Below are 72089 nucleotides of genomic sequence, written 5' to 3'. Positions count from 1 at the left end.
CCAGTCTATCTCGGATTCTGTCACATCCTGGACTCACCAAGAATCTCACCCATGCTCAGGTCCATGGAAACTCCATCCCATCTGCAACATGTCATGATGCTTGATGCTTGATGACTTTGCCTTGGTCAAACAAGATTAAAATTTCAATTTCAATTTCAGTAAAATACTTGTAGGCAGTTAACTGAGGTGACATGGCACTTGTCACTCAATTAACTTAGTTAATTCGAGTAGGAAACACTTGAGTTCAATTTAGTCTGATTGATTTCTAATTTCTAGCAATATATTTCAGTTAATTTGAATTATTATGAGTTTAACTAGTTCTAAATGTTAGAGAACTAGTGGATGGTCCAATAGTGGGGTGTGTACCTCAGTGATCAACTAGTTAACTCATAAATCAACCCAAAATAATTGGTCCATGTAGATAACTCAAGTTACCCAATTGATATTGGATTTCAAGGGAAATGTACTATCGATTGTAGACTATTCTGAAGTGTACAGGTGGTGCATGCAATTAGAGAAGGGTCTATAAGAATTGTGCAATACTCATGGAGAAATTTCCCTAATTAATAGGGGTTAATTCCTCAGGGAACAACACAAGGAAATAGGAGCTCAGAAAACATGAAATTTGGTTGAGTGTTGACCAGGGTCAATCTGTGAAGCAGTGATATAGACTATACTAGTGCAAAGGTTTCTTAGGCTTGAGCAGGCATTGCATTTCTTCTCTATTTTCTAATCAATGCAATACATATAGGAAGGGGTTTTGAGTAGTTTCTTTCCCCTAGATAATTCTCCATGTTTGTGTATTGATTCATGTCGCATGTTTATGATTTCCTTTCTCGATCATGAATTGCTTTTCACAAATGAGTAGAGTAGATTCAAGTTTTATGTTTTAGTAAATTACATGAGCAATTTTGAATCTGCATAGAATTTCGACAGTCCAATTAACGACGCCAATGTGTATAATATCATATGTGCACAACTATTTGTAAATAAAAATCTCCACAACAATGCACCATATTGTTTATGCAATGGGGCATTCGTATACTGGTTTAGCACTAGGGTGTATTGAGAGTATAACACCAAACTAGGCAAAATGAATTTTACGATTGACTTTTTTTTTTTAAATTTAACCATTTTTTGGTGCTATCGAGTAGTATATTTACTAGTGCATCATATTTACTTAGCGCACCACTATTTTTATTTATATAAAATAACTCTACCATGGTGCACCATATGATGTTATGCATTGATGTGTCTATTTATAGTAATGCACTGGTGCATTAGTGTATTATAGACACACCATTAAAAAACATCAGCTAAAACATTTTCTCGCCCAACTTCGTCAGTGATCTCTGCTAGAAATGGATTTTTGGGCTAGTTTTATAGGGGCTTCCACAAAAACCTTTGCTAGAGGGTAATTTTGTTGTAGTGAAGGTCGAGTGTGTCTTCATGAGGAGCACCAATTTTTTTTGTTAAGAAGAAGGATGACACACTTAGGTTGTGCATTGATTACTGACAACTAAACAAGGTGACCATAAAGAAGAAGTATCCATTATTGTGAATCGATGACTTATTTGACCAGTTAAGAGGAGCAACAATATTCTCTAAAATTGATCTGAGATCAGGATATCATCATGTGTGTATAGAATATGAAGATATCCATAAAACAACATTTAAAACAAGGTATGTGCATTATGAATTTGTGGTAGTGCCTTTTGGGCTTACCGATGCACCTACAACTTTTATGTGCCTTATGAACAATGTGTTGTGCCCTTATTTGGATAAGTTTGTCATAGTCTTTGTTGATGACACTTTGATCTATTAAAGTACCAAGTGGGACCATGAAGAGCATTTGGTCGCAGTACTATAATTTCTAAGAGAGCATAAGCTTTATGCAAAGCTTAGTAGGTGAAATTTCCTTCCTTCTTGGATTCATTATTTGGGACACATTGTCTCCAAGTAAAGAGTAGTAGTTGATCCTGAGAAGATCAAGGCTACCATGGAATGGCCAACACGTAAAAATGTGGCTGAAGTTAGGTCCTTCATGGGACTGACAGGTTAACACAAGAGATTTATTAAAAATTTGTCCAAGATTGGTTGTCCAATTAATGCTTTGCAAAAGAAAGGGAAGAGGTTTGAATGGATAGTTGATTGTGCTAAAAGCCTCAATCAACTTAACCAAATATTGACCAATGCACCAGTGTTAAGAATAGTAGATCCTGAAAAGGATTTCATTATTATTATGCACGGATTCCTGCAAGGAGGGACTTGGTGGAGCCTTGATTCATAATGGTCAAGTAGTATGCTATGAATCCTAAAAGTTGAATGAACATGAACATAATTGTGTAACCCGTGATTTGGAATTGGCTGCCATCATCCATGCGATGAAGATGTGGAGACAATATCTTCTTAGTAGAAAAACTTCACCCTAATGAATGATCATGGAGGATTGAAATATTTTTTTGATTAGCCTCAATTAAATGCAAGACAAGCTAGATGGCTAGCCACGCTCAACAAGTTCGATTTTGAAATCAAATATATAATAGAGTAGTTTATGCACTCAATGGGAGGGTGAAATTAAACCAATTAACAACATTAAGTTCCTATGGAACTAATCTTGAAGAGAAGATAAAAAACATTGGGAAACAAGACAAAAAGTATCACCAATTAAAGAGAGAAGCTACAACAAGGCTCTCAAGGAAATGACGATAAGGACTATTGCCATACATAAAAAGGACTGACTAAATTCAAATGCAGAATTTATGAACCAAATAACAATGATTTGAAGAGACTCATATTAGAAGAATTTCATGCCAAGTCATATTATGGTCACCCATATCACCAGAAGATGTTGACAACCATCAAGAAATTTTATTTCTAGCCTGGTTTAAAAAGAGAGGTGGCGGATTTTATCTCCAAATGCATAAAGTACCAACAAGTGAAGATCAATTGCAAACAACTAATTGAATTATAATAGACTATTCACATTCTAGAATGGAAGTGGCAAGTAATTTTGATGGACTTCTTTATAGGGTTACCAAGAACATATAGTCTATAGTCTATATCACTGCTTCACAGATTGACCCTGGTCAACACTCAACCAAATTTCATGTTTGCTGAGCTCCTATTTCCTTGTGTTGTTTCCTGAGGAATTAACCCCTATTAATTAGGGAAATTGCTCCATGAGTATTGCGCAATTCTTATAGACCCTTCTCTAATTGCATGCACCACCTGTACACTTCGGAATAGTCTACAATCGATAGTACGTTGCCCTTGAAATCCAATATCAATTGGGTAACTTGAGTTATCTACATGCACCAATTATTTTGGGTTGATTTATGAGTTAACTAGTTGATCACTGAGGTACACACCCCACTATTGGACCATCCACTAGTTCTCTAACATTTAGAACTAGTTAAACTCATAATAATTCAAATTAACTGAAATATATTGCTAGAAATTAGAAATCAATCATACTAAATTGAACTCAAGTGTTTCCTACTCGAATTAACTAAGTTAATTGAGTGACAAGTGCCATGTCACCTCAGTTAACTGCCTACAAGTATTTTACTGAAATTGAAATTGAAATTTTAATCTTGTTTGACCAAGGCAAAGTCAAAATAAGATTTTCTTGTTGCATTTTCAACACTCCCTCTCAACAAGAAAGGTATTATTTGATACCCTGATTCTGCCTCTATGGAACTCAAATTTTCCCTTTGACAAAGCCTTCGTCAAAATATCTGCATCTTGTTCCTCTGTAGGAATGTACTCAAACAACATGATCAACCTCTGCACACACTATCGTAGATGGTGATATCGGATGTCGATATGCTTAGATCAATCATGAAATACATGATTCTTAGAGAGTTGGATACAACTCTAATTATCACAGTAAATCACAGTAGGATCCATCATCTGACCAAATAACCCAACAATAATTTTTCTCATCCAGATTGCCTCACATGCTGCTTGAATTGCAACCATGTACTCTGCTTCTGCTGAGTTGAGTGCAACAGATATCTGCTTCCTACTATACCAAGAAACCACTGCTAACCTATTGACCCTACTGCCTACACCTACCTACAAGTCAGTGAGAATAGCCTTCAACCCCACAAGGTGTGGTTGGTGGAAGTGAACTCAGAGAATGGGCTCTCAAACTAATCCCAACTCTCTCCATTTGAGCTATCTCCTAGGTTAGCTAAGGGGGGTGGTCCCTAATGAAAAGTTAAGTTAAAAAGATGTGAGTTTATAGGAGAATTGTTAGAGTTAAATATATTATTTCTTTAAGATTTAGAAGCAAAAAACTGATATGAGCAATAGCCATAAATACACGAGATAAGCATGAAATACATAAATAACGAGTGCCTTCAAAGTATTCTTTATTTAAGAAATAAAATTTTATTTGCTTAAAACGAAGTGAAATGCTTTAAAATGGAAAGCCAAAGTAATCCTGAAAAGTGAAACAATAAATTGTTAGCACACAATATTATAAATGTTTTTAAGATGAATAAGTCTACAAATCAAAGCATGTAAACTATATTGCTCAAAATGATACAAAAAGAACTCAAATTTACGAAAAGCTTTTCGGTGTAAATCACATGATAATACATTTTTCGACGTGTTTCGAACCAGTGAGTGTGGTTCATCGTCAGGACAAGTTGAAGAATCAGATCATGGCTACATATTAAATAGGGAGAACAGACCTTCCAACGGCTAGGTTTGACTTAAAAACGACTATATTAGACTGGATCGGGCAAACGGCTATAATTGACCCAGAAACGGCTATATTTGACCATGGTTTTGTGGGCCATTTGAAGTGCTTGAAAGGATAGGGTTGGTGGCCTATAGGCTAGCTTTTTTTCCATCAATTAAAGTGAATGATGTTTTCCATGTTTCATTGCTTAAAATATATGTGTAGGATGCTAATGATGTAATTGATTGTTCTATGTTATAGGTACAACCAGAGGAAGAGTTCCAACCAGAACCTTTGTGCATCTTGGATCATAGGTAGCCCACACTCCAGAACCAAGTAATAGAGAAACTCAAAGTACAGTGGAGACACTTTGGGCCCGAGGAACCCACATGGGAAATAGTTGAACTGGTGCGGGAAACATATCCTTTCTTATTTGCGAAGTATAAGCAAATGTAAATACAATGTAAAGAGTCTTACAACGTTGTTTGTATAAATCCCCATAATGAGCAATGCTTGGTCTAAATCATGTTTTGTTGTATATGGTTATTGAACACTAAGGATGTTGCTCCCCCCCAAGGGGGATAGGACTGTGACATCCCCTGGTCAATATTTCTCTCATTGTAAATACTTGTAATTATTTAAATGGATGAGAGAGGGATACATATTCCAATGCTCGAGGAAAGAGATTTGTTGAGGGAATTGTTGTTTTAAACATCGGTTGGCCTTTCAGCCTTCTAAGGTTCAGACTAAGACTTTACCTCAGATATATTTGAACCTATTTGAGAATGACTTGAGATTTGTTGGTTCTCTCTCTAGGATCTTCGGTCCTTCTTCAGGAATCAATGGAGGCTTGGATTTACTTTGTCCAATAGACATGTAGCTTTATAACTTGTGGGGATAACTTCCTTAGATGACTATGGATTCCCATTAAGGATCTTGGTTTTTCTTCAAGACTTGACAAGGTTGCTCTTTTACCCCTCTGATACCATGTTGATTTTTCAAAAGGTCTTCTATCTTATAATTACTTCTAATGATATTTACTTCAAATTATTTCATATTCACATTACTCATTAATCAATTACACAAAATATATTCAACAATAGATAGTAGGATCATAAAGAGTCATCGAGACAAGAAACATAAGATATTTTACCATGGGAAAACCCACATGAGGAAAAAATCTAACAACCTTTTCCTTAGAGAAATTGTTCAAATAAACATGAGATACATCTAATATTTCAAGTCAAAATAGAAGTCAAACTGACCATTAATAGGCATAGGTCAAACCATGCCAATAAAAAGTAGCCTCATAAACTCATTCTAATGTACCTCAAAAATTTCAATGTTCCACAAAGAATTAGGTTTGCTTAAAATTTCCTTTTGCTCCAAAATTTGACCTCATACTAAAAATTTACCTTCCAAATATGATATTCTTTTATTCTTCTTAGAAGGTGATATGTCCATAAGCTCAGTCTCTTCATCTTCTTAAGTATGTCCAGAACTTGTCTTGTAGAGAGGAGCATTTGATGTATTACAAGAGAGATTTGATATGCCTTAGAAAGTCTTCTTTTGCTACTTTAGAGGAGTCCCATAAGTGAACAAAAGAGATCTGAATTTCTTTCCTTTTGGATGAAGATGAGTAGTGTATTTATAGTGGATAAGAGAACCCAAGGTTCACCTCTCTAGGGCCGAGGCGACTTGAAGTCGACCTTACTTTTGGAAGAAAGAATACATAGTTTGAAAATTCAAATTTCCCTCTTTTTGAAGTCGACATGAATAACATGTCTTGAATACATTATTACATTTATTTGGAGGGATAAAATAACAATTATGAATATTGACCATAGCTACAAAAATTCAACACCAAATACTATAAAAGATGGGAAGAAATGCTTATAGACTCAGTCTATCCCCATGCATGTGCATTTACCAGTGGTGAATGTAGAGAAACTAAAAATCTATGAGCCTTCCATTCTAGATTAGGAAGAAGAAGAGAAGTTCCTACCTTCTGTAGAGGATTTGGCACTTGATGCTCAAGCATAGTTGATAGAGGATACAATTTTGGAGAAAATGTCTAGAACTAGTAGATAGGGGCAATATCACCTTTGGAAAATTGTGATCAAGGAGGATATTGGTGGCTACCCGCCTATTCCACTTGGACCCCCAACACCATTTCCTTTCAGTTTCCTTAATTCTAGCACAACTTTCTATTTTTTGCAGTTTTTCCATTACTAAACTTCTGAAGTTGTTTCGAGGTCCTAAACGACGTTTTCTAGGAAAACAACGAGATTGGAAAAATGTCAGAATATGTTTCACACATTTTTTATTACCTCCTCATGGAGATCTTCGAAACAAGGTACTGTGATAGCCAAACGAAGATCGTATGCCAAAGTTATGACCCTGGGAAGTTAGGGGTCCAATTTACCCCAACGAGGCCCAAAGTTGTTGGCATTTCATCTCCTAGGGTTAAGGTTTCACACTTCTTTTTTATGGTAAAAAGGCCTCTGAGACTCATTGTAACACGGTTCAGAAGGCATGTAGCCATCGCATCTCTTCTCAAAGATAAACTACCATCGTCCAAGCTAGTTTGTTCTATTCTGCATGTAAATAATTTTCAGTACTTATTATTAATTAATTAAATTTATGTTCTTTCGTTGTATCTCTAAGTTCTGTTTAAATGTGTATTTCATTTTGTTCATTCATGAATTCAGATCAAATTGATTTGAAAGGACAGCTTCCAGGCAAGGCTAAATGGTGCTCCCGAGAGAAGGGGGAGGAAAAATGTCTTGCCCTTATTTAATAAAATCTTTTAGGGACAAAAAGCCTCCCAAAATGGGAGCTATCATCTGAATTGAATCATTATGTATTTTTTCATCCATCTCAATTCTATTGGAGTGGAAAAATGGAGGAATAAGCTCACAAAACCATTATTATTGGCAATACTGAGTTTCGAAAATTGAGGTCTGAAACCTTCCAGGGGCAATTTGAGGCATCATGGTGACATTTTTTGGGGGTAAAACTTTTCAGCGTAAGTGCCACACCTTTTTATGTTATTCTACACATAGATACCTTTCCAACGACAAAAGAATCACTTGAATCAGAGTTTGTATGCAAAATTTATGCCACTTGAAATTTGACCTTCTTATTTGGACCACCATAATTCAAGAGTATGTCGCATTAGCGCCCATTGCTCATGGAAAGGGAGCTAGCCGCTTAATCATGATGATCATGACTCTAGAAGAGTCCATATTGTAACTCTAGCTAAGAGTTGAGGGAGTCAAACTTAACCATTAGTACGCTATCAGGTTGTGTTATAACCGAGCCACTGGGAGGAAAAGGGGTTCCATTATATTCGAGTGCATTTTGTTTCATAGATGAGCAAAGTAGCCAAGAGGGAAAGGGAGTGAGCAAACAGAGAGGATTTGTGCGCTATAGAAACACATAGGCCGCAAGCCTCACTACTTTGTACTTGCATCCCTTTTTCATTCAGAGAAAAAGACTCTAGCAACCTCATCTTCCAAGATATACCTTATGTCACCTTATAGTTTGTGAGTTTTTATTTTGTTGTTCCCTATTTTTTACATAATTATAATTTGCATGCATATACAATAAACAATATATTACAAATCCAAAAAGGTAAGGAGAAATAAAGCCTCATAAGATAGATTTTGGATTTTATGTATAATTTTATCAAATTTATTGATGAACTATCTAATAAAATATCTTTACAAATGTAATGACCCCGTAAAACTAGTAATTATGAAAGTTACCATGGTAAGAAATTAGTGTGAACTACTAATTACTTTTTGTTAAAAGATATTATTATTTTTATTTATAAATGGAAGATATTTTGTGTAAATGCTGGCAGTCTCCTAAGGGAGGATTTGGAAAAAGAAACAGTTATAGAAACTGAAAAGAAAACTAACCCTCAGCCAGGAAAAGTCCTGGGAGGAAAAGTCCCTGGTCTGTGGTGACAGAGAGGGAGAGGAAAATCTGTGAGAAAGAAAGGAAAAGAAAGAAAGAGAGGGTTAAGTCTGGTGAGGACCAGATAACCCTAGCACAACTGTGCAAGTGTCTTGTTGAGGACTGCAGGCCTGCAAGACAGCTCGGGGGGAGAATCCAAGGTATCACTGGATCTCATGGTTGGGTGGATAAGAGCAAGCCTACAAGTTGCAGGTGAAATTCTGGAGCATTGAAATTCATGTGTCTGACAAAACAGGTATGGGTTGTTACCAGACTTAGCTTTCTATATTTTGTATACTGGTATAAAAAAGAAAGTACAGCGAAGCTTCAGTTTTCTGAGTGATAGTTAACTACTTAGTTAATGGAAGTATTGCATACAGCTCTATGAGTCTATATTGCGGTCTGTTTAAACTCATCGATGGTGAACTAAATGTTATATCAATCCATGATAACTATGATACAAATGTAGGTTAGCTGAATGAAAGCTGTAAACAGTGCATAAGCTACAGGCCGAGTCAATAGGTGACAACTGTAGAACAATGCATAAACTACCGACAGTTAACATATAATAACTGTGAGTACAATACATAAGCTACAGACCGAGTTGATATCTGGAAGCTGTAAGATTACATACAATCTACAGATAGAGCCGATAAGAGAACGCTGTAGCAGTTAATGCATAAATCATAAGAATCGAAAACACATTAGCTGTGAGAAAACCCAAGATATAACTGACTGCATGAATCGCTACATGACTATCTGTAGTCGTATGAGAAACCTTATAAAGTTCTTAACAGCATAATAGTAAAACACAGCGATAATGCATGAATGGTTCGATGGGGAAAAACCATCATGCGAACTATAACTATAGGAACGGAAACAGCATATATATTAAATAACTGTGTAATCACGAAACCACAGAAGACATTGTGTGCCTCATGCTATACGGAAATCCGTTCTCAGAGATAACTCATCGAAACCCAGTACTTAGGGTCTCATTCTACAATATATGCAACCTCAGTTAGATGAATATAAACATTTATGTCTGTAATGAAACATATTAACAACCTGAGAGGCGCTCTATAAGCCCAGAACACTGTGACAGCGGTCACTTAACCTCCGTCTCAGGTACGAGAGGTTGTGTGAGCAGAGGGTTTCAATGCCACAAACCCTTGTGAGTATTATCAAACCCTCGAGGGGGTTAAGCCAGTATATTAAAAGACAAACGGCCGTAACTTAATAAATAAAAACCCCATAACAAATCTGAAGAGTGGAATCACATAAAACACAGACAAACGATTGCTCGATATAACCAAGATAAATGCAAATACGCTTTGTGCGTTCAAAGAAGTAACTCATTTCTATATATATATATTCAATGTCATGAAAAAGAGAACCCCGCAGGGTATGGCACTAGACAATTCATAAGATAACCAGAGAACCGAGGGTAAATCCTGGTCTCGGCAAATATGCATTACATCCGACAAAACTCATTGCGAGTTTATAACAACAGAAGAGTTAAATAACAGTCTTGACTTAAACCAAGTTCCGGCAAGGGTTGCCGTGAGTTTCCAAAGTAAGATTTACAAACTGAATGAAAAACAAAATACATATATATCAATATTGCATAACCAGATTAGGCACGGCTCCGGCACGAGGAGGCCTACCGCTTATCCTAACCCGGTTTGACCAAAGAGGGTAAACCTGAGACAACAGGTGAAAGTTGTCAGGAGGAAACCCCAGGTCGAAGGATCGAATCCGCATATAAATCCTTAAGATTTCAAATACATTGTGGATCTACAAACCCATGTAAGGGAAATACCTGGTATGTTCCGGATTCCTGGAATACCTGTCGCGGAATGGAGACCAAGGAGCCGGTGCCTGCACAATCCAAAACTTGAGGTTAGATTAATATAACCAGAACAATAACCTGTGACAACGATACTATCAAAGAAAATGAGCCATGTGTAATAGCTGAGACTCGGCGGATATTACCTGGGTTGACTGAAATGAGCCGGCACTAAGAGCAGAAAGGATCCGTGGAGCAGAAGTGAGCACCACCAACTGAACAGGTGCAAATGAACCCGAGTCTTGCGGCCCGAGATTTTTATAAACCCACTAAACCCTGAATTCATTGTGAGCCCTTAGATCAGCTCGGAAGATCCTCACCGTTCGTTCGGATGGGAGTTGGCGCGCATCAACAGCGTTCCCTCCAAAGTTTCACATGGGTCGAGTACGATGCCAGCCACCTGGCCAAGGTAGCTGAGCCATTAATGTTCCCTCACACCTGGCGCTTGGGTGGATGTATGGTACCATTGAACATGACAGACAAGCCATACAACGATAACGTAATGCCATGTGTATAAATATCAAGGGAGTTATGAATTGTCAAAGAATTAACATACGTATATAACCCAGTTAAACTGCTTCTGCTTGGCTAAGAGCTCGTCTTCCTCGGACGTAAGGAAACAGGTTAACGGCCCAAGACCCAGAGGCATCTGGCAGGAGTGAAAGCCTGCTCCCTTACGGACCACCAGCGGGTTATTACAGGTGGCGTGGTTTTCCTTGATAACGGTGATGAGTCAAACCGACATTCGCGGATAGCAGCCAGAGATGGCTGTCCTCACTGTTGGTTTGGCACCTGAGTTTGATAGGTTTTGCCACCTTCGGAAAAAAAAAAAAAAAAAAAAAAAAAAAAAAAAAAAAAAAAAAAAAAAAACCCAGTTACATGTCGGTAATCAAGAATTAATTAATTACTTGGTATTATTAAGGTTGATATGCATGTATATAAAGGGTTAGCATTATAAGTAAAAAAAAAATTGTGGTATATTCCCATGGGGACGTGACAACAAATCACTTAACCAATCTTAAATCCTATAATTCATTGTCTCACTCAATAAAAATGTTGTCCTCTTTTGTATCTCTACTAATTTAATGCTTCGTTCTTTAAATAATAATTATTATTACTCATTATTCCCCTTGTCACTATAAAAAAAACGAAAAGAAAAATGCTTCCACTTTTTCCCTTTTCCCAAAGTTTATTACTATTATTTTATATTTGGGTTTAATTCTTAGTTAGATCTCACGTAAACATGTAAATGTAAAACCGTAAATGTAAACATTTAAGATGTAATGTTTAACATTTAACATTAGGTGAGAACATGTAATGTTTAACATTTAACATTAGTTAGATCTCACGTAAACATGTAAACGTAAACGTAGCTGTAAATGTAAACGTAAACATTTAAATTGGAGCTATGGTATGGTAAATAAAACCTCTTTTTATACTTACTCCAAAGGTATAGTAAATAAATAAAAATATAAATAAACTAGAGGTATGGTAATAAATAAAACCTCTCTTTTATATTTACTCCATAAACCTCTAATTATTTATGAATACCCAAAAAAGGGGTTTTATTTAGGTGAAGTTTATGGGCCAAATACCATATTTATAAAAGGTGTATGGTAAATTAATAAAAATATAAATAAATGAGAGATATGGTAAATAAATAAAACATTTTTTTTATATTTACTCCAGAATTCACTTTATATTTACCAACACTCAAAAAAGGGGTTTTATTTAGGTGAAACCTATGGGCCAAATTATTATTAATATCATGCAAAAAAAATATTAACCTTAGTATTAATATTAATAAGAATAAAGATAGCACATGGTATTGACCTATGGTATTGAGAACCAATGGTATTGACCCATGGTATTCAAGTGGAATGTAGCCTATTTAAAGGGGAGAATTAAGCAGTATAGATCCATGTTTACTCTGGATCTACTAAGGGCCGAGAGGGATCAAATATCTTGATATGCCAACTAGCATAGAGTGAAAAAGATTTGATCTTCAAATATCTTGATATGCCAACTAGCATAGAGTGAAAAAAGATTTGATCTCTCTCCGCGTAGATCCAGAGTAAAGATGGATCTATTAGGTTTACTTAATCGAGTTATTGAAATCACAAGCTTGATGGGTAAGCTGTCACGATCTCTTTAACTAAATTGCATAATTATAAAAAAAAATTAAGGGTGAAGGTCTTTTCATTAACCTTCCCACCCTAAACAAACGAGTTTAACTATCATTACAGGACCCGCCAACCTGTACCCATCTCATTAAATATTAATTTTATGTTAGGCCGGTTCTGCAATTACGTATGCTGTTACATATATATTAACATGAACCTTAGGTAATAACATACCCGTGCACGTGGTTCACTGTCATGTCACAGTTTAATAACAGTGTTTAATGCTTTGGAAACCTATCTGTCATATTTGGCTCGTTCAATATGCTAGGTTACAGGTGGAGATTGTATCAGCGCCCAACTCACCCTTTCCGTGGCCAGATGGCTCCACTCCACGTGAAGTCATGTGCCTTGCGGAGAGTTGGCCCACACGGGAATTCGCGCCAGGATCTCCCGCCTACACCAACGGTGGAGATCTATGCACCTTCATCGAACGGTTCTGATGTGTTTAGGGTTTGGCAATTGATATTTATCCACCGGTTTCATCGGACAGAGCTCATTTGCAGTCCACCACTACAGCCGAGCCCTTCCACACTCCGACGGACCACTCTGCAACAGCTCCGGTTCATGGTTCTGGTATCGATTCCTCTGCTACCCATCTGGTATTCCCTTTGCCGTCGGCTCTATAGCTATGCTTTCGTTATACTTAACCCTCTGCATACTCTCACTGTGTCCGGTTGTTTACCATGCAGGTCATGCACACATCGGTTTGTCAGCGTGCAGGAGGATTCGGGTTAGCGAAGTTTACAGGTATGTTCACCCGCTCACTAATTTCATTTTAACAAATGGTTTATGGTGATATTGTTTGTTGACCGTAGCTGAGACATGGCTCGTTTTCCTGCTTAATGTCTCAGGTCGGGTTCCATGTTCCAAACCCCTGAGCACTTAACAGACGGCCTCTACATGCCGGTCTGCCCTGTTGAACCCTTAGGGTTATGGCTTGCACGCCCCACTACCTATATTTCTGAGTAGGGTATTAGCTAGGGTCTCAGGGTTTTAATGTTCTGTATACTTTGAGGCTCTTCCGAGCTATTTCAGTTATGTAAAGCTTTGTTACTTTGTAAGAACGGATACCTGATGCTATATTACTTTTATAGTAGCAGATATATGAAGCTATGTTGCTTGTAATGGTAGTGTCTGGTGCGGTTTACCGCTGTCTCCTTCGTCTAGACTTATCACGGCTACAGTAATGTTTTGCACAGCTGTCTTAATGAATACTTGTGTTTCTATTCACAGAACTATCCATAATCACTAATGGTTTTGCCATTCTTGCAATGTCGGTTCATATGGAAGTCTTATTTCAATATATTGATGTTGGTTACTCATCTGTTGCTCAAGGAAGTCATAGCTTTAAGGGTTTACTGCAATATGCGTTTATGTTTTAGATATTGAAGTTTCCCCATACATTGAGTTCTTGTAAGTCTATTCCTTATATATATATGGTTAAGCGACTCGAGGTTAGTCCTGCATCCGTTACATGGGTGCAGAGACTGCCTCTGCGCGTACAGATGCTTACAGTGGCTCTAACTGCCGGTTTATTACATGGATAACCATCGTTTATGTTTCGTTTTGCTGCCCTTAGCTTGACATTATATTCTGACTTCCTGTACATTAGGTTAGTTTTTATTGTTTCTGCTCCAGGTAATTGTCAACCCGTCACTGGGTCTGACATTCTCGTTTGATGAGCAGCACTGTTATTACCGTGCATTACTTCTTTTACAGCATTACTTCATAATAATCATAATAATGTTATCTCTATGCAGTTCTCTTTACGGCACTGTTTCATTAATGTTATCTCTTATACAGTTTTCTTTACGGTACTGTTCCATAATAATGCTACCTCTGTACAGTGTGAGTTTACATAATATTTCTTGCTCAAATGACTTTTAATCACGCATATCGTTGATGTATACAGCATTCGGTTACACTTCTTGTTTAACTTATACAGTGATAAACTAATAAATGATTCTGTACAGTTTAATTCGCGTGCTATACAATATCTCATATACTGTTACTGTTACATGCAAAGCCGGATTCTGTGCTAGTGGACTGTGTTATTTAATCCGGTTCCTAATCAGCCTTACCAAACAATTAACTTAGTGTCTTCATTCTTAAGGGTATAGTTTACCCTTATTCTCGGGTTCCCCTCTTAGTTATTTGTCACAGTCTTCCATAAGGGTTTTGTTTACCCTTACTTCAAGTTTTCACTCACAGTTGTTCTAACACAGGCGTCCATTCCGTTTTAATGGCTTACTATTGGACTCTGCGGAGCGTATAGTAACCATGCAGCTTTTAAACATTAATACAGATACAGGGGTGACCACACCTTGTTCATTAACGATGTCTTAGAACTGTATGCATTACCTGGTTACCATAACAACTACAGGAAATAATACAAGTTCAGTTTTGTGTCCTATCTGTACATTTCAATACCTGTTCTTTATTCAATAATGGATCAGAGAAGGCGTACCTGGTTATTCCCGCTACTGAAGCCCTTACTTTCAGAGATCACCTGCAATGTCTTTGCTCTTATCCTCCCAACCTTGAGATCCACTTCGTTGGATTCTCCCCCCGAGCCGTCTTGCAGGCCTGCAGCCCTCAACAAGACTATTGCACCTCTGTGCTAGGTTATCTGGTCATCACCAGACTTAACCTCTTTCCTTCATTCTGCTCTCTTGGAATTCTTCTCTCTGCTTGTTCCTCAACAACCCAGAGACTTTTCCCTCCCAGGACTTTTCCTTGGGTGAGAAGCAGTTGCATCAGTTTTATAACTGATTCACTAAAAATAGAAATCCTCCTTCAGGAGGCTGCCAGCATTTTCAAGAACATATCCATGTAAAAAAAATAATTCAATAATTAACTTTCTTTATTAATAATGTCATTCAAAGCCATGAGTAACCACTCAACACTTTTTACCACAGTAATTATCCAGATTTACAAGTTACCGGGGTCATTACATCTTCCCCCCCTAAGATTGGACATCGTCCTGATGTCTACTCTCATTAAATAAATGTGGATAAGTTTTTCTAATGAGTTCCTCGTCTTCCCATGTAGCCTCCTCAGGCCCATAGTGCTGCCACAGCGCTCTAACTTGGGTAATAACCCGTTTCCGCAGCCGCACTTCTCTCCGGTCGAGAATGCTCTGTGGTTCGACCAGGACCTCGCCTTCCGGTTCGACCTGCAAACCACCAATACCTTTAATCAGTTTCTTACAAAATATAGCTGCTTAATCAAACAACCAGATTAATTCTTACCTGCACATCTTGCCATCGAATGACATGTTTAGAATCATATACATATTTCTTTAGGACAGACACGTGGAACACATTATGAATCCTAATGTGACTTGGCATGGCAAGTTGGTAGGCCACTGGCCCCACTCTAGTCAAAATCTGGAAAGGTCCAAAGTATCGCAGAGCTAGCTTGGCGCACCCACTCCACTGCAGAGTGCTCCTCCTAGCTTGAATCCTCACAAACACATGGTCACCAACCTTAAACTCTGTGAATCTTCTTTTTCTGTCCGCAAAACTTTTTTGCCGGTCTTGTGCAGCCTTCAAATTAGCAGGCACTCTTTTCACCATATCCTCCATTTCTTTAAGCATTTCTGGTCCCAACCTCAACTTGTCCTCAGGTCCACCCCAACTTGAGGGTGTGCGACATTTTCGTCCATACAGGACCTCAAAGGGACTTAGCTGAGTCGAAGTGTGATATCCATTATTATACGCAAATTCGACCAGATGTAAATACTCTTCCCATTGACATGGTTTCAGCATTACATACGCTCTCAACATATCTTCCAGCACTTGATTCACTCGCTCAGTTGACCATCGGTTTGCGGGTGATAAGCTGTGCTAAAGTTCAGCTGAGTACCCAACTCGGCAAACAATGTCCTCCAAAAAGTAGAGGTGAATTTCACATCGCGGTCTGATATAATTACCTTTGGTAATCCATGCAATCGGAACACATTTTGCATGAAGAGATGGGCAATCTGCACCGCCTTGTAAGTGGACTGCACAGGAATAAAGTGCGCTGCTTTACTTAACTTATCAACCACTACCATGATAGAGTCGTTGCCCTTCTTTGTTCGAGGTAACCCTGTTATGAAATCCATGGAAATGGTTTCCCATTTCCACTCCGGAATAGGCAAAGGCTGTAGCAGTCCAGCGGGATGCTGATGTTCTGCCTTTATTTGCTGGCATTCCAAACATCGTGCCAAGTACTCAACCACTTGTTTCTTCATTCCTGGCCAATAGTATTCTTTTTTAAGCGCAGTGATCATCTTTTGGTACCCCGGATGTCCAGTGTAGTGGCTGATATGAAACTCATCCAGAATCAGCCTTCTAAGGTCATTTGCATCAGGTACATACATTTTCTTATTAAAACACAGCATTCCAGCACTATTTAGTGTGTATCCTTGCTGTAATTTTTCCTTATCAGATTGCTGTACTTGCTGTTTTAAGTGCTGGTATTCAGAATCAAGACTAGCTGCTGTTTTTATTTGCTCAATTAGTGAATTCTGCCATTTGCTGACTGAAAGTTCACATAAACAATGAACCTTCCGACTTAATGCATCCGCCACTCGGTTTTCCTTGCCCTTTAAATGCTTTATGTCGAAATCAAACCCACTTAGGAAATCTGCCCAACGACCTTGTCTTGCATTCAAGGTAGGTTGGCTAAAATAATGTGTCAAACTGTGATGATCTGTTAACAGCAGGAATTTCTTCCCTAGGAGGTAGTGCCGCCACATTTTCAGCGCATGAATAACAGCTGTTAACTCCAGATCGTAAGCAGAGTATCTCTGCTCATGCTCCTTCAGCTTTCTTGATTCATATGCTATTACCTTTCCTTCCTGCATTAATACTCCTCCCACACCCTCCTTGCTTGCATCGGTGCATACCACATAATCCTTATTAGGATCAGCTATACTCAAAATGGGTGTAGTGGTAAGTAAGTGCTTCAGACGGTCAAAACTCTGCTGACATTCTGATGTCCACTTAAATACTTTCCCCTTTTTCTGTAGAGAGGTAATAGGATAGGCTATCCTAGAGAAACATTCCACAAACCTCCGGTAATAGCCAGCTAATCCCATAAAGGATCTGATATCAGCAACATCCTTGGGTATGGGCCATTCCATAATGGTTTTTATCTTCTCCGGGTCTACAGCAATTCCATCTTTAGTAATCACGTGTCCCAAGTACTGAATCTCCTCCTTGAAGAAATCGCATTTGCTAAACTTAGCGTATAGCTGATGTTCTCGAAGGGTCTGCAACACCAACCTAAGGTGCTCTTCGTGTTCCTGCTGGGAGCGAGAGTATATCAGAATATCGTCAATAAATATCAGCACAAATTTGTCCAAAAACCAATGAAACAAGCTGTTCATCATGCACATGAAGGTGGCAGGTGCATTAGTCAAACCAAACGGTAGCACTACAAATTCGTAGTGTCCATAGCGTGTCCTGAAAGCAGTTTTGGCAATGTCCTCATCTTTAATCCTGATCTGATGATAACCAGATCGCAGGTCAATCTTGGAAAACACTTTTGCCCCTTTTACTTGATCAAAGAGTTCATCTATCCTGGGTAAGGGATACTTGTTTTTGACTGTGAGCTTATTCAGCTGCCGATAGTCTATGCACATGCGAAGGGTCCCATCCTTCTTCTTCACAAATAATACCGGAGCTCCCCAAGGTGATACACTGGGACGTATGTACTGTTTATCCAACAGCTCTTGGAGCTGCATTTTCAACTCTGTTAACTCTGGTATGCTCATTCGGTATGGTGCCCACGATACTGGTGCTGCCCCCGGTACTAGCTCTATAGTGAAGTCTATGTCCCTCTTTGGAGGCAACCTCGGTACCTCTTCAGGACGTATGTACTGTTTATCCAACAGCTCTTGGAGCTGCATTTTCAACTCTGTTAACTCTGGTATGCTCATTCGGTATGGTGCCCACGATACTAGTGCTGCCCCCGGTACTAGCTCTATAGTGAAGTCTATGTCCCTCTTTGGAGGCAACCCCGGTACCTCTTCAGGAAACACATCTGTAAATTCCTGTACCACTGGAATATTGCTTAATGCGGACATCTTGTCTTTTTGGTTTGCGTAACCAACTTGTATGGCATAAATCTGACATTTCTTCCTAATACACTTGGCTAACTGAGTTGCAGTGATAGGTCGAATCTGGACAGGATGTTTAATTCCCTGCAATTCCTGCAGCTGCCCCAAATCATTCTTGTAATATATAGTCTTGGTTTTGCAATTCACCAATGACCAGTGCTTTTCCAGCCAATCCATACCAATAAGGATGTCATAAGAACCTAATGGGAGTACATTCAGGTCTGCTGTTACAGGCTGTCCAGCTATACTGAAAGAACAATTATTAACTTTAGCTAAAACCCGCCTTTTAGCTCCCGTAGCTAACTGGACTAACCATGGGTTTTTGAACTTTTCCGGTGATAACTTACAATGTTCCACTACTTTTGGACTAACATAGCTTAAAGTAGCTCCTGGATCAATAAGTACAGCTACAGAAAGGTTTGAAATCTTACCTTCGAATTCCACCATGGAGGGTTGGTATTCCGCTTGCCGGTCCTCTAAGGTTGCATTAATTCTTGGTACGCTGCGCGCCACATCCCCAACAGTTGAGGCTTCATGGATTTGAGATATTTGATCAGCTCCTTTACGCTGTGGACAATTCTTAATGTAATGCGGTCCTCCACACCCCCAGCACTGAACTGGAGGTCTGGTTCCCTCAATCTCTGATCTAGAAGGTGGTTTGCTGATCCTGCTCTCGCTTGGCTTAGCCCGGAAGGTACCCTTATTTGTGTTTCTGTTAAACTGCCCCTTTCCAGCACCTTTACCGCCATTCCCACGGCTGCCTTTGTTATTTCCAGCAATTCTGTTGCCTTTTCTTTCATTCCATCTCTTGTTTGGAATGTCTCCTTTTTGTTTGTTCTGCTGGTAACAAATTCTAGCCTTACGAATTGCCTCATCCATAGTTCGGGGATTGTCAAACTCAATCCGTTCCCTTATGTAAGCTGGTAGGCTACTCACGAACCTCTGCACCTTGGCCTTCTCCTCCTTTATGTATGGCACATAGCGAAGCAGAGAAGTGAAGCGATTTATGAATTCATCCATGGACTGTTGTCCTAGTCGTAAGTCATGGAATTCTCGCGCCTTCTCATCATAGAAGCGCTCAGTTAAATACCTCTCTTTAAAGTATTTCTGAAATTTTTCCCAGGTTATGCTTTGCTCACTTACTCCCTTCACAATTTTAATCTCTTCCCACCACAAGGTGGCTTTGCCCTGCAACTGGAAAATGGCCAGCCGCGCCTTCAGATTTTGGTCATATTCGTACAGTTGAAAATATTTGTTAATGTTAATCAACCAGGCTTCTGCTGCTTCTTCCTGCTCTCCATCGAAAAGTGGAGGTTTGATTTTTCGGAATTCTCCCTGTAATTCCACTTTCTGCCTCTTGGAGGTTTGCTGCTCTTGCACATTATCAGAATGGTCTTCCTGTTCCTCTGAAAGCTCAGGTGCGTAATCCCGTTCCTCAGTTCCCCTTTGCTGTTCCGCACTGGGGTTGGCTAAGGGTGGATTTTGTTTGTCTGACAAGCTTTTCAATATTCTTTCTTGTTCCATTGTTAATCGCGCATTGTCCTCTCGCAGACGCGCCATCTCACTTTTCAGCTCCTGGACAGTTTGCAGTATCGCCAGATTGGTACTGCGTGTCTCAGCACCAAGCTGTACCCACAGCTCAGCATTTTCTTGAGGGATGCCGCCAGCTCCTGGCATTTCCTCCATCTTGCTTATTAGCTGCTAGCAGATGGCTGTCTCTGTATGGATCTCCTAATTGGTACACAAGAAAGTCAATTAGCTGCATTGTTTTTATATATACATCATAAGATAATCTTTGCTGTTCCAGAGGCCACAGTTTTGAAACCTCTGGCTCTGATACCACATTGTCACGATCTCTTTAACTAAATTGCATAATTATAAAAAAAAATTAAGGGTGAAGGTCTTTTCATTAACCTTCCCACCCTAAACAAACGAGTTTAACTATCATTACAGGACCCGCCAACCTGTACCCATCTCATTAAATATTAATTTTATGTTAGGCCGGTTCTGCAATTACGTATGCTGTTACATATATATTAACATGAACCTTAGGTAATAACATACCCGTGCACGTGGTTCACTGTCATGTCATAGTTTAATAACAGTGTTTAATGCTTTGGAAACCTATCTGTCATATTTGGCTCGTTCAATATGCTAGGTTACAGGTGGAGATTGTATCAGCGCCCAACTCACCCTTTCCGTGGCCAGATGGCTCCACTCCACGTGAAGTCATGTGCCTTGCGGAGAGTTGGCCCACACGGGAATTCGCGCCAGGATCTCCCGCCTACACCAACGGTGGAGATCTATGCACCTTCATCGAACGGTTCTGATGTGTTTAGGGTTTGGCAATTGATATTTATCCACCGGTTTCATCCGACAAAGCTCATTTGCAGTCCACCACTATAGCCGAGCCCTTCCACACTCCGACGGACCACTCTGCAACAGCTCCGGTTCATGGTTCTGGTATCGATTCCTCTGCTACCCATCTGGTATTCCCTTTGCCGTCGGCTCTATAGCTATGCTTTCGTTATACTTAACTCTCTGCATACTCTCACTGTGTCCGGTTGTTTACCATGCAGGTCATGCACACATCGGTTTGTCAGCGTGCAGGAGGATTCGGGTTCGCGAAGTTTACAGGTATGTTCACCCGCTCACCAATTTCATTTTAACAAATGGTTTATGGTGATATTGTTTGTTGACCGTAGCTGAGACATGGCTCGTTTTCCTGCTTAATGTCTCAGGTCGGGTTCCATGTTCCAAACCCCTGAGCACTTAACAGACGGCCTCTACATGCCGGTCTGCCCTGTTGAACCCTTAGGGTTATGGCTTGCACGCCCCACTACCTATATTTCTGAGTAGGGTATTAGCTAGGGTCTCAGGGTTTTAATGTTCTGTATACTTTGAGGCTCTTCCGAGCTATTTCAGTTATGTAAAGCTTTGTTACTTTGTAAGAACGGATACCTGATGCTATATTACTTTTATAGTAGCAGATATATGAAGCTATGTTGCTTGTAATGGTAGTGTCTGGTGCGGTTTACCGCTGTCTCCTTCGTCTAGACTTATCACGGCTACAGTAATGTTTTGCACAGCTGTCTTAATGAATACTTGTGTTTCTATTCACAGAACTATCCATAATCACTAATGGTTTTGCCATTCTTGCATTGTCGGTTCATATGGAAGTCTTATTTCAATATATTGTTGTTGGTTACTTATCTGTTGCTCAAGGAAGTCATAGCTTTAAGGGTTTACTGCAATATGCGTTTATGTTTTAGATATTGAAGTTTCCCCATACATTGAGTTCTTGTAAGTCTATTCCTTATATATATATGGTTAAGCGACTCGAGGTTAGTCCTGCATCCGTTACATGGGTGCAGAGACTGCCTCTGCGCGTACAGATGCTTACAGTGGCTCTAACTGCCGGTTTATTACATGGATAACCATCGGTTATGTTTCGTTTTGCTGCCCTTAGCTTGACATTATATTCTGACTTCCTGTACATTAGGTTAGTTTTTATTGTTTCTGCTCCAGGTAATTGTCAACCCGTCACTGGGTCTGACATTCTCGTTTGATGAGCAGCACTGTTATTACCGTGCATTACTTCTTTTACAGCATTACTTCATAATAATCATAATAATGTTATCTCTATGCAGTTCTCTTTACGGCACTGTTTCATTAATGTTATCTCTTATACAGTTTTCTTTACGGCACTGTTCCATAATAATGTTACCTCTGTACAGTGTGAGTTTACATAATATTTCTTGCTCAAATGACTTTTAATCACGCATATCGTTGATGTATACAGCATTCGGTTACACTTCTTGTTTAACTTATACAGTGATAAACTAATAAATGATTCTGTACAGTTTAATTCGCGTGCTATACAATATCTCATATACTGTTACTGTTACATGCAAAGCGGATTCTGTGCTAGTGGACTGTGTTATTTAATCCGGTTCCTAATCAGCCTTACCAAACAATTAACTTAGTGTCTTCATTCTTAAGGGTATAGTTTACCCTTATTCTCGGGTTCCCCTCTTAGTTATTTGTCACAGTCTTCCATAAGGGTTTTGTTTACCCTTACTTCAAGTTTTCACTCACAGTTGTTCTAACACAGGCGTCCATTCCGTTTTAATGGCTTACTATTGGACTCTGCGGAGCGTATAGTAACCATGCAGCTTTTAAACATTAATACAGATACAGGGGTGACCACACCTTGTTCATTAACGATGTCTTAGAACTGTATGCATTACCTGGTTACCATAACAACTACAGGAAATAATACAAGTTCAGTTTTGTGTCCTATCTGTACATTTCAATACCTGTTCTTTATTCAATAATGGATCAGAGAAGGCGTACCTGGTTATTCCCGCTACTGAAGCCCTTACTTTCAGAGATCACCTGCAATGTCTTTGCTCTTATACTCCCAACCTTGAGATCCACTTCGCTGGATTCTCCCCCCGAGCCGTCTTGCAGGCCTGCAGCCCTCAACAAGACTATTGCACCTCTCTGCTAGGTTATTTGGTCATCACCAGACTTAACCTCTTTCCTTCATTCTGCTCTCTTGGAATTCTTCTCTCTGCTTGTTCCTCAACAACCCAGAGACTTTTCCCTCCCAGGACTTTTCCTTGGGTGAGAAGCAGTTGCATCAGTTTTATAACTAATTCACTAAAAATAGAAATCCTCCTTCAGGAGGCTGCCAGCATTTTCAAGAACATATCCATGTAAAAAAAATAATTCAATAATTAACTTTCTTTATTAATAATGTCATTCAAAGCCATGAGTAACCACTCAACACTTTTTACCACAGTAATTATCCAGATTTACAAGTTACCGGGGTCATTACATAAGCCCGGCACACTAGAAATGCCCAGGTGTTGAATTCATATATACAGTAAAAAAACTAGTTTAAATAACACAAATCAAGATTTCACCTCATTTTTTTTCCACCAGATTCTAGCACCGGAAACTCCAAAAAGTCGCACTAAAGACAACTCCTTACTTAATAGCTAATCATTTATTTTCTTATTATTTTATGATTGTCTTCTCACATTTATTTTCTTATTGTTATTTTATGATTGTCTTTTCACAATTAGTTTCTTATTGTTATTTTATGATTGTTTAAATTTGGACATTTCCTAACTCAAAATTTGTAATTTTATTATTATTATTATTTTTATCATCATGACAAATAGAGTGTGCCGATTCCTCACCAATAAAATAAAATTAACACTTTTATTCTTATAGTGGAAAGAAAAAGGAAAAAAAAATAATTAGGTTAACTATAGTTTATGGGATAGTGCTTTGGTACCAACTTAAATTTTGATAGTGCCAACTATATTCTATATTCACATTAAATAATATTACATATAAATACATCTAATGTTGTCTTAAGATAAATAAACTAATTTTAGATATACAATCACTTGAAAAAACTGATGGAAAAACAAACATTCACGTTTATTGAAAAGACTGATGGACAAATCAGGAGTTGTTGACATTCCCCTTACAATATCCACTCTCAGGAGTTGTTGACATTCCCCTTACAATATCCACTCTCATACAGCCTAAAAACTCACTGAACATAGTAGCAATACAAACCAAGAACCATATCATTTTACCTCCCACCAACTACATTGACTTAACGTGAACAAACTTAATTACAGCACTATTATGCGTGCATGAAGGGTGACCGGTCACCTCTATAAATTGTCATGTAAGAGGTAGGTGGTGAGGTGGTCATCCCCTCACTAATTCCAAGGCTCCTCAAGTCCATCATCCCCAAAGGGAATGTTATCTATTTCAAAAATATATGTTATGACTTTTTCTTTTAAATGATTTTGTATTCATATAAGAATATATGAAAACATGAAAGGGAAAAAAATATATTAATTTAATAATATATTCTCAATAATATATATGAATTCATATATCTTATATTAATTAATTCAATAATATTAATGAATTAAAAATATTAACATAATTATAATGTTAACGTTAAGAAAATTGATTTAATTATTAGTTTATTAAAAGTAATTAATATAATTAATAAATTGTGTTTTTTTTAATAAAAAGTTATAATAAGAGATTTGGGTTTTTAATTTAGTGATTTACATATTACTTGATAATATAGTAATAGTCAATTAAATTATCCCTAAAAATATTAATATAATTATAATGTTAGGAAAATTGATTTAATTATTAGTTTATTAAAAGTAATTAATATAATTAATAAATTGTGTTTTTTTATTATTTAAAAAAATACTTTTGTATTTCATCTTTTTAAAATTTTAATTTTTTATTATTTATAAAAAATATTAATAAATTTATCATTATCCTATTTTTTATAAATATTTAAATGAAATATTCAATATTTTTCTCATTAATTAGAATATATATTCTCTTAACTCAAAAAAATTTCCTCCTGCACTCTTTGGTTTCTGTTTCCCCAAATGGATTTGGATTTTGATTTGCACTTACATTGGAGAAATGCTCAGGTCCCACCAGTTTATAGAAATCAACAGAAGAGTTGGACGATGAGTGTCTTTAGAGTCAGCAAGGGGGGACAGGGCGCAGCTCCCAGATCCCATCAGCTTGAGCACAGGCCACACATTGACACCTTCTAGAAACAACCATTGATCCTCCAAATTTTCTCACAAGATCGCACTGAGGCACTCCTCGCCAACATCCAAATCCCCGGTATGTGATATCCCACTTATTAAACTGCGAGTAACTATACATTTTCACATCTCAATCAGACTCCAGTCTCAGAAAGGACCAATTCGTATTAAATCTCAGTGTGTTGAAACTATAGAGAGCCGTGCTGGTTTCTTCAGAAGTGAGTTTGCAGAGTTCTAGTGCCCTGAACTCTGGCGCCGCAGTGAAGTTGGCCAACCTCATCTCGATCATGTAACGATACCCGTGCTTGGCTTGTGGATCGATCAGGAAAGTTGCTTGACTTACTGGTTTATCGCAGGTGTGCGTGATGGCATCGATGTCCCTTGGACCCCTGTCGTAAAAGGGGAGAGTCTAGTGTGGCACAGGCTCGGGAAGGCTGAGATACAGAACCAGTCCTCCGGCTTCAATTTCAAGACAGTAAGGTCCCTCCCATCCATCCTTCTCCGACGCGCGGCTGACCAGTTTCTTCATCCCTCCAATGTTCAGTTATTGGCCGACTAAGAGACTGTCGGTCGGGTGATCGAAACTCTGCCACACCGTTTTGTTATTTTCGTTATAGAGCACCAGGTTGCCGTCGTTTCGGAGTTCGCATCCCACAACGCCCCTTCCAGAAGTGTTTGAGGACCAACCACTGCTCCCGTTTGCATTGGAGATGACAAGGTTTCCGTCATCGGTGAGGTTGAGAGTGGAATTCTCTGTCACGAGATCATTCATGATCGCTGTCCACACGATCATCTTGTTTTCCTCTTGTCCAGCATAGCCCATGGAAATTCCCACAGCGTATTCATTGGGTGCGGTGTTGTTGTCCAATATGGCCCATGGAAATTCCCACAGCGTATTCATTGGGTGCGGTGTTGTAGAAGAGCAACTCCAAGAGACCATTCCTAGATGCCAGTGGAAGCGGTCAGCTTTCCTGAGTTTTTAGAAGAGAACGCTCCACTAACACTCCCAGGTGTGAGCACACTCCCAAATGTGAGCAGAAATACAATACTAAAGAACGGTAGAACGAAATTGAATCCATAATTAGCTGATATTGCCAATACAGCAGAGAATCTCTCTCCTCTTCTTCTTCTGTGTCTGATTTTTTAATACAGCATCCAGGCTATGATATAGGCCACCAAATAAGGGTAGAGATTTGATGGTGTAGAATCCAGACTACACAGCATTAAATGGTGCTTATTGGTCGGTAGAAACCTTCCTGTCACACAGTCAAAGTCAACCGTTAACCCCTCCAGTGGAAGGCACTCCGATCACACGACTGTTTTCTTTATTAAATTCCTAGCATTGGCATTCCAGGTAAGAAGAGTCTGGCTAAATTTGCTTTAAAGAAGACAATTGGTATAATAAATTCAAAATAAAGTAGTGCTCCTTTTCTAGCTATATTTGTTCTTTGGCTATATCTCTTCCACTGAACATCTTATATTCCTGTTACATATTTTAATGTGAAATATGAATTCTGAAATAAGTTAACAAAACACAATTGTACCAAAATAGATAGAATAGATTCTCTATGGAATTCATGCAACATAGACCCATGAGGTGGTGACTTCAAATTAAAAGCCCACAATCAATCAATCAAAATTGATAATCGTACCAAAATAGATATTGATTTTCTATGGAATTCATGCAACATAGACCCATGAGGCGGTGACTTCAAATTAAAAGACCACAAATCAATCAATCAAAATCGATAATCGCGACACCCTATGTCACGCCCCTACACCTGTGGTAGTTTTTCAACCGCTTATAGCGAGGTGTGGCACCACCGAACACTTTCTTTTCACCAATACTTATGTTCATGGACTACGCCTTAACATTCGATACTTAGTTTATTTTTTTCTTCACCAAGTATTAGTATTATCTTTTATACAAATGAACACCCATACACATTCATTATCCACAACAATTATACATAAAGAGCACAATTGCAACAGTATAAAGGGAGGGGCAACTCTTTGAACAATGAGTCTGCCCGATTTCAATATATTATCAACTTTTACAATTTTACAAGTATGCCTTGGCAACCGCAAGTTTTATACTTAGCCAAAATTATGACTTCGTGTCTTGCCCACGAACTGCACACCTCGTGCACAAGTATGCCTTGGCAACCCCAAGTTTTATACTTAGCCAAAATTCTGACTTCATGTCTTGCCCACGAACTGCCCACCTCGTGCATGCCTTGCACGGTGGTCACTCTCCACAATGCACACTTAGCCAAATTTTCTACCCGGCAACACCTTCCACGGTGGTCACTCTCCACAATCCACACTTAGCCAAATTTTCTACCCGGCAACACCTCCGTGCAGCCTCACATGAAACACCAACCGCGGGCGGGCGCTTTCGTTTCACCCCTACTTGAGTTCACCATTTCACCAACCGACGGGCGGGCGCCTTCGTGCAGCCCTCCACCCGCACGATTAACCGATGGGCGGGTGTGCCTTCGTGCGGCCCTCCACCCGTGTCACAACTGACGGGCTGGTGCGCCTTCGTGCGGCTCTCCACCCATGTTGCTTACCGCAGGCGGGCGCACCTTCGTGCGGCTTGCCTACCTGTGCCAACCGACCCGTTCAACCTCGTGCAACGCGTGTAGTCTGCCTGGCAGGCGGGCGCATACACCTTCGTGCGACCTGCACCTTAAGCCTGCTCCGCCACGCTTAAACCTGCACCTTCGCACCTCGAGCTCGTCCCTTGACTCGCTTGAATGCTTGTTTGATGTGTTGATCGATTTTCTTTGCTCCCCAACCGCGCCATCCATATATATGGGCGGGTGGGCGAGTCATGCCACCCGGCCGACTCGTCCAACTCATTTAGCCAACGCCCTCCATACTTGCTAACTCGTTCAGCTTTGTTGGTCAGCCCGCCCATCACACGGGACCGCCAACCAATCTTCGCCCACATCACAAGTCTATGAGGTCGGCCCGTGGGTGATGTGCCAACTCGTCCACACGGTATAAACTTGCTCAGCCAAGTTCTCCCACGCGCATTTTTCACTTGCTCGCTCGTTTGCCTTGGCTACAGCTCGCCTCTTCGCACCGGATGTGCGCCCTGCCCGTCGCACGGACCACAGGTCCTTATATCCTCCTCCATCTGAAGTCATTGTCGTCCTCAACAATATGCCATCCCGGTAACCATCCTGCCACCAAGATCATCATCTCATCAAGATAACCATATCATCCTTTGTCCATGATATCAACCAGTTCATACACTGCAACATCCCTGCAACATATGTAAAACAACTGTCTCCACCATGTGTTGCCCCATCTTGTGAACTATCATTAGATACTCCAACATAATGCCAACATCTCTCTGGTACACCACTGGCCCTCATGACTCGAACTAGTCGGGTGATTAGTCCAACTGGCCAACATGACTCGAACTAGTCGGGTGATTAGTCCAATTGTCACGCTCAAATCATAAGAATGTCCATCCTTATGCCTACACCAGTCTTTCTCAGACTCTGCCACATCTTGGACTCACCAAGAATCTCTCCCATGCTTAGGTCCATGGAAACTCCATCCCATCTGCAACATGTCATGATGCTAATGCCAAACCATTCCTGCACCATCTGTCATACCTGCTCAACCTATTTTAAGGACTCATTGCCATGAGCAGCTAACAATGAGCCCCATCTTCTATGTCATCTAAGAAGATGTAGAGGGAGTAGAGCCTGAAGGCTCACCCTCACTAATAAGCTCAATCCATCTGTCAGGATCCTCTATCTCCATCCTCTGTAGATATGCAACCCGATCCTCCTCATGGACATTCGGTCTCACATAAACCTCCTCGTCATCATCATCCTCAACCTCCTCTAGCCTTCTTGACAAATCCAAGATACTATCGGATAGTGTCATGATAACGAATGACTGCTCAGTGAGCTTTGCCTCAACAATAGACAATCGCTTACACATATCTTCCATGCGCTTCTCGTTCTCCATCTGCATCACTGCTAGTTTACAATCAGGCCTTGTCACACCAATGGGTACATCTTCCCTTCCATCATAAATGTACAGCTTCTTCAAATGTGGAACAATCATAGCATCATATTGTTTCAAGAATTCCATCCCCAGCACAGCTTCATAGTCATCAATCTGCACTATAGTGAAGTCGACTTTCCCGGTCCACTTACCTAGTGTTGTGTCCACTTTCTCATCTACACCAAGGACAGAATCAGGAGGAGAATTCTGACTTCGTGTCTTGCCCACGAACTGCCCACCTTGGGCATGCCTTGCATGGTGGTCACTCTCCACAATCCACACTTAGCCAAATTTTCTACCCAGCAACACCTTCGTGCAGCCTCACACGAAACACCAACCGCGGGCGGGCGCCTTCGTTTCACCCCTACCCGAGTTCACCGTTTCGCTAACCGCGGGCGCCTTCGTGCAGCCCTCCACCCGTGCACAAAACTGATCGGCGGGCGGGCGCCTTCGTGCAGCCCTCCACCCGCACAATTAACCAACGAGCGGGCGCCTTCGTGCACCCTCCACCCGTATCACCAATCGACGGGCGGGCGCGCCTTTGTACGGCCCTCCACCCGTGTCACAACCGACGGGCGGGCACGCCTTCGTGCAGCCCTCCACCTGTGTTGCCTACCTCGGGCGGGCACGCCTTCGTGCAGCCCTCCACCTGTGTTGCCTACCTCGGGCGGGCACGCCTTTGTGCGGCTTGCCTACCTGTGCCAACCGACTCGTTCAACCTCGTGCAGCTCGTGCAGTTTTCCCGGCGAGCGGGCGCATACGCCTTCGTGCAACCTGCGCCTTGAGCCTGCTCCTCCATGCTTAAACCTGCACCTTCGCACCTCGAGCTCGTCCCTTGACTCGCTTGAATGCTTGTTCGTTGTGTTGATCGATTTTCTTTGCTCCCCAACCACGCCATCCATATATATGGGCGGGTGGGCGTGTCGTGCCACCCGGCCAACTCGTCCAACTCATTCAGCTGACGCCCTCCATACTTGCAAACTCGTTCAGCTTTGCTGGTTGGCCCGCCCATCACATGGGACTACCAACCAATCTTCGCCCACATCGCAAGTCTATGAGGTCGGCCCGTGGGTGATGTGCCAACTCGTCCCCACAGTATAAACTCGCCCAACCAAGTTCTCCCACACACATTTTTCACTTGCTCGCTCGTTTGCCTTGGCTGTAGCTCGCCTCTTCGCACCAGATGTGCGTCCTGCCCGTCGCACGGACCGCAGGTCCTTACACCCTATGTGGAGAAACATCAAATTAGAAACCAATAAGTAATCATGCAAAAGGAGATCCATGAGGTGGGGACTCTAGGACTTCAAATTAAAAGACCACAAATTAATCAACTAATCACAAAATAGATGATTATCATGGACACGCCATAAGGTTCCTGAGACCCACAAGAGAATTAAGGGCAAGCCCTAGTTTTCAAAGTCAACTACAACATAGAGATTGTTTTTTTCAAGCCCATGAGTCGGCGGTTGGCGTGCGACGAGTTGGGTGGGTGCGCTCCCGGTTAAATGCGACAAGTAGGATGTGCGACGAGTCGGCGGTGCGACAAGTCTGTGAGCGGGCGAGTCGTTTGCGACGTTTCGTTGTGACAATGGGACGATTTGGAGAAGTGTGACGAGATGGGGCAGTTGGTTAAAGGCGCCAAGAGCACGTGTGCGAGAAGACAACGGAGGGTCGAAAAACCGAAATTCGGCTAAATGTGCAAACTTACAACGAGGAACTTATATCGCACATGTGGACCTGGGGGGCGGCAACATGGACAAGCCGACATGAATTGGGGGTGCAGTTGGTTGAATTGGGAAGTCGGCCTGCCAATGATTTAACCATGGAGAAACATATATATGGGCGGATGCCATGGAGTGGGCAAACTGAGTACGGGCGAGCAAGGAATGGGCAAACTGAGTTATGAATGTAATACTTAGAAAGTGAAAAATAAACTAAGTATGAAATGTTAAGCATAGTTCACACTTAAGTATTGTTGAAAAGAAATTGGGTGGTGGTGCCGCCACCGCCAGGGTAGGGGCGTGACAGTTTTGCTCTTGCAGAAGATCTTGCTATGAAACAGGTGAGAAGGCGAGAAAGATGCATTCACCTGTGAATCGTAGCTACCAAATTCACCGAATTGGTGTAGAAAACATTGAAAATTCAGCGGTTCAATTTGGTTCGCGAATTAATAAGCCAATTCGAAATTCAGTACGAGATATTCGGTTCGCGGATTAATACAGGCAGAACAGAGCAGATTCCCAAATCAGAAGGAAGTTTGTTCTCATAACCGTTATAAATTTCGAGCGGCCCATTTACTCTGTAGGGATCCTTCTGGATCCATGAGATCTCATACGGTTATCCATTAATGAATGGAAACGCTGGTTGAGATTTTGCATATCAAATTCCTCAGCAGGGCAGCTAATAAAATCTGTAATAATCCAGCGCTTATGATGTATAGCAGAAGTGAGAAAACAGGGCATCCAGAGAATGGGGTATGTAAAGCAGGGTACAAGCATATATATGGTATGCAAGGTATAAATTTGTAGGCAGAAGCTATAGAATAGGCCATCCAGAGAATGGGATTTGTAAACCAGAGAACAAGCATACAGCATATGCAGGGTATAAACCTATGCTATCACTTTTGCTATATGACATAACCCATAGATTATTACAGATTTCATTAGCAGCGACCCTGCACAAAAATGTCTGCTCTACCCATCAAATTTAAACAGAAATATCCTCCTCAGTGGAAAAAATCCTGACTTTTTTCATGGTAGACTTCCTTCGAATTTGGAATATGCTCTACCAGTACTAAATTGTAATGTTTAATGTTTTGTCTTATATAGAATAATGGATGTTGTTGCTTACAAAGTAAATGAGTAACTAGTAATTGAGGGTACAAGTTCACATTAATATTTGCACACGCCCAAAACATGACTCCACTCCAGACATGGACATGCTTGGTAATGTGGAATCTTTATGATTTGTTGTAGTGGAAGATCAGTTTATATATATATGTAGATGAATAAAGAGATTTTCACGTTCTGATATTCTAATGTAAAACTATGCACTTCTATTTGCAAAGTTCATAACATGATTGAAAACAGGATTTGAATATCATAATTGTCCATTTCAATTTTTTAGAATTTTGGAAAAATAACATGTTCCATAGTCCAGAATTTTTTCATATTGACTTTTAGACCGTCAAATTTCGGCGTATCGAATTGAATTTGAACTCAAACTTGGTAACCATACTGTGAATGAAGGAGGGTGCAAAGTCATCAAGCAGCGAATGGAGGAGGGTGCACGTCCATGGCCAAAGAAGAAACCATCAAAGACGTGATCACTGAAATCTATGCTAGTCCAAGTTTGGTTGGAGGAAAAAGAAAATAACCTAGTCCAAGCACAATACAGGTTCTTGAGACACAATAGAATTAAGAACAAACCCCGGTTTTCAAAGTCAACTACTGCATAAATGATTGTTTTGCTCTTACAGAAGATGTTGCTCTGAAACAGATGAAAAAGGCAAGACAGGTGAATAAGTGAATCTAGATTTTTCTACGTAATTATATATGATTTCAATTTTCAGCTACCTCGGACATACTGGAAACCTTCTGGCATTCGACTGATAATTCCAATTGCAGCACTGAGAGGTGTTGGATTGAGGGCCTGTGGATGCGAAGAGCAGAAAGACTGGGGAGCCGAGGTAGCCCCCACTTTGATAAGGATAAGCACTCCGTCAAAGGAGAGAATCCAGGAGGAAGCGGCCATCTAGTCAGAATCCAATGCACAATAAGCAGGAACAAGAAGGAAGAAACTGTTGAAAAGTAAAGAAACCACTGGAGAATTGCTGCCTAGGAGTAGGCATCAAACACACTGGCCTGACCGTCAAACCGCTTCAGTTACTTAGAAATCCCTTCCAGAGACCACCAAGTTGGTTGTGGTGAAGAATAAACTTGTGGGGAAGACCATTGAGGGTACCCCATGGGAGGTTCTCAAGCCCCGCAAGAAAGGAATGCCTAGGCAACCATGAGCCCTTAACAGGAACTTTCCAAAGCAGCGGAAGCTTGAAGAGAGTGATTTTACTGGGACCGTTTCCAAAGAGAAGTTTTGTTTTTACCAAGAGTTTAAGGCCTTGGAAACCATGCCTACAAGGGCAGAAATTTATGCCAAGATCTTGGGCCCATTGCAGATTCCTGCCATGGGACTCATCAGTGCCATTAGGCTTCTGCAAAGGATTCCGTGTTTACATTGTTGGCCCTTGTTCATGAGCTAGAGGAAGAATATGGAAATGCAAGTAATTCATAGAGGTTGCTAATGGGAGAACCTGTACATCCTGTTTTCAAGTTGTAAGTAATCTAATGTTTTCTCTTCTGAGGAACTTCCAGTCAAGGAAGGAGGGCTATCAAGCTTGGGTGGACTTTCCTCAGACGAGGAACTGAGGAAAGTCAAGTCAAGGACAGTTCTAGTACCCGGCCTATGCCTATGGTAAGTCGAAACAAAACCACACAAAGTTCTTTGTTTCCATATGTTCTTTGTATCTCAATCTCCATTGAACAACGGATATGCATGCCCTCTGTTTCAAGTTTACAAGTGAACAAATTGACCGACTTAGTTGTTTGTTTCCATATGTTCTTTGTATCTCGATTCTCAACCTCCATTGAACAATGGCTATGCATGTCCCCTGTTTCAAGTTTACAAGTGAACAACTTGATTGACTTAGTTCTTTGTTTCTATATACTCTTTGTATCTCAACCTCCATTGAACAATGGCTATGCATGTCCCCTGTTTCAAGTTTACAAGTGAACAACTTGATTGACTTAGTTCTTTGTTTCTATATACTCTTTGTATCTCAACCTCCATTGAACAATGGCTATGCATGCTACCTGTGTTTCTAGGAGAAAATTTTAAAATCTATCTTTAGGCTATTTTGCCAACGAAGCATCTCTTTGTTCCTTTGAGAGCATACAATTGTTTCCAATGCTGAAAATTCATGGCCACTTGTTTATTTTTGATCGACAGTAAAACTCAAGAAAGCCCGTCAATCCCCCTTCATTTAGACGCCCTGAAAGCAGTCTATTTTCGATGGAATGAAATCACTGAAAATTCATGGCCACTTGTTTATTTTTGATCGACAGTAAAACTCAAGAAAGCCCGTCAATCCCCCTTCATTTAGACGCCCTGAAAGGAGTCTATTTTCGATGGAATGAAATCACCAAGGCTAGCGAACTGAGAGTAGCCCAACTGCCCAACTGTGGACTGAAATAGTTGGTAAGAACATAAAAGACAATAAAGTTTACAAGTGAACAGATTGACTGACTTAGTTCTTTGTTTCCATATTTGTATTTCACCCTCCAATTGAACAATGCCTATGCATGCTCCTCCTGCCTCGAGTATTTTAAAATCTATCTTTAGGTTATTTTGCCAAAGCATCTCTTTGTTCCTTGACAGGCATACAATTCTACTCAACGCTGTAAAGATAAATATATTTATTTCCAATTAATGACCACAAAGTGGGTCAAAGGGACAGTTGAGTACAATGATGTCCAGACTCCATACAATGCCGTAGAACCAAACAGTATCCTATAAAAAATACAATGCATGAATATAAAAGGTACAATGCAGGAAAATAAAAGATACAATATAAAAGATACATGTATGGAATGCCCTGACTGAGAAAATCTCAGGGCTAAAGGGTCTAAGAATCAGACCCATCTCTCCTAACCTAACATCCAAGGCTGACTCATCAGACCCATCTCTCCTAACCTAACACCCAAGGATGACTCCCCTGACCTAACATCCAAGGCTGACTGAAAAACTCTGGAAAAGAACTCCACAAAGTGTAAAATCATGGCTACTAGTTTCTTTTTGATCGACAGTAAAACTCAAGGAAGCCCTTCAATATCCCTTCATTTAGATGCCCTGAAAGGAATCTATCTTCCATGGAATGAAATCACCGACGCTAGTGAACTTAGAGAAGCCTAACTGCCCCACTGCGGACTGATGTGGTTGATAAGAACAGGGAGTGGGTTATTCTTTGCTCCAATGGAAAAGTCTAAATATCATATGCCCGGGACCTTGGAAATGGCACAAACAACCAGGTAGAAGTATAAGCTTTATTTCAAGGATTAAATCAGGTTTACTAATTTAATGAATCAGGCTGTCTATTTTTGGGCCGGACTTTTTGGATTGGGCACCGCGGTCAGATTCAGGAGCAATTAACAGCCGCAATTCTGTTCTTCAATGTAGAACGAGAAAAAACATACAAAAAGCTTGTGAAAACATATTCCAGAACTGAAAATAGATTTTAATAGATTCTAATAATACTAGCGAACTGAGTCACCCGATCATATCCTTGCAAAATATGTTTACTTACTCCCCCATCGAAAACAATATACAGAGACTGAACATGGGACATCCCAGAAGAGGGGTAGACAAACTTACGATTGGATTTTGTGTTGATTGCAGAGCAGCCCTCGCCTATGCTCAGATCTGGAGCTGCTAGCTCTTTCCTTCTTGTTTTATATTTCGCTTACCTCTGGTTTTTAACAGCAAGCCGTGTGAACCGGTTTCCGGTGTGATCAGACCGCTATGCCGGCGGGAGGCGGCAGTGAACCGGGTCCCGGTGGGATTGTCCTTTAGTATTGTGTCTTATGCTCACATCTGGGAGTGCCACACCTGGGAGTGTGAGTGAAACCTCTTTTGTAAACTCGGGAAAAGCTGAGAGGTGGTGATATGGAATACCATGCCAACTACAGAGCGCTTCCAATAGCATCTAGGGATGGTATGTTCCAGTTGGTCTTCTTCAGCACCACACCCAACGCATACGCCTTGGGAATTTCCATGGGCCCTTCTGGACAAGGGGAAACCAAGATGATCGTGTGGACAGCTAACATGAATGATCTCGTGACAGAGAATTCCACTCTCAACCTCACCGATGACGGAAACCTTGTCATCTTCAATGCAAACGGGAGCAGTGTTTGGTCCACAAACACTTCTGGAAGGGGCGTTGTGGGATTCGAACTCCGAAACGACGGCAACCTGGTGCTCTATGACGAAAATTACAAAACGGTGTGGCAGAGTTTCGATCACCCTACCGACAGTCTATTAGTCGCCCAATCACTGAACAGTGGAGGGGTGAAGAAACTGGTCAGCCGCGCGTCGGAGAAGGATGGATCGGAGGGACCTTACAGTCTTGCAGTTGAAGCCAGAGGACTGGTTCTGTATCTCAACCTTACCGAGGAATGGACTCTCCCCTTTTACGAGAGGGGTCCAAGGGACAGCGATGCCATCAAGCACGGGTGTCATCACATGATTTATCTGACGTTGGCCAACATCACTGCGCATGAACTCTGCAACTCACTTCTGAAGAAACCAACACGGCTCTCTATGGTTTCAACACACCGAGATCTAAAACGAATTGGTCCTTTCTGAGACTGGAGCCTGATAGAGAGCTGAAAATGTATAGATACTTGCAGTTTGATAAGGGGGATATCACATACCTTCGATCTGGCTGTTGGCAAGGAGTGCCTCAATGCGATCTTGCGATAAAATTTGGAGGATCAATGGTTGTTTCTGGAAGGTGTCTATGTGTGGCCTGTGCTCAGGCTGTTGGCAAGGAGTGCCTCAGTGCGATCTTGCGAGAAAATTTGGAGGATCAATGGTTGTTTCTGGAAGGTGTCTATGTGTGGTCTGTGCTCAAGCTGATGGCTTCAAAGGATCTGGGAGCTGCGCCCCGCCCTCCCTTGCTGACTCTAAAGACAAATCATCATGCAACTCTTCTTTTGGTTTGTATAAACTGGAGGGACCTGAGCATTTCCCAGCCATCATGGAAGTGCAAATCCAAATCCAATTGGGAAAACAGGAACCGAAGAGTGCAGCAGGAAATGTTCTCATGATTGTGATACCTGCCGGGCATTCTTGCTCTGGGAACAGTCATCTGCATGCTTGCACACCAGGGAGCTTGGGAACAGAACCAACCTTGTGTACATCAAGAAGACTGTGAAGAAGGTTTAACGGTGTTTCTTCCATTACTTTCTTTTAAAGCCATTAGACAGCAAGGCCGATGAATTGCCCCGAAGGTCAAAAGTGGTTAGAATTTGCAGGAATTGCTAGAAGGTCAAAAGTAGTTAGAATTTGGGCAAAAAATTTTTAAAAGTGGTTAGAATTTGGAGGAATTGCCCCAAAGGTCAAAAGTGGTTAGAATTTGAGCAAAAAAATTTCCAAAAATCTTAAATTTTTTTTAAAAGTGGTTAGAATTTGGAGGAATTGCCCCAAAGGTCAAAAGTGGTTAGAATTTGAGCAAAAAGATTTCAAAAAATCTTAACCAATTTTTGAATCGTGATTTTATAGTGAAAATAGATTCAGCACAATAAAAAACAAATGGGACACCTAAAATTTTATTTTGATTACAAAAATACTTACCAGATTTTCTCTAAATATAATTAGAATTTCCATAATTTTCCGAGCAACTCCTTCGCCTTGTTAAACTACACACTTCGTTTTATCAGTCATTGTGAAAAAGCTCAGTTTTAAAAATAACGCACTTCGTTTTATCAGTTATTCTGAAAAAGGTCAGTTTTAAAAATAAATAAACTGGTATAGAGCTCATATGGGCTTGGCTTAGGCCCAGGGAAATAAATGTAAATGTTTATTTTGGTAGGGCCTGGCCTTGGGTCAAGGGAAATAAATGTAAATGTTTATTTGTCTATTAGTTTTCTTTAATAAATATGAATGTTTAGTTCTAAAAAACAAATAAGTTGGTATCTGAGCGGTATGGCCCTGGGCTTCGGCCAAGGGAAATAAATGTAAATGTTTATTTTTCTATCCGTGTTTTTAATAAATGTGAATGTTTGTTTTTCCAAAGAAAGTCAGTTTTAAAAACCAAATAAGTTGATGTCGGAATCTTATGGACTTGGGCTTGGGCCAAGGGATGTTTATACATAAATGTGAATGTTTATTTGTCTATTAGTGTTTTCAAGGAATTGTATATTTAAAATTAGTTTACTTATGTTAAGACAATATTAGATGTATTTATATGTAATATTATTTAATGTGAATATAGAATATAGTTGGCGTTATCAAAATTTAAGTTGGTATCAAAGCACCATCTCATAAACTATAGTTAAGTTTATTAAAAAAAGAAAAAGAAAAATTCCTTTCCACTATGAGAATAAAAGTTTTAATTTAATTTTATTGGTGAGGATTTACCTTTTTACTTTATTGGTGAGGAATTGGTACACTCTACTTGTCATGATGTGAAAAGTAATAATAATAATAAAATTACAAATTTTGAGATAGGAAATGTCCAAATTTAAACAATCATAAAATAACAATAAGAAAATAATTGTGATAAGACAATCATAAAATAACAATAAGAAAATAAATGTGAGAAGACAATCATAAAATAATAAAAAAATAAATTATTAGATATTAAGTGAGTTAGTGCGATTTTTTGGAGTTTCAGGGCTGGAATTGAGTGGAAAAAAATGAGTTGAAATATTGATTTGTGTTATTTGAACTAGTTTTTTTTTACTGTATATATGAATTCAACACCCTGGAAAACCCCTATGGCACTTCTATTGTGCAGGTTTTACCTATCAAGCTTGTGATTTCAATGAATTCCTACCGGATTTTAGAGAAATTAGACCGGAAAAGGTTCCATAAAGTCCCACTAAAGACAACTCGATTAAGCAAACTAGCGTAGATCCATCTTTACTCTGGATCTACCAAGTGCAGAGAGGGATCATATCTTTTTTCACTCTATATTAGTTGGCATATCAAGATATTTGATCCCTCTCAGCCCCTAGTAGATCCAGAGTAAAGATGGATCTATATTGTTTAATGTCCCCCTTTAAATAGGCTACATTCCACTTGAATACCATGGGTCAATACCATTGGTTCTCAATACCATGTGCTATATTTATTTTTATTAATATTAATATTAGGGTTAATATATATTTTCTTTTGCATGATATTAATAATAATTTTTCCCATGGTATTTGGCCCATAGGCTTCACCTAAATAAAACCTCTTTTTTGAGTGTTTGTAAATATAAAGTGAATTATGAAGTAAATATAAAAACATATTTTATTTATTTACCATAGCTCTTGTTTATTTATATTTTTATTAATTTACCATACATCTTTTATAAATATGGTATTTGGCCAGGACCAGATTCGTGAGACGGATCTGGCCCCTTACATCTAGTTTCGCTTCTTGCATTTTTGTTTACTGAACTGTTTCCAGATCTGGAGGTTTCTGTTTTTCATGCATCACTGCTTTTGTTTTACATGTTTCTTGATGGACTATGTGAGATACTGGTTAAACTATGACTACTATAATTATTTTTGGTTTCTGGCGGGTTGTTTTCCTATTTTGGAGACCTGGGTTTTTGTCTCAAACAGCCGGTTTGTATTGGCTGTGACAGGCCGAGTTCTCTTGAACTTGGTGTTTCTGTCAATCTATGCTTTGACTTTCTTGCAGACTTCTCAGAGTAGGTTGGTTAATACCCGTCAATCTATGCTTTGACTTTCTTGCAGACTTCTCAGAGTAGGTTGGTTAATACCTCTCTGGCTCAGGCAGAACAGGCTGCTGAATGTTAATTCATATGCTTGTAGCTTTTTTATTTTTCATTAATAGAAAAGCTCGGTTTTTTTCCTCGGAAAAAAAAAAAATATGGTATTTGGCTCATGGTATTAAAATGGTATTTGGCCCATAGGCTTCACTTAAATAAAACTTCTTTTTTGAGTATTCATAAATAATTAGAGGTTTATGGAGTAAATATAAAAAGAGGTTTTATTTATTTACCATACCTCTAGTTTATCTATATTTATATTTATTTATTATACCTTTGTACTAAGTATAAAAAGAGGCTTTATTTACCATACCATAGCTCTAGTTTATTTATATTTTTATTTATTTATGATACCTATTTTTTGAGTGTTCATAAACCTCTTTGTATTTTAAATTTATATTGTGTTTATACATAATAATAATTAGATTGATTTCTAAATAGTGCCGACATTAGATTAAGAATATTAAATGTTAAACATTACATGTTAAATGTTTATGTTTACATTTACATTTACATTTACAGTTACGTTTACGTTTATATGTTTACGTGAGATCTACCCCCATACTGGGCTGTTGAGCGCCTCTAGCGCAATAGAAGAATTGAACCCAAATATAAAATAATAGTAATAAACTTTGGGAAAAGGGAAAAAGTGAGAGCATTTTTCTTTTCGTTTCTTTAATAGTGAAAAGGGGAATAATGAGTAATAATAATTTGTAAAGATATTTTATTAGATAGTTCATCATAATAAATTTGATAAAATTATGCATAAAATCCAAAATCTATCTTATGAGGTTTTATTTCTCCTTAGATTTTTGGATTTGTAAATTATTGTTTATTGTATATGCATGCAAATTATAATTATGCAAAAAATAGGGAACAACAAAATAAAAACTCACAAACTATAAGGTGACAAAAGTTATATCTTGGAAGATTAGGTTGCTCTAGTCTTTTTCTCTGAATGGAAAAGGGATGCAAGTACAGAGTAGTGAGGCTTGTGGTCTATGGGTTTTTATAATGCACAAATCCTCTTTGTTTGCTCACTCCCTTTCCCTCTCGGGTACTTTGTTCATCTATGGAACAAAATGCACTCGAATATAATGGAACCCCTTTTCCTCCTAGTGGCTCGGTTATAACACAACCCGATAGCGTACTAATGGTTAAGTTTGACTCCCTCAACTCTTAGCTAGAGTTACAATATGGACTCTTCTATAGTCATGATCAAGTGGCTAGCTCCCTTTCCATGAGCAATGGGTGCTAATGTGACATCCTCTTGAATTATGGTGGTCCAAATAAGAAGGTCAAATTTCAAGTGGCATAAATTTTGCATACAAACTCTGATTCAAGTGATTCTTTTGTCATTGGAAAGGTCTCTACGTGTAGAATAACATAAAAAGGTGTGGCACTTACGTTGAAAAGTTTTACCCCAAAAAAATGTCACCGTGATGCCTCAAATTGCTCCTGGAAGGTTTTAGACCTCAATTTTCCAAACTCAGTCTTGCCAATAATAATGGTTTTGTGAGCTTATTCCTCCATTTTTCCACTCCAAAATCATTGAGATGGATGAAAAAATATATAATGATTCAATTCGGATTACAGCTCCCATTTTGGGAGGTTTTTTGTCCCTAAAATATTTTATTAAATAAGGGCAATAAATTTTTCCTCCCCCTTCTCTCGGGAGCACCATTTAGCCTTGCTTGGAAGTTGTCCTTTCAAATCAATTTGATCTGAATTCATGAAGGAATAAAATGGAATACAAATTTAAACAAAACGTAGAGATACAACAAAAGAACATAAATTTAATTAATTAATAACAAGTACTGAAAATTGTTTACATGCATAATAGAACGAGCTAGCTCGGACGATGGTAGTTTATCTCTGAGAAGAGATGTGACAACGACATGCCTTCTGAACTGTGTTATAATGAGGCTCGGAGGCCTTTTTACCATAAAGAAGAAGTGTGGAACCCTAACCCTAGGAGATGAAGTGCCAACAGTTTTGGGCCCCGTTGGGGTAAGTTGGACCCCTAACTTCCCTGGTCATAACATTGGCATACAATCTTCGTTTGGCTATCATAATACATTGTTTCAAATATTTCCATGAGGAGGTCATAAAAAATGTGTGAAACATATTCTGGCATTTTTGCAATCTCGTCTTTTTCCTAGAAAAAGTTGTTTAGGACCTCAAAACAACTTCAGAAGTTTAGTAACGAAAAAAAATACCAAAAATAGAAAGTTGTGCTAGAATTAAGGAAACTGAAAGGAAACGGTGTTGGGGGTCCAAGTGGAATAAGCGGGTAGCCACCAATATCCTCCTGGATCACAATTTGCCAAAGGTGATGTTGCCCCTATCTACTACTTCTAGACCTTTTCTCCAAAATTGTATCCTCTATCAACTATGCTTGAGCATCAAGTGCCAAATCCTTTATAGAAGCTAGGAACTTCTCTTCTTCTTCCTAATCTAGAATGGAAGGCTCATAGATTTTTAGATTCTCTACATTCACCACTGGTAAATGCACATGTATGGGGATAGACTGAGTCTATAAGCATTTCTTCCCATCTTTTATAGTAGTTGGTGTTGAATTTTTGTAGCTATGGTTGGTATTCATAATTGTTATTTTATCCCTCCAAATAAATGTAATAATATATTCAAGACATGTTATTCATGTCGACTTCAAAAAGAGGGAAATTTGAATTTTCAAACTATGTATTTTTTCTTCCAGAAGTAAGGTCGACTTCAAGTCGCCTCAGCCCTAGAGAGGTGAACCTTGGGCTCTCTTATCCACTATAAATACACTACTCATCTTCATCCAAAAGGAAAGAAATTCAGATCTCTTTTGTTCACTCATGGGACTCCTCTAAAGTAGCAAACAAAGACTTTCTAAGGCAGATCAAATCTCTCTTGTAATAGATCAAATGCTCCTCTCTACAAGACAAATTTTAGACATACTTAAGAAGATGAACAGACTGAGCTTATGGAAATATCACCTTCCAAGAAGAACAAAAGAATATCATATTTGGAAGATAAATTTTGAGTATGAGTTCAAATTTTGGAGCAAAACGAAATTCTGAGCAAACCTAATTCTTTGTGGAAGGCTGAAATTTTTGAGGTACATTAGAATGAGTTTATGAGGCTACTTATTATTGGCATGGTTTCATCTATGCCTATTCATGGTCAGTTTGACTTCTATTTTGACTTGAAATATTAGATGCATCTCATATTTATTTGAACAATTTCTCTAAGGAAAAGGTTGTTAGATTTTTTCCTCATGTGGGTTTTCCCATGGTAAAATATCTTATGTTTCTTGTCTGGATAACTCTTTATGATCCTACTATCTATTGTTGAATATATTTTGTGTAATTTATAATGATTAATGTGAATATGAAATAAGTTGAAGTAAATTTCATTAGAAGTAATTATAAGATAGAAGACCTTTTGAAAAATCAACATGGTATCAGAGGGGTAAAAGAGAAACCTTGTCAAGTCTTGAAGCAAAACCAAGATCCTTGATGGGAATCCATAGTCATCTAAGGAATTTATCCCCAGAAGTAATAAAGCTACATGTCTATTGGACAAAGTAAATCCAAGCCTCCATTGATTCCTGAAGAAGGACCAAATATCCTAGAGAGAGAACCAAAAAATCTCAAGTCATTATCAAATAGGTTCAAATATATTTGAGGTAAAGTCTTAGTTTGAACCTTAGAAGGCCGAAAGGCCTCATTCTGAACTTCAGAGGGCCAAAAGGCCTCAACGCAAACCACATGAGACCAAAAAAAAGGAACTTCATATAGTGAAAATATAGATCTAACCCAGAAATACTATAGATCTGATATGAAAATATAAGATAATGCAAAGAAACCCAGAAATAATATGAAATGATTCTTTATTGATCAACACCCTTAAGGTAGGGCAACACCATACATTCACTCCTTAAGGAAGGAGAACGCTCCACAAGCCATATGCCTGTTCATACAATATTCTTTCACTCTCTCCCATGTGGAGTCTCTAGCCTCTATATAGGCCTCATACATACAATACCATGGGTCATTACCATGGTTCCCTCATACCATCAACTAATACCATGGGCCCATTATATTATTATTAACTACTTGTGGTCCTTTACATGACATGGGTTAACCACCTTATTTATTACTATGGCCCATCCCATTATTACATTATTACCTTGGGTACCTCCCTTGGTACCCCATATTATCCCCCCTAGGTATATAACATTCCACCCCCCTAAGCATGTTTCGTCCCGAAACATGGGAAGAACATAAATAATAAGATCTACTCAAAAGAGTAGTCCACTGATACCATGCACGTGCATCTAGCCATCCAAGAGAAAGGTGAACCCTCGATCTCGCTGGTGCCTCGCTCGCTTGAGATGGAAGTTGACCGTGGCAGCTCTTCTGTGTTGATGTGTAGTGGGTGGATCTTCTCTCCTCGCTATCCGTCATGTGACTACTTGGTTTCCATCTTGATGGTTGTCTTGCGGGGTGATGTGGGTGATGATATGTTGAAGTTTTAACCCACGATGTCTTTTTCTTTAATTCACTCCTTACTAGAGCCTGACTGTTATCTGGTGCATGTTGTGGTGCATGTTGTGGTGCCTGATGTGGTGCCTTATCTTCCAGTATGACTTCAACCACTGAACCCTCATCAGATGTGTCAGCACCTGTTACCTTTTTGGCTTCAGCCTCTGTTTGTGTTTGATTGTCGACCATCAACTGCTCATCATCTGATATGTCAGTCCCTGTAACATCTTCTGCTTCAACCTCCTTGGACTCTACCTGCTTATTAATGGAAATATCCTGTAATGTAATTTTCTTCTTTTTATACCAGAGCTTCAGGAATTTCTTCTGCACATTAATATTTATAGTACCCACTAATTCCATCCAAGGGTATCCCAAAACAACATCCATGTTATCCATATCTGAAGCATAAAAATCACCATGAAACACATACTTATCCATAGAAAGTTTCAAATCCTTATAAATTTGAACAACCTCATCATCAACCTGTGTACTTTCAATTTGTTTCGCTGGAACTTGCAATTTTTTTGCCAAGTTGACATTTATGAGATTATGCTTGCAACTAGGATTTATAGAAACAATGATCTTTTCTTTCTGAATCAATCCATGAACCTGCAATAAGGATATACCAGTAGGAAATAACCCCACATGTTTCTCTTTATCTTGTTTTCTGGCATGAGACCATCTGTCTAAAAGTAATTTTTCAAATTCTTCATCGGGCAGGTCGGAACACTTCTTTTGGTTAAGTAATCCCCACCATGTGGCTGCCTCATCTTTAAAATTAAACACTATAAAAGTTCTCCAATGAGGTGTCCATAATAAATTGTGTTCTTTTATGCATTCTTCAATAGTAGGACCATTATCTGTTCCTGTAAAACATAGAACTTTGCTAGAAGCCATGAAGAGAATTTTAAAAAAAACACACACTTGGCGAAAATTTGAAATTGTCACAGTTTCGTCAATATTGCTCAGAATCTCTATTATAACCTGTTTTTAGAAATGGAACAATCATTCTGCATCTGCCCATGTGGTAGAAATCTTGATCCAGGCACTTGAAATTTTAGATCTGTGCTGCTACTCTCCCGCCATCACCAAAATTTATGCAAAAAGAGCTGATTTTAAATCAGCGATATCTCCCTCATCCGGACTCCGATTCGACTGATTTTTTTTTTGAAATTGGGTATTTTTTCCCAAAGAATCCAGATCTGCAATTAGATTTTGCAGATCTTGTACCAGGACGTCTAGATTTGCGCCGCAAAATCGCTGTCCTGAAAATTGTCTGCAACCCCACTGATTTTTAGATCAGTGATATCTCCTTCATCCGGACTCCAATTCAACTGATTTTTTTTTTTGAATTCGACTATTTTTGCACAAAGAATCCAGATCTGTAATTATATTTTACAGATCTTGCACCAAAATGTACAGATCTGACCTGCAAAGTCGCCGCCCCCGAAACCCTGCAAAGAAAAAAAAAAAAAATCTCCACTTTTGTGCCCAAGAAAGAGCTCTGATACCACTTGTTGTAGATCTAACCCAGAAATACTATAGATTTGATATGAAAATATAAGATAATGCAAAGAAACCCAGAAATAATATGAAATGATTCTTTATTGATCGACACCCTTAAGGTAGGGCAACACCATACTTTCACTCCTTAAGGAAGGAGAACACTCCACAAGCCATATGCCTGTTCATACAATATTCCTTCACTCTCTCCCATGTGGAGTCTCTAGCCTCTATATAGGCCTCATACATACAATATCATGGGTCATTACCATGGTTCCCTCATACCATCAACTAATACCATGGGCCCGTTATATTATTATTAACTACTTGTGGTCCCTTACATGACATGGGTTAACCACCTTATTTATTACTATGGCCCATCCCATTATTACATTATTACCTTGAGTACCTCCCTTGGTACCCCATATTATCCCCCCTAGGTATATAACAAAAATCAACATGGTATCAGAGGGGTAAAGAGAAACCTTGTCAAGTCTTCAAGCAAAACCAAGATCCTTGATGGGAATCCATAGTCATCTAAGGAATTTATCCCCAGAAATAATAAAGCTACATGTCTATTGGACAAAGTAAATCCAAGCCTCCATTGATTCCTGAAGAAGGACCAAATATCCTAGAGAGAGAACCAACAAATCTCAAGTCATTATCAAATAGGTTCAAATATATTTGAGGTAAAGTCTTAGTTTGAACCTTAGAAGGCTGAAAGGCCTTATTCTGAACTTCAGAGGGCCGAAAGGCCTCAACGCAAACCACATGAGACCAAAAAAAGGAGCTTCATATAGTGAAAGTATGAGAGTGATTAAGAAGAAGCTGAGAGGCCTAGAAAATCGGACCCTAATTCATTCAATTTAGTAATCTGAAGGAGACCTTAACAGTGGTTTTGAGAACCTTGAGAAAAAATTGGAAGTTAGCTTTAGAGAAGGTTGAAGATGTTCATGATATCAATTTGAGTTTGAAGGAGATCATGAAAGTCACTTGTTGAAACAAAATCAAAATTGGATACATTTTATGGTTTTGAGATAATTGGTGTTATCATTGTGTTATGCCATCGGTGGAACAATCTATAGGATGAAAGGTTTTCATTGTGTTACACTTTAGAGATCGAAGACCAAAACCTTAATTGTTTTGAAGAGGATCTCAGAGCTAGAAAGCCCGAATTGTTCTTCTTGTTATTGTGTTTTCAAACAATTTTAAGATGCCTCATCAATCTAGACATAAGTTGCTAATGACCATTGCAAAAGAAATATTGCTGCTCATATTATTATTAACTATTTATTACTAAACAAATTCTATGTTATTTGTCTCAGTTCATGCCTCTAGAAGCTCTAGTCTGCAACTATGAAAGAAGGATAAAAACCAAGGGTATTTGGTACGCTATAGTAAGGAAAAAATACCTCAGATGAAAGATACAAAGACCAAATAATATCATAAGATGATCTAAAGTAATCCTAAATGCCTTAATTAGTGACAAAGTCAAGAAAGGTATCTTCATTTCAAAAATTCTATTGAAGATTGTTTGCATTAGATTGAATGGTATGGAACATTTCTCTCAAAAAAATTTGTTTGAGATCAAATTTCTTTTCGAAATACACTTTTAGAGTATATGAGAACCAATCATAGGCCTAGTTGAATTAGTTTGTATTAAGACTTGTATCAAATTTTCTTTAAATTTGTTAAGGTTGATCTTAGTATGCCTTGAGGGGTAAAAATTCATTTATGCAAAATATATTGTCAAAGGATTATGTTGATGTTCTGGAAATATATGCATTATATGAAGTTGTGAAGGATTCCTTGAAGAAACCATTAAGCACAGTTATGTATAAAGAGTCTCTTCACCTACTTATACACAACAATTTCAGTGATGAAATCCTCAACTAATATATGATCTTCAAAGTGCTTGTGCAATGTTATATACATCTATGTATATGTAGCACGTAAGCCATCTTGGTATTGCAAGAAGAAATGGCATAGATGAAATGTTTCCCTAAAGTTGCAAAGTCTATAATGCCATATACCCTATACTACAATGATATGTCTTTCACTGCATTGTTGTGAGTGTGATTTTATTGAATGAGATATGACGACAAATGATTATTTGAAATCTTTGGAACTGTGGCTAATCCATAACTCGATAACGCTTGAAGGAAGCCTCTCTAAAAATATATCTTGGGTAATTGCACAGGAAGACATTCAAGTATGTCACTTATATAAGGGATGAAATTATTATACCTGTGCAGAGAATATTTGGATATATATTGAATTGAAGTTTTATAGACCTATGTTTCCCTTGGAAATGTTGCATTACATTTTAGAATGTGTTGAGAAGTAGGATGTTCTATTGATGCCATGAACCTTGAAAGATTCCCTGCATATGCCACCCTACAAAAGTTATAATGGACTTCATCACATATGTAAAGGGATTTTGGGCATTTTGATTTTGGAAAGAAAACTTTCATATGACAAAGGTTTAGATAATATTGGAAGTCTCTGGTTTGTAAACCCTAGAAATCTATAAGGCTTGATAATAAATCCCTAGGGTTGCATATAAAACTATTAGAGTTAGACCTAGATCCATGTTTCTGCTAAAACAAGAATCCCTAGCTTTTGCATGGAAGGAATGACATCTGCTAATGATGAGGATGAGGGACAAGATCAAGTGGGAGCTGACATTTCCCTATAATCCTCAAAAGATAAATAACCTATATCTATCTTCCTTAATTATTATTATTATTATTAGTTAGTCTCTTGTTTTTGTATCCTTTTCTTGGTTATAATTGTTCTTCCATGGTCTCCTAGTGAGGATTGTAGGTACATAGTGAAGGTTGCCAAGGCTTTGGCAGCAAATGGAACTAATGGAGGAAAAAAGAAAAGCTTGTGACAAGAGGAATCTCCCAAGATTGTGATTTGAGAGATATTGTACTAAATGAGATTTTAGTTCAGAGGGAGCAGGCATATCAACAAGTTTGAAGTATAACTTGTTTGTAGGGAAGTAGTGAGCTCTAAATAGATTTATGAGATCTAATATGCAGTAGATGGCATTGTAGACGCGTACATAGCAAGATTTGAAACTATAGGGTTCTCCTAGAAAGAGGGAGATGATGATGAAAAAACATTTGCTCCAATTGACAAGTACACTTCTTGCAGCCAGGATCTAGTTCTTCAACTTGCCCTGACGATAAACCACACTCGTTGGTTCAAAACGCGTCGACAAAAATATTATAATGTGATTTCCGCCAAAAAATCTTCTCATTAAAGTACACTTCTATTAGATTTATGGTTGCTTATGTTATGGGATTGCATTAGATGGATGTAAAGGTCATTTTCCTCAATGAAGAAATTGAGGAAGAAGTGTACATGGTACCACCTCAAGGCTTTGAGGGTCATGAAGGAGCCTCTTGCTTGGAAATAGAAGATTATAGCTCAAACTTGGATTGATGGGTCAAGTTTGATCCTCTATGATTTGGTTTTTACAAAAGCATAACGACTCATGTGTTAGAAGGAACAACATGGGTAAAAATATTTTCTTCTATAATAAAGGGAGCAGTCAGGGCTTCCTTGGGAAGCCTTGTTTTAGATTAAGAGGGAGTTGACCTCTAAGTTCAAAATGAAGGACCCAGATTTGACACATTATCTCCTTGAAGCATTGAGATCCCTCAAATATTTTTTATGATGAATTTCTAGATTGTTTATACATGTAGTATCTCTTATATAGACAAAAAATATGCCTCAGTGTCTAGAAAGAAGAAATGGTAGAAACCAAAATTGCCATTATAGGACGTGCATGTGAGTTAAATGTAAAATACATTTCATATCTCTTGTCAATCGTGCAAGTTTGAAAAACAAATATTCAATGTTTCAATAATGCCACACTCAACTAAACCCAATTTGTATGAGGAACATCACTATAAATATACTTGAATCTAACCAATATAGCTTGACATGTTGATTTCCAGATTTTGGAAAACCTGTTACGATCCGTGACTGGTTAAATCGTACGGCAAAAGGAGATCCATGCTTGAAAGTACATGTGAGTTAAATGTAAAATGCTTTTCATATCTATTGTCGATCATGCAAGTTTGGAAAACAAATATTCAACGTTTCAATAATGCCACACTCAACTAAACCCAATTTGGGTGAGGACCATCGCTCTAAATATACTTGAATCTAACCAAAACATTAAGAAATAGAAATTTAATGTTGTTTATGTTTGAAATTTAAATTATATATATATCTATATATATATATATATATATATATATAAGCAGCTAAAGAAAGATTAAATCTATATCGTCTTCCCAGTATTATAATCTTCCTAATATTTTAAACATTAGAGTAGAGCATTAAGTAATGATCAAGACTCCATTCTTTACTTTTGGGTTGTTTTCAATTCTTCTAGAACCACTTTCATTATTTTATTCTTCTTAGTTGTGGATCCTTCCACATGAATTACTCTTCATGATTTCAGATGCTACTGCATTATGCATAGAAGTGGGGAGATAATGGAGGATACAAGTGGAAGTGAAAGTGAAGAGAGAATTGTAACATATTCCCATCCTAACCCCAACTGGAATTAAAGGTATAAGTTGGTAGTTACAATGCTGACCTAATCTCCATGGTCCTGTTATGGAAATGAGGTTTAAAATTTTCGACCTCTTGCGACTACCTCAAAAGTTAAATCGATGACATCATTGTGTTCGTCTCATCGAGACCTTTCCAATGATATTAATTTGACCTCAATCCAACTTACAGGTCAAAATATGTGACCATTCAAAGATAGGTGAATTACATCAATGATTCCCACCTAGAAATCACATACTAACTGGTGTGGCGCCTGGCACGCCCACTTTTCCACCATGGAGAAATCCACATGGGTAGATGCAATACTCTAGGAAGGCGAAGGCCGACCTCATTCGCAATCCACTTAACACAATTCTAGCCAGGGCCCCGACCCTGACCCCGGCCTAGAGACCCTGCTTGACTTTACCTCTGAGTCTGACTAGGCACTGTGAGCCCGACTGGCCCAAGTTCCAACTAGAGGACCTACGTGTTTTCTTTACCTACACACCTTGGGTTAGACATGACTTCACCCGAGATTTGGAATTTTCAATTGGTTGTCCCGATCCCCTACTTCGCGGGTGGTACAAGTGAATTCAAGCCTATTTAGTAGACCTTTTCCACTTAGAACTTAGAATTTTTCTGAGGTCCTTCCTAGTTTACACAGATGCCACAACATTCAACTAACTTGTTGGGTGCATTTCTTTAGAAACACATGGAACTTGAGCAACTCCCTCACATAACATAAAGACATGTATCTTATACTCATTCAACTCACATACACAGAGAAATCAATGGAAAATAGCCAATAGATCATACTCATCAATTTAATGAAAGAAACACAACAATTTATGTTCACACAATTCTTATAAGCATTCAACTATTCTTCAAACACGCATACAAGAAATCTAATATCCATAAACACACAAGAATTCACATTCCTTAATATCAGCAGGACCATTGATTTAATACCATACCCATATATATATATCACTCAAACATCAGGAGCATAATTAAATACTTATCTCATGTGGAAAATAGGCTGGAAGCTAAGAGTGGGACTTCAACTCACCCAACCATATACAAGCTAAAACCACTATTATTTGTAGTTATCACCTTGGAGCTAGATTCCAAATCTTGAGGTAGAGTGATTTCTGAGGAAAAAATTCAACAAGTAAACAACTGAAACGAGATACCATAAGGCCACTCTGTCTTCATCCACTAGCTACATAAGCTTTCACTCAGTTCTCTCAGACTTTTCATATATAATGAAAATCCATGCCAGGATACCATAGTAAAAAGAGTTCAACTCACTTTTAAGAGAAGAGAGTCCACAACAAAGGAAGGGTTGTGAGCAAATAAGCCACTGTAGAAGCATAGCGTCTATTTCACTAGATACTTCATCAGTGATAGAACACACTAGTGCTTTCATCACCCGATGGTTCATTAGCTTCCCAAGTACCTGACTACCTCTCTCTTGGATATTGGTTCATCAATCCACAAGGTTTTTTTGGTTATTCAGCCTTCAAGAAAGTTACTTCTCTCTATAATGCTTCACCCACCAAGAATCTATGAGGATTCTTCAACTAGTTTTTAATCTCTCCAAAACTTAACAACAATGAATTTTGAGCACTTCCTTCTTAGCGTTCTCACCTCCAGCCTTGGAGGATTTTTTTTTTGTTCTCTTACCACGGTGTTCCAAATGTGCTTTCTCCCACTGCTTCTGCGCACCCTTAGAAATCTCGTTCTCTCTTCATATGCCTATATGCGTACGTGGGAGATAAAAACATGTGAATGAATGAAGGTCCTATTTATTTTCCAACCTGACTAACCTCCCATCATTTTTCACTATTGCATGCAAACCAACCTCCCATGACAGGGCAACCCATGATGCGTTCAATTGTTTTTCCTCTTCTTGCTTGTCGTTGGAGCTAAAGGACACCCAAACCTGTCCCTTCTTCTTTCATTTAATTTATGGCATAGTCATCCCATTTAAAACCACTTAGCCAACTAGGACTGATGTTTAAAACAACAATTCCGTCAAGAAATCTCTTTCCTCAAGCATTGGAATATGTATCCCTCTCTCATCCATTTAAATAATTACAAGTATTTACAATGAGAGAAATATTGACCAGGGGATGTCATAGTCCCCTCCTCCTTGGGGGGAACACCTTCCTCGGTGTTCAATAACTATTTACAACAAAACATGATTTAGACCAAGCATTTCTCATTATGGGGATTTATACACACAATGTTGTAAGACTCTTTACATTGTATTTACATTTGCTTATACTTAGCAAATAAGAAAGGATATGTTTCTCGTACCAGTTCAACTATTTCCCATGTGGGTTCCTTGGGCCCAATGTGTCTCCAATGTACTTTGAGTTTCTCTATTACTTGGTTTTGGAGTGTGGGCTACCTCTGATCCAAGATGCACAAAGGTTCTCATTGGAACTCTCCCTCTGGTTCTACCTATAACATAGACCAATCAATTACTTCATCAACATCCTACACATCTATTTTAAGCAACAAAACGTGGAAAACATCATGCACTCTAATTGATGGAGAAAAAGGTAGCCTATAGGCCACCAACCCTATCCTTTCAAGCACTTCAAATGGCCCACAAAACCATGGTGCCAACTTGGCACATGACCCAAATTTTAAGGAGCTCTTATTGGGTTTAATCGCAAGAAAACATATTCCCCAAATTGAAACTCTTTATGAATTCTATGTTGGTCTGCATATCTCTTATGCCTGTGATGTGCCACCTTTAAATTTCTTCTAATGGCTTGCATTTCCTTCTCCACGTCTTTCAACATGTCAGGCCCAATGAGAACAATATTCTCTAGATCACTCTAGCTGATAGGTGTGTTACAACTCCTCCCATAAAGTGTTTCAAATGGGATCATTTTCAGTTATTCTTGATACCCACTATTGTATGTGAATTCCGTAAGTGGAAGGTACGCTTCCCACTTCCTAAGCTAGTGCATTACATACATTATTAGCATGTCTTCAAGAATTTTGTTTGTTCTTTCTATTTTCCCATCATTTTGAGGATGGTATGTTGTGCTAAATGCTAGTTCTATTCCCAAGCCTGGAAATATTTCTCTTCAACATTTTTAAGTGAATTTGGAAACCCTATACGAGATAATCTTCTTAGGAATTCCATGCAATCTCACATTCTCCTCTATGGAAACTTGAGCCACCACTACCTAAATTTGTAGATTTAACAACCACGAAGTGAGCCACCTTGCTCAACTTATCGACCAGTACCATGATTGCATCATATTATTTTGAAGTTCTTGGTATCCCTATAAAGAAGTCCATCAAAATTACTTGCCATGATCCAGGTGGATATTGGTGGCCACCCGCCAATTCCACTTGGACCCCCACCATTGCTTCTTTCAGTTTTTCAGTTTCCTTAATTGCAACACAATTTACTATTCTTAGCAATTTTTCGGGTCCTAAACTTCTGGAGCCGTTTTGAGGCCCTAATCGACATTTTTTTGGAAATCTACCGCCAACGATTTTTTGCCAAATATTGTTTTTTGTGTCGTAGTCCTCGGAGAGATCTTTCCAACGGGTTATCATGTGTGTCAAACGGAGATAATATGACCAAGTCACGACCCCGGGAAGTTGGCTGTCCAACTCACCCCAACGGGGCCCATAAACTCTTGGTGTTACATTTCCTTGGGTTAGGGTTTTGGTTGTTTAGGGTTTTCTCTTATTGTTCAATAATAAAAAGGCCCTTGAGCCTCATTGTAAGGTAGTTCAGAGGCATGTAGCCGCCACATCTCTTCTCAGAGATAAGCTACCATCGCCCTAGCTAGTTTATTTCCATTTCTGTTTGTAAGCATATTTCAGTATTTTACATTAATGAAATGAAGTATTGTTTCCGCTGCATCTTTGTGTTTATGGTTATCTCTGTAATTTTTTGCATCCTTGTTTAAATCCGGATCAATGGTATCAGAGTGGTCTGTTTTTTTTTCTCTGTATTTCTTTGCATGTCCCCAACGAGGTCTGGACATAAGGAGTTAGGACTTGAACTGGTCGAACCTTTGCAAGACCAGCCTCACAAATCCCGACGGCCTCCCTTGGCGGATGAAAAGAAAGACGAGGGGGAAGGAGATCCTATCAAAATCTTTCTCGAAGAAGCCCTCGAGCAACAAAGGAACGCGATGATGGACAACTTTTCCCAAATCCTTCAGCGACTACCCAGGGGTGACGCATCAACTTCCAACAGCTACTCTGGAAATGCCACACCGTTTAAGGTACAAGTTAATTTTGAAATCCCCATATTCAAGGGTCAAATAGACGCAGATGCCGTCAATAAATGGTTAAGTCTGCTAGAGGGTTATTTTTCTAGTCGGGAAAAGATTATTTTCACTCTTCTCAAAGCAGCCCCCCACGTCAAGGACTGGTGGGAAACCTACTACGAGCAGAAGGATGAAAGTACAGGCTCACTATTTTCAGCCGCACCCACTTGGAATTCATTCCGGGATTCCATCAAGGAGCAGTACTACCCTGTCGGAAGCTATGAGGATCAATACATAAAGTGGACCACACTGCGGCAGGGAAGGGACCAAGACATGCCGGAGTTTACCAATATTCTCCATACCCTTCACACAAAGTTGGGTATCAAGGATTCAGAGCAGCATTTGGCACTCAAATACCACAGCTGCCTGCACAAGTACATCCAGGAAGAAATATAATTCCTGAACATCTCCTTGCTCCGTATGACATACCGATATGTCGTCAAGGCCGAGCAAAAGTTTAAATAGAAGAAGCGAGACTTTGGATCTGCAAATCCGAAGCAAGGGAAAGGTGCCCCCAAACTGCAGAACAAAGGACAAAGCCAAGGTGGGGCGGCCCAAGACAACCCGCCAAAGCTGCAAGCAAAGAATAGCACCGCGAAGCCGAAAAAGGACACGTGAAAGTGGTGTGAGTTCCATAGGAACTCCACTCACAACACAAGTGAGTGTCGAGCCAGGTAGTCACTGGTGGCCTAGCTAAAGGTTTCAGAATCAGATGCATGTTTCGACTCTAAGCCATAACCCAACAAGGGGAATGACAAAGGGAAGCAGATTATCGACGCGGAGCCCAACGCCACCATTGCCACCACGAAGATCCAGAAGGAGGAACCCGAAGATCCAGAGGAGGAGGAGCGTCTCTTCCACTCCTAGATGTGGGTAAAGGGGTCCCCGCTACAATTCATTGTCGACAGCGGGAGCCAAAAGAACCTCATTTCGGAAGAGGTCGTGAAGTGGTTGGACTTACCGACCACAGCACATCCACAACCGTACACCATCGGTTGGTTTCACCAAGGATGGGATCTTCACGTCAGCCAGCAGTGTCGCCTTCCATACAACATGAAGCCCTTCACGGATGAGGTATTGTGTGACATTGCTCCCCTTGAAGTTTGTGATGTATTATTAGGACAACCATACTTGTGGAAGCGACATGCTGTGTATGAATCAAGGCCTCGTGCTGTTATTGTTACTTTGGGAAATAAGTTGTACAGGATACTGGAGGTAGCATCACCTACCGCCATCTCTTTGGTTACTACAAAACAATGCAGTAAGCTCATTTCCAAAACCGGGAAATTTGTTTTCCTGATGATACGCCCTCAAGGAAAGAAGAAGACGGTGGCCATGACCTCCATACAGGGCCCCTCCGCATGACAACTACAGATGGACAAGGTTGTGGAGGAGTACGGGGACATCTTCACCTCCCCCGTAGGGTTCCTTTGCATTGTCAGGTTAAGCACTCCATCAATTTGACCCCAAGTGTGCCGCTGCCCAATGGACCAATCTATCGGCACTCCATTCTGGAGAACGATGAAATCAAGAGGTAGATTCAGGAGCTGCTACAAAAAGGCCACATCCGTGTGAGTTCATCGCCCTGTGGGAGCCCGATCATGTTGGTACAGAAGAAGGATGGGACTTGGAGACTCTGTATTGACTATCGGGCACTGAATAAGATCATTGTCCGTATAGGTACCCGATCCCACGGATTGATGACCTCCTGGACCAACTAAAGGGGGCAAAATATTTCAGCAAGATCAAATTGAAATCAGGATATCACCAGGTACCAATAGAACCCTCCGATGTTTGGAACACTGCCTTCAAAGCGAAGGAGGGCCTTTTCGAATGGTTGGTTATGCCTTTCGGATTGATGAATGCTTCTGTAACCTTCATGAGGCTAATGGATGACATCTTGCAGCCATTCACCAACTCATTTGTAGTGGTATACTTGGATGACATCCTGTTCTTCAGCGAGAGTTGGGAAGAGCACCTCCACCACATCCGACAAGTTCTCCAAACACTGCGGCAACACAAGTTATCTGCCAATTTGGAGAAATGCACTTTTGGCATGACCCAGGTTCAGTATCTGGGATACATTATTGATGAACAAGGGGTGCATGTGGATCTAGCCAAGATCCAAGTCATTCGAGATTGACCATCTCCAACCACCCTAACAGAGCTCCGCAGTTTTCTAGGTCTTGCCAACTTCTACTGCAGGTTCGTGTTAGGATTTTCTCATATCACTTGGCCCTTGAGTCAAGTCACCAAGGTAGGAGTGAAAGTAAAAATTATTTTGGTCTGAATCTCAACAGAAGAAATCCACAGAGTTGAAAGATCGCCTCTACTCGACACCAGTGCTCGCATTACCAGACTTGCAACAACCATTTGAGGTCGAGACAGATGCCTCTGACTATGCTATTGGGGTAGTCCTTACTCAACACAGGCATCCAATGGCATATCATAGTGAGACAATTTCAGACACAGTCCGGAAGTATCCCACTTATGACAAAGAGATGTATTACATTTTGCAGGCCTGCCGATAATGGAAGCATTACATTTTGGGGAAGGAAACGGTCATCCAGACAGACTACCGACCCCTGTAGTTCATACAGACCCAAGGGAAATTGTAGAATGATCGCCATTAGAAGTGGTCCACACACCTACAACAGTTCCATTTGAATATCAAGTATAAGAAGGGCAGCACCAATAATGTTGCAGATTACCTTAGTCGACCACCGATCATGGCGTTTCCACCGTGCTCAACTCTTGTGGGCACGAGACTTCTGATTGGTCACTTCTCTACAATAGCGCCCTAGAATTTAGCCACACATACCAAATACCCTTGGAGAGTTAGCATGTTCCAGATTTCCACCTCCAGGATGCCTTGTTATGCCACCTGGGTCACCTTTGTGTTCCTTCAAGCGAGCATGCCAAGATGATTTGGGAAGCACACTATAGTCGGGTTGCTGGGAATTTTGGGGTCGAGAAAATGGTGGCAGTACTACAGAAGTATTTCTATTGGCTGAATCTTCGACAAGATGTCGAGAAGTCCATCAGATCATGCATTGCTTGCGCCATTGCCAAACTGACCATCAAGAAGCAAGGCCTCTATACCCCACTACCTACCCCTAGTCAACCTTGGGACTCCATCTCCATGGATTACATGTCAGGCCTTCCTTCCATTAAGCATGGAAACGACTGTGTTTTTGTGGTCATCGACAGGTTCTCGAAGATGGCCATTATGGCAGCTTGCAAGAAGAATATCACAGCTGAAGCCACTACTAAACTGTTCTTTGAACGAGTGTGGGTACACTTTGGGATCCCACAGTCTCTCATCTCAGATTGAGACAACAGGTTCCTCAGTACATTTTGGTCCAGTCTCTGGTCAATGTTGGACACCAAACTCACTAAGTCCACAACCTTCCATCCTCAAACTAATGGCCAGACAGAGGCTGTCAACAGGATGATCGTACACATTTTGCGCGTGTACAACTCAAAGCATCCACGCACATGGGATGAGAGCCTCCCCTATGTTCAACACAGCTACAACCGGGCTCTCCACAGCTCGACTGGCCACAACCCTTTTCAGGTGGGCTTAGGATTCCAACCACTATGTCCCATTGATGTGGCCATGCCATTTGCATCTACTTACACAGATTCGACTCATGTACAGTCTGAAACAGATATGGCAAATAGCTTCATTGAGCACATCGAACATATTCGCTAGCAGGTCCATGACATTATGGAGAAATCAAATGCCAAGTACAAGCAGTGACATGATCAACATCGGGTGCCACACAAGTTTAAGGTGGGAGATAAAGTCTAGTTGCATTTTCAAAAGGAACGCCTTACCGGAGCCTATCGGAAACTCAGACCACTCCAATATGGTCCTTACACCATTACCAAGGTTGTGGGAGATAATGCATTTGAGCTTAGCATTCCCCCATTCCTTGGCCTGCACCCAGTGTTCAATGTGGACTGCCTTCGGCCATACTTTCCACCATTACTAGACACATCCGACATTGCAGAACAACTCACACCCATAGAGTTAAATCCATATTGCATGGAACAAGGTGCAATTGATCGGATCATGGACACACAGATCAAGCACACTCGCCTACAGAATATCCAACTGTATCGAGTTGTCGAAGCAGGCCAACTCCTTTACCATGGCAAGTGGCTCACCAGGGACCAAATTCAACAGAAGTTTCCTCATCTCATGGAGGAACTCAACGCAATGGGGACCATTGCTTCCTAAGGGGGGAGGAATGATCCACGTGGATATTAGTGGCCACTCGCCTGTTATCACTCCAAGAAACTCTCCTAGGTTGCAACTTGGAGATGCCTGGCAACATATAATCTTCAATATTGTTCTCTGAACTATTGGAATAAATGATGGGTTGGATCGAGCCAGATAACGATTTCAACTATGTTTTTACTCAAGGCATGCATGAACACCCTCAGCTTACAAGGCTTTAGACCACTAATGCTCAATAGTTTGTAGATTTAATGAATGGATGGAGAATACTGACTATACTCGCAGATGCACATATAAACATATATGAATGGCTAGCTACAGGAAGCAAATGAAAATACTGACTGTACCGGCAGATGCATATATATAAACACATATGAATGGCTAGCTACAGGCAACAAAAGAAGCTTGCAAATATAATTTATCAACGCAAAGATAAGATGATAGTTATTTGGCATTAGATACAGAAGAAACATGAACAAACTGTTCAAGTGCAAGCTTAGAACAGAAAAGAAAATGGACATTGAACATATAACAACAAAAGAAGCTTGTATTACTAATGAATGAAGATGAGAAGCTTGAGTAGCAAAGTCTCATTAGTCTCCAGAAGTTGAACCCTTGTTACATTTAGTTTCTAGCCTTTTATAGGCCTTTTACAATGCTCCTGAGCTCTCAAAGGCTCGAAGTCTTAATCTATCCTCTCTATCCCTTAACTGTTTGATTCCCTGAATACGCAAGCATGGCTCAGAGGTTTTCTCCTTCTGACAGAGGAATAACCACCTTCAGGTAGTTTGATGTGTCGGCAGGGGGCTCTCTCGTGCCAGAGATGCTCCATGATCACTTGTTGGTTTTGGATAAGCTGCGCTGTTGATGCCTCATGAAAGATTCTGTTTCGGGCTGTGTTGCGTTGTTGATTCCCATAATATTTCTGTTTCGGGCTAGCTGCGCGTGCTTTTTTATGTTGTGTTGTTCATGATCACTTTCCGGCCTCTGTCCCTGTCTCCTGGCCTCTGTTAGGTAATGGAAAGGGTCTTTGGGCCTGTGTAATCCCTTTAAATGTTTATAAATATTGTTTTCCTGTTTTTACACAGAAAACACTGCACACAGCAAAATCCCGCCCATATTAGTTTGTTTCGGACATCAAAAGTCCTTAATCATGGCCTATCCCTCTATCGGGTCCACCCTTAAGGTCGCTATCGCAAATCACAAGTGGCCTGGTCCCTTGCTTCCCTTTGTATTCTGAAATGTGTTGAAAAACACTAAAAAACCATGAAAAATGGCTTATGACGGACCTGAAAAATTATGCATTTCATTCCCGAAACCTTTCGGGTCTGGGACCTATCGCATCGTTGCTGTCGAAGGCTCCCTTTTTATTTCTTAAAATACGAAAAACATTGAAAATGCATTAAAATTGGCCTTCTTGCAGACTTGAAATATTATGCAATATTATGTGTATAACTGTCGGGTCCGGTTATCGGGTCGCCCATGTGTATATGCCAGCTCCCTTTGTATAGCCGATGCGATATAGTGATGCGATCAATCGCAATCGCATGTCGCTCATGCCCCAGGCCCGTGGCTAGCGCGCTCCTTTGTAATTCTCGATAGTGATACCCCGATGTAACGTGGGCCGTCGATCTACGCACTTGATCAACGGTCCACGTTGAATCGCCGATTGCTGTCGCAAGTTTTATACTGTCTGCGTCGATACTCGTCGATTTGGTCGTCAGAGATCACTGATCGGCGGTGCCTTCTGCCCAGCCTGAAGTCCTCCCTGCTTGCCGATTTGCGATTTGCCACTTAGATCTGGGCCGTTGATCGGCCAGATCTAACAGCTGATGTGCATTGCTATGCTCAAGCCTGCGATACTTGGCTTTTTATTGTTTTAATGTGTTTTAGCCTCCCGATAGTGTTTTTCTACCCTTCCAAGGGCTTTGCTCTTGCGCTAGTTCTGATCTTTGAATGATCCTTAGGTGAATTTTGAAGCCTTCAGTAGTGTTTTGGAGCCATTTTTGGGCCAAATGCTTCCAAGGCTAACACTGTCTCCTTCTGGGGATGAAATCCTCAATGTGAGGTTTCAAGAACTATAGAACAATGCCTTTCCTTTAAAAAACAAGATCAAATCTTCCTCCTAGTGTTGCATTGGGCATGGAGTCTATTTAGCATGAAATAAAATTTTGAAAAAAAACATATTTACAATACCAAGGCTTTAAAGCCTTAAATGAAATAAAGTTTCAAAAAATGCCCATTGACTGGGCTATCAAAAACATCTCCTCCTTTCTTTAATGCATCCCTTTTGAGAAAATAGTCACCAAACTGAAAATTGACCCTTTTTACATTTCTATCAAAGGTTTCTTTCTCTTGGTCAATTTGTATATCAACAAAATCATTAAAGACATGCAAAAGCCTATTGATTTGATCGTCTACTTCAAAACATTTCCAGCATTTGGTATTAATAAGCAGAGATGGTCGATATTTCACCTCATCTCGGTATACTTTCAGCCTTGGATGTTTTACTTGGAAGGTTTTGTACACCTGCTGAATAATAAGGTCTGATTTATACTCTGCTGTGTCATTTGTGACTTGAAAAGTTAATATAAAAGATGAATCAATGCATGCAAGAGGATAAGATAATGTTTATAGTCCAAATATTATTAAGAGCTAATAATATTCGAATGTTCTATTTTTAGACTGGCAGTCTAAAAATAGACTCCGCCCATATGTCTAAAAATAGAAGTCCATCTATTTTTACCAACATGACCAATCATCCATAAATAGCATCCTGCAACTCATAGACCATGATCCATATGTCTAAAAATAGACTTTGCGCCAAAAATAGCTTGTGGGCCCACTTAGTGAAGGCGACTTCTTTTCACTAAGCTCCATCATCTTGTTGCATTTTCAACACTCCCTCTCAACAAGATATGGATTATCTGCAACCCCTATCCTGCCTCTGTGGTATTCGAATTTTCTCCTGGTGAGCGCCTTCATCAAGATATCAGCATCCTGATCCTCCGTGGGAATGTATGAAAGTAACATGATTCTCCGCTGCACACAATCTCTGATATGATGGTACCTGATGTCGATGTGCTTGGATCTATCATGAAATACTGGATTAGCCGAGATTTTAATGCAACTCTGGTTATCACAATAAATCACAGTAGGCTCCAAGTGTGACCCGAACAACCCGACCAGGATCTTCCTCATCCATATAGCCTCGCATGCAGCCAAACTTGCTGCCATATACTCGGCCTCTGCTGAATTGAGTGCCACAGATCTCTGCTTCCTGCTGTACCAAGAAACTGCTATCGACCCGATACTGAAGATCCCTCCAGATGTGCTCTTTCTGTCTGTTGGGCTCCCTGCCCAATCTGCATCCGTGAAGCCACATAGCTTCACCTCATCCTCCTGTCTGTACCACAATCCATATCCTGATGTGCCTCTGAGATAACGCAATACATGCTTGCCTCCATGCATGTTGAACTTCTCCAGTATCTCCCGAGCATACTTACCGTGAGAAACAAATAGTCCATCACTGCGCTGCCAAATTTCCAATCCCAGGAAATAATGAAGGAGGCCCAAGTCCTTCATCTCAAACCCTCTAGCAAGATCCTCCTTGCATGAAAGTATCAACAGCTCATCTCCCATTAAAATCAAATCATCTACATAAAGTACAATGATTCGCAACTTACCCTCCGGTCTTGGGACAATCTCCCATGCATTCTTTCTGACGAATCATACTCTTCCACCATGGCATCTACCCATGCGGAATCCTCCATAGCTTCCTCGAAAGAGGATGGCTCAATCACGACACATTTGCTCACAAGAGCCATGTATCCAGTGTACCGATCAGGTGACTATCTCTGTCTGCGCTGCGCTATAGGTGGTCCTACAACCTTCTCTGCATCTTGAGACAGTCACTCAGCTTTTGTAGTGCGCTTTTGCCCTCTGATGGTTGGAGCTGCATGAGTGGTCTCTTCCACTCCATGAACTTCATCTTGTGGCTGATCCACGTCCTGAAGCTCATCCTTAGGAACTAATAGCTCCTCATCTGCATGTAAGTGTGGCTCCCTCTCAAGCGAACACTTCATGGCTTTCTGCTCCTGAAATTTGATATCCCGTCGCACAACAGTCTTGCAATTGTCTAGAAAATACACACGATAGTTGTGGGGCGTATCAATGTACCCCACAAATCTCCAGATTCTTCCTGGCATCCTTCGTCACATGAATGTAAACAGGAGAACCAAAAATCCTCACATGGAAAATATTAGGCCTCTTACTAGAATAAGCCTCCTCAGGTGTACTCATGCCAAGTATCTTGTGAGGACAACGATTCTGCACATATACTGTAGTATTGCATGCCTCCACCCACAAGTGAAGGGGTAGGCCCTGATCATGCAACATCGCCCATGCAACACCCACGATCGTTCTGTTCTTTCGCTCAACAACCCCGTTCTGCTGTGGGTTATGGGGAGCTATGAGCTCTCTTCGAATCCCTTCTGCGCTGCAGAAGTCCTTGAACTCACCAGAGATGAATTCACCACCATTGTCGCTCCTAAGAGCCTTCACCTTCTTCCCCGATTCCTTCTCGACCAGTGCTTTGAACTCACATAACTTTGAGTATGTCTCGCTCTTCTTCTGCATGAAGAATATCCAACAGTTTCGAGAGAAATCATCAACAAAGATCACATAGTACTTGTGCTTTGCTGTCGAAGCTACTGAGAAAGGTCCACACACGTTTGTGTGAATTCTCTCAAGGAACGTCATGGCGCGACTATCCTTCTCGTGAAAGGTGGATTTCACAAATTTTCCCAAAGTACACCCCTTGCACTGATCTGACTGCGCAAGAGTGCCTTTAGGAAGCCCAGTAGAAATCTGTTGTAGTATCTTCAAGGCTCCATGGTGAAGGTGGCCCAATCTTCAGTGCCACAGCTCGCCATCATCCCAGCTCACCAATCCTTCTGCCTTGCATGCCATTGCTGTGCAGCCATTTACATGCAATTGATAAAGGTTCTTGACTCGAACCCCTATCTTCCAGGTTTCTCCAGTTGTCTTACTGCGCAGGAAAGCCTTTCCCTCGCTGAAGACAACATCATATCCCTTGTCTTCTAACATCACCATAGAGATAAGATTCTTCTTCAATCCTAGAACATGCATCACTTCCTTCAATACGAAGGGTTTACTAGAATCCCTCTCAAAGGAAATGGTATCGATACCGGTCGCACTGTATCTACCATCATCACCCATCTCGATGTGCACTCCAAGATCTTTCTCATCCAGATCAGAAAACAAATCTCGATCTCCTGTCATGTGAAAAGATGCACCACTGTCCAAGAACCATACTGATCCCATCACACTTGATACCAAGCATGTGATCAACGAGAAATCCAGCTCAAACTGCGAGGCTAAGGCCTCTCCCACTGCAGATCCAGCAGCTTGCTTATTTTTCTTCTTCTGCGGACAATTTGTGGCATAATGTCCGAGCTGGTGACAGTGAAAGCACCTCACCTTGGACATGTCCTGCTTCTTGCCTTTCGCACCGGAATGAGAAGCTTTCTTGTTCTTCCCCTTCTTTGCTTTGGTAGCCAAAGCGCAATTTTCTTCATCAGATGCCTTTGATGAAGATCCGTCCCTGGTATTCCGCCTGATCTCCTCTTGCACAAGATCCGACCAAAGTCTCTCCCATCCTGGCAATTTCTCCCGACCATTGACAGAGTCCTAATAGAAATGCCAAATCTTCGGAAGACCAAGGAGAGCCAAGCTCACCAAGTCCTCATCATCGACAGTCACCCCCACACTTCCCAGCTCATCCTGACATTGGGTGAACTTCGTGAGATACTTGGGCATACTGTCTCCTTTCTCACACTTAATGTTTCTGAGTTTATCCTTGAGCGCCAACTTCCTCTGGTCGCTCTTGCTTTGGAATAAATCTGTCAACACTTTCCACATCAAGTATGGAGAAGTCTTTCCATGCAGGCTGGATACAATGTGATCCTTCACGCCCTCCAACAGAATCCTTCGACACTTTGCTGTTTTCTTTTGCCAAGCCTCAACGTGAGCAACATCAGTAGGCTTTGGGACCTCAGCATCTATGAACTCCTTCAACCCATTGTCATCTAACACCGCCTCCATCCTGTCTTTCCATGCAATATAATTCGAGCTGCCTTCAAGGGCATACTCCAATCACAATCTGTTGAAAGACATTTCAACTTCGACACCAAGAAAACACTGTTGCAAATTCGAATTCCACCAGCTCAAAACTCAACTGCTTCTGATCTAAAATTCATGAGAACAAAGTATTTCTCGTACATAGATTGACTGTATGGGCTTTTACTGGATATCTCACCTTCCAAAAGAAGGATGAATCCATAGGCTACCTGGCCCGATCACAGACTCTGCCTAAAGAAATAAAATGTAATCACTTTCTAAATAATAGATCTGATGATCAACTTCGCTTTGATACCATGTACAACTTTTTCTACAAATCAACTAGCTCCGATACCATGTAGAAATTTTTAATAATATAACACTTATTCACAGAGATTATCCTGATTATACACTATCTACGGAATGCATGCATAATACATAACCTCCTCTACGTTGATCATCAATTTGCGGAATTAAAAACAATCGCATGCGCACATTGAAACATCAATCACACATATCAACACAGTATGTAATGGGGAAAGCATACAGCTGAAAACCCCCGACTATCTGTATATTATAATGATAGAGAACATGTAACAATACATAGTACAACACTCCTCACAAGTACTCAGTACTATCTCCACCTGCTACACACAAACTAGCTCAGATCTGAATCAAGTCACAGGTTCAAATCTCCTCCACTGTTTGCCTGCCTCTACTGCGCAATCCAAGTTGAGAATGGATCTGATCCAAGATTGTTTTACCTTGGCCTGTACTGTGCAATCCTCATTGGCAATCTCAATCAATGATTGTGCAAATCTCATGCATAGCTATAGTCACAACTGATAGTAGTCTCCACCTCTAACACTTGTCTCCACTGAACTGTCCATGCACTGAGTTAACTGATGTATTCTTTAGATGATTTATGAGTTAATAATTAGTGAATTAATTAATAATTAATTCACATCACTCATCACTAGTGTATTTGGCAGTTAGACTAAATACAACTAGTTCAACTAAGTCAAATTGAACACAACTCCATCAACTCCTCAATCAACTCCACCAAACTCAATCACTTGAGTTCTCACTGAAGTCCATTATGTAATAGCTCAACTAACCCATAAGAAAAGCGTATTTCCTTCTGGCAGTTGCATGTGCCACATCCGTAGCTCGAACTGAAGTGCTACAAGAGGATAAGATAATGTTTATAGTCCAAATATTATTAAGAGCTAATAATATTCGACTGTTCTATTTTTAGACTGGCAGTCTAAAAATAGACTCCACCCATATGTCTAAAAATAGAAGTCCATCTATTTTTACCAACATGACCAATCATCCATAAATAACATCTTGCAACTCATAGACCATGATCCATATGTCTAAATATAGACTTTGCGCCAAAAATAGCCTGCGGGCCCACTTAGTGAAGGCGACTTCTTTTCACTAAGCTCCATCATCTTGTTGCATTTTCAACACAGCTCACCATTTTCCCTCTTTAAGTTCCCAAACTCAGTGTGGTAGTAAAGGAGATCCTTCTTATCTTCCCAATGCTTTAGAAATGCATCATCTAAAGCCTCAATATTTGCTATAGATCTTGGGGTCAGTTCTCTAAATCATTTCCTAGCCTCTCCATCTAGGCTTTCGACAAAGACTCTCATCCAGACATCATCTTCACTAATGTCTAGGTTATCAGCATACCTATAGAATGACTCAAGATGTTCTTCAATTGTAACACCTTCAGTCCCAGTGAACTTAGGCATATACTTTTGATATTCTCCAGTAGGTGTTATCACAAAATCAAGCACTGAAGGGCTGCTGATCAGGTAGACTCTGTGCAACTATTTCAAACCAGACTTTTGACTAAGGCTTAGCCTCCTTAGCCTGAGAGGGCTCTCTCAAAAGGTTATTGATTTTGACTATTGATGAGATGGCTAACTCTTGCAAAGTAAATTTAACAAATATGTTGGCTGGACAGACATTACAAAGACTTCCATTGGGCTTATGGAGTTAATCATCCTTCAGTAAACTATAACACTACTCATACATAGAAGTCAGGGCATGTAATGTTTAAATACTCAAAACACATCTCATGGAAACTTCAGCTTACAAATACACACAGGAAATCAGAGCAGCAAAGTGAATTCTGAGTGATTGTGTATCTATACAACTGTAAAAACATAAAGGATAAAACAAAACCACATATCTTGAGCATTTGAAACACTGTATGAATCCTGAGAAGAAAAGTAGTCACTTGTATTACTGAAAATGAGTTTGTACACAAGCCAAAATAACACTCTGTTTTCTCAAATATCCAACCCTCATTACATAAAAGTTTCATCTATATATAGAAACATAACTTTAACTACTTTGAGCTTCCTCCTCCAGCATGAGGGGAGCTCGATGACTGCCACTAATGACCCCTATCTGCTATTGAACTGACTCATTAAATACAATAAGTGCTAAACTGGAGTTTAAAGAGTCCTAGTTTAACTATAACTCTAACTCTATCTTCCTCGTAGAATGATTCCTTCTTGTTCATTGACACCTGTCTCCTTTTAGTTTGGCTGAGATGGCTGAGATGAGTATTCAATGTTTCATGCTAGCTTCGGATGCTGAATGCTTTGATGGTTCAGTGATGTTAGGAGAAATCCCCTATTTTTTCGGTTCCAGTCTTCCACTACTTATTCGAAAATGCAGCAGCATGTCTTTAGCTCTTTAATATCCCAAAAATATAGAGCACCACCATGTTTCCAGATGTGTTGGAGGCTTCATTGATGGACAGGTGTGCAAGCCAAGACTCCTCATATGCAACTCCTTCGAAATCCTAATGACCGGTAATAAAGTGACTTTATAACAAAAACTTTAAACCTAAGTCAAAACATTTCACTTTTTTCAAAAGGTACACCTGTCATAATCTGAATGGCTGTGATAGCTTCATTTGGTCTCTTATATGTCCCTTAGGTGTTTCCTTTGAAAAAAAATCCCGCACATATCACTAAACTGTTTGTTTGCTTTAAAAACACCACCTACAGCAGTTTCGTAGCGCGCTACGAAACTGCTGAATTGTTTAAACAACTTGTCTCCTGCAGTGATTATTTGAGGAAAAGATCTCATAGGTTCTTGGAGTATGCGAAAAGTCGCAATTGCAGTAAAAACTCGGCCTGGAGTAAGCTCTATATGCATCAGTACACATGAGCCAAATAATATAACAGAAACTGCAACCGGTGATAACTACAGCAGAAAAATGGTTATAGCAGCATAATACATAAGCCCCCTTATTCAAATGTGTTCTTTACCATGAGCAGCATCAACTTTCCTATGAAACCATTCATGCTAGGCCTGTAACTTAATAATCTTCATGTTGCTTATTGCTGATATAATGGTAAGTGAAGATGACATGAAATATAAGCTTCTGTTCTGGCTGAAAAATAGGTCTTGGGACAGAGCTTATAACTTCTCGCAGAAAACGTATTTGGAAAAACTGAAGGAGGATTTTGTGAAACAATCCATGCTGAACAAAAACCTCCTTTGGTTTTTTGAAAAACTACTCCAGCTGCCCAGAATCGGTCCTTGAAGAAGATGTGTAAAACAGGAAATTAAAAACTGCACCTACAGCAGTTTCGTAGCGCAACTTTTAGTCACTCGTTTCTCCCAGCTCATAATCAATTTGAAGAAACTGAAAGAGGTTTTTCTAGTTCAGTATGTTAGGAATAAAAACCTCTTTCAATTTTCGAAAATATTCTTTCAGCTGCGCTAAATACCTCCTGGAAGTTTACTGCTTAAAATAGAGAAATATGCCTGTAACAAACATCACCTACAGCAGTTTCGTAGCGCGCTACGAAACTGCTGTGTAATTTCAAAAACACAGTCTTCATCAAAAACATGTTCTTCAGATAAAAATGATTAATGGCTTCAATCGGAGAATTTCACCAGCAATGCAAGCCCATCCATCAACCATGATATAAGTGATGAAAAAGGTAGCTTTCATTGGTATTGAAACTCCAAAAGTCTTTGGTATCTTGGTAGAAATCCTTGAAGAAATGACTTGATAATTTTCACCTCCATTATTGGTTTCAGGAAGGGAGCAACCTTCTCAATTCCATCAAGGTTGGCCAATGACTTCATTACTGTAGCTACTTGAAGTACATTCTGTGCTAACATTTGTTGGCCTTTCTGTAATAGCATTGCCATGACTGCTGGAACACCTGTTTACAAATTTCACAAAATTCTTCCCACTGCTCGAAAGAGATGCAGCCGCACCTGAACATCAACATGGTTTTTGCCTTGTAGAATGTGTGACATTACTCTCTTCAACATCCATGTCACCTTTATTCCATGTGATTTCTTCAAAATCTTCACTGGCAATAGGATGAGTTTTAAGAAGATAACTAAAAGCACCTTGAACTAACAGCTGCTTGGAAGAGCTCCCTGTATGAACATTTTTTTGCCGGTGACCAGTTTATGCATATGCTTCTTGTTGCAAAGAATTAGTTTGTGAAACAGAACATGAATCAGATATATTTGCAACACTGGGATAACCAATGCTTCCATTAGAATAATCCTTCAAGGTTGTGCTCTCCATCGGAGAATGCATAGGGGAATCCTCATACAGGAGGTTTTCTTATTGTGTCTGCCCATTCCCTGTCAATATATGTGCTTTGAGCGGGGCTAATGATACTTGCTTCATCAATATCACTAAAAAGTTCTCTCTCCAACTCTTGCAGCCATTGCCTGATGTACTCTGGACTTTCATCAAAGATACTACCATGTATAGCTCCTCTTTGGCAATCTGATGACGGAAAATTTAGGTAACCTGATGTATGTTCCCCTGTGAGATTCTCACTAGATGCAGATTTCTGAAGGGAAGCAGAACTCTGTACAATAGGCATGCTAGGATATTGACCTCCACTGGATACCAGAACTTCGGCCAATGTAGCGGGATTATAGGAAAAACCTTGAGAATGAAACACAACAGTATTATTTGTATATTGATGATAAGATTCAGCACTGTGACATGAGTCAGATATTCCCACAAAACCCATAGGAGACAAAGGTGATATGGGTGAGCTATGGTTTCGGACAAATCCCCAATTTCGTAGCGCAGCCAGTGCAAAATATGAATTATGCGCTACGAAATCACTTAAAGCATGTTGCGCTGCGAAACTGCTAAAAAGGATTCAAACAAATATAAGACATTTGGCATTGAAATTTTTTCAGTGATAACAGTAGGCATGGCATTCAAAGGAGTGGGCAGTATTAGAGGTCCATACCTAGCAGCTATGATTCTTTCCATTTTGGTAGGTGCTTGTGGACCTGCCATAGCTGTGGTGGCTAAAAGAGTACTGGAAGTCTGAATGGCAGAGGGCTGAGGAGTGATTGATAGGACTAAAGGAGTATTATGGATAGGAGGTGAGGTTTCCTTTAGGCTTACAACAAAAGGAGAACCTAAAGAATAAGGAGCTTTATGAATCTCTGAGAGTTTTTCTTCACTGCTAGTATTAGATGCTATACTCTCAACATGTATTTGTTCTATTGCAGGATTTTCTTGAAGAGATATAGGAGATTGTTTAGGTTTACCTAAACTTGATGCTTCTTTCTTCAATACCTTTCTCTCTTTGATGATTTTTTTAGGGTCAGGTACTGGGTCAGCTTGTAGCTTTTGAGGATTTCTCCAAGTGTGCCTCACAAACTAAGCTTGAACTATGAAGTGGAGTCGCCAAGAGGTTTGGCCTCCAGTAGAGTCGCCAGATAGATGATTACAACCAAAAAAGTGCCTAGACTTTGTCTATCATCAAAGCTAGATCTATGTTGTTTCCCAGGGAAGTTGAGCTTCAGTTTCCTCTCCCCAGCAGCGGCGCCAATTATGTTATCACTCCCTGAAACTCTCCTAGGTTGCAGCTCAGAGATGCCTGGTAACATATAATCTTCAATATTGTTCTCTGAACTATTGGAATAAATGATGGTTTGGATCAAGCCAGATAACCATTTCAACTATGTTTTTACTCAAGACATGCATGAAAACCCTCAATTTACAAGGCTTTAGAATACTAATGCTCAATAGTTTGTAGATTTAATGAATGGATGGAGAATACTGACTATATCGGCAGATGCACATATAAACATATATGAATTGCTAGCTACAGGTAGCAAATGAAAATACCGACTATACCGGCAGATGCATATATATAAACACAAATGAATGGCTAGCTACAAGCAACAAAAGAAGCTTGCAAATCTAATTTATCAACGCAGAGATAAGATGATAGTTATTTGGCATTAGATAGAAAAGAAACATGAACAAAGTGTCCAAGTGCAAGCTTGGAACAGAAAAGAAAATGGACATTGAACATATAACAACAAAAGAAGCTTGTATTACTAATGAATGAAGATGAGAAGCTTGAGTAGCAAAGTCTCATTAGTCTCCAGAAGTTGAACCCTTGTTACATTTAGTTTCCAGCCTTTTATAGGCCTTTTATAATGCTCCCGAGCTCTCAAAGGCTCGGAGTCTTAATCTATCCTCTCTGTCCCTTAACTGTTTGATTCCTTGAATAGGCAAGCATGGCTCAGAGGTTTTCTCCTTCTGACAGAGGAACAACCTCCTTCAGGTAGTTTGATGTGATGGCAGGGAGCTCTCTCATGCCAAAGATGCTCCATGATCACTTGTTGGTTTTGGATAAGCTGCGTTGTTGATGCCTCATGACAGATTCTGTTTCGGGCTGTGTTGCGCTGTTGATGCCCATGATATTTCTGTTTCGGGCTAGTTGCGCGTGCT

The 72089-nt window shown here is 39.8% G+C and overlaps 1 protein-coding gene, 1 long non-coding RNA gene and 3 pseudogenes across 3 annotated transcripts; 3 read left to right on the top strand and 2 right to left on the bottom strand.

Moving 5' to 3' along the window:
• Positions 1–10081: 10081 nt before the first annotated feature.
• LOC149223149 (uncharacterized) lies at positions 10082–10772 on the bottom strand. The gene is made up of 3 exons (XR_016248948.1): positions 10652–10772; positions 10479–10537; positions 10082–10360 (listed from the first exon to the last, which is right to left on the bottom strand). It is a non-coding gene; the product is annotated as an uncharacterized LOC149223149 (long non-coding RNA).
• Positions 10773–12944: 2172 nt separating this feature from the next.
• Positions 12945–13945, top strand: LOC149223148 (uncharacterized). 2 transcript variants are annotated; one of them, XM_089383234.1, is made up of 3 exons: positions 12945–13261; positions 13378–13435; positions 13540–13945. In XM_089383234.1, the coding sequence occupies exons 1-3, from the start codon at positions 12950–12952 to the stop codon at positions 13572–13574; spliced, it is 405 nt and encodes a 134-aa protein (XP_089239360.1). In that variant the 5' UTR covers positions 12945–12949; the 3' UTR covers positions 13575–13945. The 2 variants fall into 2 exon arrangements, with proteins under 2 accessions (XP_089239360.1, XP_089239361.1); XM_089383235.1 differs by having other exon boundaries at positions 12946–13287.
• Positions 13946–25244: 11299 nt separating this feature from the next.
• On the bottom strand, positions 25245–26580 carry LOC149223147 (EP1-like glycoprotein 2 pseudogene; annotated as a pseudogene).
• A 5217-nt stretch (positions 26581–31797) lies between these two features.
• Positions 31798–33749, top strand: LOC149223146 (large ribosomal subunit protein uL10c-like; annotated as a pseudogene).
• Positions 33750–36163: 2414 nt separating this feature from the next.
• Positions 36164–36862, top strand: LOC149223145 (EP1-like glycoprotein 2 pseudogene; annotated as a pseudogene).
• The last annotated feature ends 35227 nt before the right edge of the window (positions 36863–72089 follow it).

This window comes from Pinus tabuliformis, chromosome Q (genome assembly GCF_031772625.1).
Source record: "Pinus tabuliformis cultivar Carrire ecotype Pingquan chromosome Q, CPIR1, whole genome shotgun sequence".
NCBI classification, from domain to species: Eukaryota; Viridiplantae; Streptophyta; class Pinopsida; order Pinales; family Pinaceae; genus Pinus; species Pinus tabuliformis.
This window is presented reverse-complemented; position numbering and strand designations above follow the sequence as displayed.

Excerpts from the sequence above, each read along its gene's own strand:
- LOC149223148 (XM_089383234.1), top strand. The coding sequence starts at position 12,950 with ATGCTAGGTTACAGGTGGAGATTGTATCAGCGCCCAACTCACCCTTTC. Across the intron at positions 13,262-13,377 it reads AGCTCCGGTTCATGGTTCTG|GTCATGCACACATCGGTTTG; the intron begins GTATCGATTCCT and ends TTTACCATGCAG. Across the intron at positions 13,436-13,539 it reads CGGGTTAGCGAAGTTTACAG|GTCGGGTTCCATGTTCCAAA; the intron begins GTATGTTCACCC and ends TTAATGTCTCAG.